The sequence below is a fragment of the Lampetra fluviatilis genome, chromosome 47 (genome assembly GCF_964198595.1).
Source record: "Lampetra fluviatilis chromosome 47, kcLamFluv1.1, whole genome shotgun sequence".
In the NCBI taxonomy this organism is placed as follows: domain Eukaryota; kingdom Metazoa; phylum Chordata; class Hyperoartia; order Petromyzontiformes; family Petromyzontidae; genus Lampetra; species Lampetra fluviatilis.
Window position 1 is genome coordinate 9775196 of NC_136321.1, and position 61966 is coordinate 9837161.

The following is a 61966-nucleotide window of genomic DNA, read 5'->3' on the forward strand; positions in this document are numbered from 1 at the left end:
ATTGCAAACATGATGCCTTGTATAAAGGTGTGAGTTTTTGTACCAGTTGAAAGGGTAAAAACCTGTTACTAGATGATGGTGGCCTTCATAAGTGCCCGCTAACGGCACTCGCTCGAGCAGCCTAATGTAGGCCGTACAAAGGGGATGTGTATTGCCTACACAGTGTAGCAAGTACGATGTGTGAATACGTGTGTGTGTATACGTCTGCGCATATTTGCGGTGTACCACCAGATTGCAAACTCTGTGGTGTGCAGAGAGGAATGGTCAGTCGTGGGAAAGGCTGACATCAGTCGACTGGACATTACCTTGACGGAACTCGCATCCACCGCAGTGGAAAATGGAGGCTCTGGTCCGAGCAAAGGGGCTGGCTGGTATAAAACCTCGTCACATTTCATATTATCAAAACAAGGGAAACACAGTTGTGCAAATCAAGGTAAGAACGTGTCAGAGTCCCGAAAGGAGCAGGCGTCTGGTGATTCTCCCCCTGGCCAAACCTTGTCTTTGACGGGCTCCAGGTGACTGAATATTGGCGAGCCTCGAGAAACAACAGGCAATGGTTACGCACGATTGGTCACGGAGAAACCGTGAATGCTCGCCGAGAAGGAGAGGCTGCCATTCCTCTTTTCAGGAGCTGGAACGGTGTCGCCTATACCCCTGCAGAATACAGGAGGTTCGGTAAACTCATTTTGGCTACATTCACTACGAGGGGGTGGTAGAATAATATTTATAAAACACAAGCTCGTTTTTTCTGAATCAAATCATGAATGCTGGGTGGGAGCGTGGGAGCGTGTTGGCGGGGTCCTGAGTCCCAGACCACTGTGTGCTCGCTTTCCCATCAATGGAAAGTGAAGCGTGATGGCGGTGGTTGCTTGCGCTCCCACTGAAGATGAATATCAGTGCAAGGAGGCAGGCAAGGCGGATGAGTCAGATGCCTTCTATGACCTCTCCTCCTGAGAGTTGGATGAAGTGGCCCCTTGGAAGAGCATTATCTTAATGAATAACTATTAATGCCCGAGCGGGTCACAATGGGGTTGAGTAACTACCTCAACAATAACAGCAGGCTGCTATATTTCTCCTAGATTTCCGTTGCAGCACATGGGCTTGTAATTACCAACACTTCCCATCGCTCACGCATCCCCACAGCATCTTTTGTGTGCACACCACGTCCAAGCAAGATCGTCCGCTGGACTGCATCGTGACGGAACATGCGGGGCTTTGTTCTCGACACCAAGCTCCCACCGTGGAGCCGATCTGTCCGCGAACCGTCGGCTCGCCATCTGTAAGCTGCGCATGACATTCTTCCACGATGGGGGGTGGGTTTAGAGTTCGTGCAGCAGCTCTGGCTGCACTGGGCACCCAGAAAAATAAATTCCCCCGAAGTTGTGGCCGACGGAGCCAGCCAACGAGAGGGAGAACAGCGGGCCCGTTTCTGAACCCCTGCAATATCTCAAGCCAAATAAGTGGGGGGGCTTACCGCAAGTCTGCGCTCAGAGCCACTTAGTGCCACAAGGATGAGCGGTGGCCACGTGCTTGGGACAAGGGAACCGCTTGGACTGGTGGCGATCACAAACCACACTTGAAAACCATCATCGAAGGAGTAACTTGCAGTGAATACTCCTATCCGCGTCTTTGAGGTGAAGAATGGCGATCTTGATCTCTTGAGATGTTCTGAGCATTTCTGTTAGCGAGCCTCCGATAATCGCCACGTGACCTCACAGTGCACCTAACCTGGCAAAAGAGCTGTGGTGACATCGGTCGCTTTGCGATAAATGACCACCATGAATGATGTTCTATAATGTTGTGTGTATTGTACACGTTAGTAGCATGTAGCTACATTGTATACAGTAATTTGGTTGTGTGTGCGTCTTTGTTCGCGGTTAACCTCCTGAGTGGTTGACCGCACCCCCGATTAGCACGGTTGACTACGTACGGTGCGAAAGAAGTTCAACATACATACAAAGGTGTTGGATGTGTGTTGTTGTTGGTGCTTGTGCACCACGCCAAGGCAGCAGCACGTCGCGATGTGTTTCACTTTAAACATTCCACAGCAGGTGCTGCCTCTTCCTGGTTGAGTTGACCCATGCGAGACCTGGGACGAGTTCAGATGGCATCACTGCTCCCGACACACACATAAAACAGCAACATCCTCATTGTGAATGATCTGTTCACAAAACGTGTTAACAAAACAGCAAAAACAAAGCTTTAACTTGGAGCAAACGTATGGCTCTGTGTCTGTACACAGTTTACAAAAATACGACCCACGACGGAGCGTTATGTTCTCGTAAAATAGGAGGGGTGTTTGGTCAGAGCCCGTGACGATGGCTGGAGTTAGCCCAAAGAGTTTGCCGGGCTTGCCATAGACAAGTGGCGGATGTGTTCGCTTGATTTTGCCAGCGGACCCATGCGGCTCCCTGCAAGGGAGAGAAGGTTGCATGCGCGCGCGCGTGTGAAGGATGAGGCTCGTGAGTGACGCTGCGTAGGGCGAGTGGAGCGACGCTCACAACAACGAAGAGCGGAGCGCCGGGCGAATAAAACGCACAGCGTAGGTGGCGCACGCAGTGAGGAGCACAAATGGTGCATCTGTCGGTCATCTCCTGTCAGCGGCGAGCCTTCCACACTTCAAGCGGCCTCAAGGTTGCACCTAGCCTGGCACGTGCGTTCTGGTGACGTCACCACCTTGTGGCAGTGACGATTGGATTTTCATTTCATGGGCGGCGAAATAATTCTGCAATCACAGTCGATCCACTGCTGGATGAATCACTTCGCCAAACCGCCGCCATCTCTCACGTCCTGCTGAGTAACGGACTCTGGAGCACCTGCGTGCGAGCTGATCTCATCGCTCCATCTCCGTGGTAATGCTGGTGGTGTCAGGTGACGATGCTGCTGCTGCTGATGATGATGACGATGCTTCAAACGTGGATGCCGTTGCTTTTGGTGACGATGATGATGATGATGGTGAAACCTCTGACTCAACATTGCCGATGACCAGAGGCCGTCCATAGGGTTGAGGTGCGAGGCCCGGCGCGACTCACACCGTGTGGGCCCTCCCCGACGCCTTCAAACTAAACCCGAATTATTACATCTGACACCGTGACGTCGGAGCTTGGGGAGGGGGGGAGCCCCCCAAAGCGCTGGGCCCGGGGCGGTCGCGCCGATTCGCCCTTGTACCCGAGGGACGGCTCTCGCCATACTTGCAACCCGCGCAACCTGCGGTAGTGCACGGCTGGCTACGTGCGGTGCGAAAGAAGTTCAACGTGCCGTGGGACGATCCGCCACCCTCACGCCGTGCGAGATCGTGAAGTGCGGGGTGGGGGGGGGGACATCGCTTCGCTGGATTTTTGGTTTTCTGAAAATGATGCCTTCTCCGCTTGCTCGGTCTTCACAGGACATAAATAACGGGAAGACACTCCCCGCCTCCCCGCTCAGCCGCCACCGAACAGAGCAGCTCCTTCGCTCTCGGTCAGCAGCGGCGACGAGAGGATGGAAACCTGTGGAAAAAAATCGGAAAAAAAACCACGTCGTTTTTTCGCTGGCTATGGGGTCAGTATGCTGTGAAATGGGATTTCTGGGCACGCGCGCGCGCCTACCGGCCTCCGGCTGACACCTGTGCCCTCCTCGCAGCGAGAAGTGCAGGTGCTTGGGCCCTGTTCCTGACGCGGGCGCCTTGCTGCCTGGAGGTGGTGTCTCCCGCTCTTCTGCTGAGTTGTGAGTGTGTGCGAGCGTGTGTGTGGGGAGCGGCAACGGTGATGGATATCTGAATTGGGCCCGGGCATGCCCTAGGTCGACTCAGCCTCAAATGAGTACCTGGTGAGGTGTGTAAACATTGCCACTGGGGAGACGAAAGCGGCCGGGCGTGGTGCTGGCCACCCACCCCATTGTGTGCCGTGCCAGCCTTCATAGGTAATCGCTAACTGTACTTGCCCTAAGTCTGTTAAGGCTATACTGGGGATCTTTGTCTTTGTTTCTATATGTATACCATATAGAAATAATGTGCCAGCAACATTTTGTCATTTTTTTATATTAATTAGTTTGTTTCGCAATAATATTTTTTTTATTCCTGAAGGGTAAATTTGTTACTCAATAGCTTGACAGTATTAGTGTAACTAATCATTCGCCTGTTTACAAAACTGGTGTTCAGAAAATGCGACGAACCCAGCTCGAGGCATTGTACCCAGGATCCGAATAGTACTGGCTCGCGGTCAGAGAGAGAGAGAGACACGCAGTTCCAGGAATTGGCATGGCCATTGTGAACCCAAATTAGAGACAGAGACAGAAATCCAGCTCCAGGAATTGAACCCAGCCACTCGACGGCACCGGCTCCATGATGAGTGTCTCCGACACGGCGATTATGAATCGTAGCGAGGCACGGGGCCCACCTCTGCCTCGCGACCGTTGCTCACGCGACTCGCTCCGAGTGACTGAGCCTTTCTGTCCGCAGCAATTTTCATTTGCATTTCAATGAGGCCCAATTATGCAAATTAACGCGTAGATTTCACGAGCCTCGATTAAGCACGCTCATTTACGCAAGTGGTGGAGATTTGCTTGAGAGTTCCGTGGTGGGGGGGGATGGGGGGGGGGTCCCCTCTTGTCGTCAGAAGAGTTTATTGGTCCCTGGCAGGGGAGTGTAATGGTCAGCTGTCGCGGCGAGTGAAGAGGGCCCCTCCGTGACGGGCCCAGCAATGTATGAGAGCCCGGCCCCGTGAGTGCTCATCTCTATGCAGCGCCTGCTGCTGCTGCTGCCGCTGCAAGGGAGGGAGGGAGAGAGCGCAGCGTCTGTGCGAGTATTATGTACAAGCAAAGGTCAGCAATACCGAGGGAACATACATTATTCGAGCAGAGGAGATTCCCCCTCCCCCCGATGCGGTGCTTTGGCCGTGCGCTTGCGGGGAGCGGTGGCGCAGCGGTGAGCGCGCCGCGCTACGAGTTCGGTTCCCCGCTCGCCGCCAACAACAACGGTGACGGATATCTGAACCGGTCATGGCCATCCCCTAGGTCGACTCGGCCTCAAATGAGTACCTGGTGCCGCATGTAAACATTAGCACTGCGGAAACAAAGGCGGCCGGGCGTGGTGTTGGCCACCCACCCCCTCGTGTGCCGTGCCGGCCTTCATAGGTGCTCGCTAACAGTTAAGGCTACATGGGGGATCTTTGTCGCTGTGTGCAAGTGTGGGTTGTCTGTACTGTGTATGTCTACGGAGAGTGGTGGGGCAGTGGTTAGCGCATTGAGCGTAGACACTGGCCACCTGAGTTCAATTCCTGGGCACGGCTAACATGAGTTGGTGGAGTCATATCAGAGCTGGTCCTGGGCCTCTCCTATGTTGGCTCAGCCTTAAATGAATACCTGGTGTAGTGTGTAAAACATTGGGGAGACAAAGGTGGGCAGACGTCGTTCTGACCACACTACAATGTTTGTGAATGATATTGTTTTTCTGATCCTGATGATTACTGACAATCGTATTGTTGCGATGATTGTGGTGGCTGTGATGGTGATTATAATCAACGCTGGCGAAGGAGGCTCATTTTGTTATTCGTACAATGTGACCTCGTCATGGAAAGTGGTTCAGGAGTTGCTCAACTCTGTCTGGAATCTCCCTGTGATCCACACCATCTCTCACAGTTACCAATGTTGACACAATGCCCGTGTAAAATTAAACCCACATTGACAGCCTGCAACCCTCAGCCTAAACACACGCCGAAGAGAGTTGCTGTTTTAACACACAAACCCAACACATTCGTCAATAACACCGTGGCCTTAAAATTATATTTTAAAAAAACTGATTAGGTTTCGGGCAATTACCCTTCACGGCACGCATTCTGCATGTTGCATGCTCGAAATATATTAATTGTACTTTGTGTGCCATTGCCAACGCAGCAGCAACATCACCAAATAACATGTTTACGCATGTTTTTAGGATGATTGTAAACTCTAAAGCGGGTTTAAATTACAGCTTTCAAGATGATTTGCTTTGAATGTGTTTTTCTCCAATAATGTGCGTTCTCTAAAAATGCACTCTGATGCACAAAGCAATTGGGTAGACATTTTTAAAATAATAATAATTAAGCTATTCTATTTTTGACATTTTAACGTGGCGTGTGCTGGGTGCATCTGTCATGCGCGGTAATAATTTGGATATGCAACCTCATCTCGTGTGTGTGTAGCTACAGCTATGGGGAGCGGTAGCGCAGTCGTTAGCGCTGCACTACGAACCTGGCGACCCGAGTTCAATTCCCGCTCACAACCAACGCAAATGACGATTATCTTAACCGGTCCTGGTGCGGTGTGTAAACATCGTCACCCACACACACACCCCCCACACACCGCGGGGTGTGTACGCGCCTGCCGCCTGGCTTAGGGAGCTCGTGCCGTATCTGGCCACTGAGTCGGCACTCCGTGTCAGGCGAAGCCAAATTCAGCGACAACCCCAAATGTCGTCAATCACCCTGGATCTCTCGTGCGTTCGCCGGTGACCGGCCGGCTCAGACCACGGCAGGCCAGGATTCGAACGCAAGTCTCGGCGACGTTGGCTCGTTGCGTTTTTTTTTCCTAGTTCAGTCACGGGGCTGCCGAGCGCGGGAGCCAAGGGGCCTGACGGTCGCTCCGGGTCGCCAGGCTTCGCGGCGCAGCGCTCGCCACGTGGGAACGAGCGTCCTGTACATCTCAAACGTCGTCTTCTTCATTCGCGTTGACGCGCGCGCGCTACAACCCCCGACAATGAACGCCCACGGTCGCGTCCGTCCGCCCTCGCTTTGCAGAGCTCCTCGTCGTTGCTGGCACTGGACAGGTCGGCTGCTGACGTCTCGCGGTGTTGTTTTTGTTGGTGAGAAAAATATCAAAATTTCACGCGACCTAACCGTGTGTCTGGAACGATCTCCACAAACCCGGCGACACAAATGGAAGAGTAGACCTAAGGCTGCATGTTTGCGTTCAACCGTCGAACGTCGTCGCGTATCCACTGGGCGAGCACCGCGGGATCTGCCTGTGGGGTAGGGGGGGGTCAGGAGGGAGGGCGCCGTAGCGCAAGAGACGCGTGCGGTGGTGACGTCCGGCGCCTTTGGCGATCGCCCCGTGCCCCGTCAGACGGGGGGTTGCCGTGCTTCGTGTCAGGATGGCTGCGGCGGAAAATGTTTCACGGCTCATTCGGAGGAAGAAACAAAAAAATCATTCGAGCGGCCTTTTGATCCTTGAAACAGCTGTACGAGACCGTCGCTTGGCAGAACATTATATGGTCCACTCCCTGAGCGGGACTTCGGCCAAAGCAAGTGGCAACCCGACTTTATTGTGACCGATTCACTCCCACGACAACTATGAGGGGAGTGCGAGACGATGGGAATAGGCAGCCAGGCCCATCCTTGCCGCTCCTCTAGCGCTGCTACGACTCATGTGGTTCCTGTTCCCATCAACTTGGCACGCCGATTATTCCACCAAACGGTTTCGTCTCTCATGCGCACTGTTCAACCATCATCTGCAGATCGCAACACCTCACTCACCTGCTCACCCACTCACCCACTCACTAACTCACTCACTCACCCACTCATCTACTCACTCACCTCACCCACTCACCCACTCACCTACTCACTCACCTTCTCACCCACTCACCTACTCACCTACTCACCCACCTACTCACCCACTCACCTACTCACCTACTAACCCACTCACCTACTCACTTACCTACTCACCCACTCACCTACTCACCCACTCACCCACTCAACTACTCACTCACCTACTCACCCACTCATCCATTCACCTACTCACCCACTTACCTACTCACTCACCTACTCACCCACTCACCTACTCACCTACTCACCCACTCACCTACTCACCCACTCACCCACTCACCCACTCACCTACTCACCCACTCACCCACTAACTCATCTACTCACCCACTCACCCACTCACTTACTCATCTACTCACCTACTCATCTACTCACCCACCCACGCATTCACCATACTGCAGTTCGCAACACTTCTTCTAAATCTTCTCTTACCGTGCTCCTCTCTAGAATGTTCTTCCATTGTCCTTTGCGTCTGCGTTCTAATAACCTTGCTCAATTAAATAAACGCGTCCATTCTTATCGATTACAACTTCAAAAAAGTCTCCTGCTCAAATGAGCACCGAGTCGCACTCAACGCGCGTTAACAGCGCCGAACCGGCGGTGGAAATTCCACATTCCTATGGCGGCGGAAGTGAAACGGATTCCGGGCTGAGTCAACCCCTCCAACCGGGATGTGATCTCGAAACCTTCCCATTGCGAGGCCCTCGCTCTGCCTCCGAGCCACCCAGCGGGACACACTTCGACTTCCACAGAGCGCCGTTTGCTGCTGGCCGCCGGGATTCTTCTCGTGGGCCTTGTGTGTTTGACGACCCCGTGATCTCAACTATGAAGTCGCCCGCCCGCGAGCGAATTCACATTCGCAGCAATGTGCATGCGCACGTGCAATTCTACCGTTGGATTTTCTAATTACATTTCGTGTTGCTGTTTAAAGCATTTCACCGAGGCTTTACGACCGTGAGTTTTCCGTCGATGATTGATCGAGCACACCCTACCTCCGCACGGTTGTCTTATTATAGAAATGTATAAAAAATGACTTGCCATTGAGAAGGACGCCTTCGGTTGAACTTGATGGTTTAAAGCTTTCGTTCATATCCGAGTGTTATGGGGATGTCAGGGCTCTAAAAGCACTTAGCACGATGGCGTGATCAGCAAATGTAAACGCTGGGATGGGTCGCAGGCACCGGCGTTCTCTGCCAGCAAAGCTGAAGGGCACCGCTTGGAGTCGATCGCGTGACCGGGCAGAGGGACCCCTGCGCCGTGTGGGTTTCACACAGCTCCAACTCGCAGTCGCTGACTTTTGATGCGTACCACCGATGAGCTACAGCCGTGTGATGCTCAGCAGTAACGTTGTTGGTGGTGCGTGGGTGGTGGTGGGTGGGTGGGTGGGTGTAGTGGTTAGCGCGCTGCGCGAGTTCGATTCCCGCTCACGGCCGACACCAGTGACGATTGTCTGAACAGGTCCTGGGCCTCCCCTAGGTCGACTCAGCCTCAAATGAGTACCTGGTGCGGTGTGTAAACATCACCACTAGGGAGACAAAGGCGGTCGGGCGTGGTGCTGGCCACCCACCCCTTCGTATACTGTGGCGGCCTTCATAGGTGCTCGCTAACAGCACTTGCCCGTACAGTCTGTTAAGGCTATATGGGGGATCTTTGCCTTTGTCTTTGTAGCGGTGAGCGCGCCACGCTGCTAACCCACCAGCTCAAGTTCGATTCACGCTCACGGCCAACACCGGTGACGATTGTCTGAACAGGTCCTGGGCCTCCTCTAGGTCGACTCGGCCTCAAATAGATACCTGGTACGGTGTAAAAACATCACCACTGGGGAGACAAAGGTGGTCGGGCGTGGTGTTGGTCACGCACCCCCTCATGTGCCGTACCAGCCCTCATAGGTACTCGCTAACAGCACTTGCTCTAATATTCTATTAAGGCTATACGGGGGATCTATTATTTGTGGCGAGGTCCCTTCTGAAAAAAATTCATATAGCCCAGTGGGCCTTACCTGGTAAAATAAAAAATAGTTAAAATAGTTTCGTTAGTTCAGATTATCGCTTGCCACAAGATCGCATAGCAGCGCGCTAACCCACGCGCCACCACTCCAAGTCATGTTCCATGTGCATGGATTGTTATTGCTAAGCACATAAGTTGTGAAACTGTGCTTCGCATTCCTCAGTTATGCCTACAGAGATGAAGATTTCCATTGTCGCCATACAGACGGAAGGGGCAAGTGCCGTTCGGGAGCGCCTATTAACGCCAGCACAGCACACGGCGGGGCGGTGTGACCAGCACCACGCCAGGCCACTTTCGTTTCTCCAGTGCTGATGATTTACGCACCACGCTAGGTACTCATTCAAGGCCGAGTCGACCTAGGGGAAGCCGAGGACAGCTTCTGCCCCTGATGTTAGCCATGGCTACAAATCAAGCCGATGTTTCTGGCAGCGTAGCGCTGTGTGTGTGTGTGTGAAGCACTGTGCCACCACTTCCCAATTACACAGATTTACACACGCACACTCAGCATTGGCATAGGCAGAGGCGCAGCCCTGCATCGCCTCGCTCACGCCGCTGCCGGCGGAAGGGCCTCCGCTCAAGAGAGCTCTAGCGATCGACTCGAGAGGCTATTTCCTTCTACACTTCCATACCTGCCAGACGTCTTAGAAGTCGCGTGTGAACACCCACACCTCGCCCCACCAGGCGTGACCTGCCTGGCTGTGGCGGTGCCCGCAAATACCGCGGGGTGGACAAGAGGCGGTGGCTGGGATTTAAGAAATCCGCGCCGTCGCTGCTGCCGCGCCTGGAGATCGAACGGGCGACCTCCTGGATGGCGAGTGGCAGCGCGCTCAGCAAACCATCGTCGGCAGCGTCACCCCCCCTCCCCCCGACATGCAGTGCGCGCATCAAGGGCGCACTTCGCGCGCATCATACTCAAGTGGGGGGGGGGGGGGCGTGAACGTGGCATTAAATAAATTGACGCCATTTTAGCGGTATGTGATCTTATTTAAATTCCTGCAAAGGGCTTTGTTGACCTTTATTCTGCATTCGTCGTGGATTTTTATTTTCAAGGTTTGGGCCAATTACGGCCGGGTTCACGCTGCGCGGGTTCACGCGGTCGCCGTTAATCCGGCGCGGTGCCTCGGCTTGTGGGGGATCCTGACGACGGCCAGCGGGCAGCCAAAGACGCTCTCCCCCCTCCTCCTCCTCCGACGGGGCAAGATGCCAAAAGTTTTGAGTGGATCGCAGCGCTCGCCGTGAGCGCCATCGGACTCGGAGAGGCACCGTGGTGGCTTGCGACTGCCACCTGGCTTGATCCGCCGCGGCGTGTACGCACGCTGAACTTCTCTCGCACCGCTCGTGGCCCAGCCGTGATGATCGGACGGAGGTGCGTGGGTAAAGACAACAAAACTAAGCGCACAAAAATAGCGTCCGAGAGGAATCAGTTTGTCAACCTAGATGATCGTGAAAGTGCACAACTCCGGTGGCTTCCTAATGGCGGAAGGAAGAGCGTTCCAGACGGCCGCAGAAGCGCAGGCTTGTTTGTGCGCGTTTCTCTGGGGAGCGGTGGCGCAGTGGTTGGTTCGCGCTCTGCTGTATGTACTACGAACCCGGTGTATGCACATGTATATAGTCCATGCATGCATACACACTCCGCTAATAATGCATAGTGCATGCCAGTGTGTGCATTCATAATGACATTTCTGAATTACTTTCTATCATTATCCATGGGGGGGGGGACTAAAATAATTTAGAGCTTTAGAGGTCAGCGGTGATTGTATGGCGCTGTTACATTGCACACTCCATATAAAGTGACATATTAAAACACATATTGACTTATGAGCCAATCTCAAAATTGGAGCCCTTCTTTGCAAGGGGCTGGCGAGGCACTCCCGTGCCGCACTCTACCCAGGGATAGGAGGAGGAGGTCACGACTTTGAACACTGCCTGCTCTGCTCTTTAGCTAAGGGCAACACATTCTGAGTCACTGAGCTATCGCGCTGCTCTCACCCGCACGCCGCCTCGTGCCGGGCGGCGGCGTGCGTGCGCGCGCGTCTCAGCGTTCGTCGTGAGCGGTGGCGCAGCGGTTAGCGCGCTGCGCTGTGAACCCAGAGGCGGGGACGGGACGGAGGGCACGAGTTCGATTCCCGATCACGACCGATTACAGTGGAGATTATCTGAACCGGTCCTGCGCCTCCCCTAGGTCGACTTAGCCTCACACGAGTGCCTGGTGTGTGTGAACATCGCCACTGGGGAGACAAAGGCGGTCGCGCGTGGTGCTGGCCACCCATCCCTCTCGTGTACCGTGCCGGCCTTCATAGGTGCTCGCTAACAGCACTTGCCCCGACAGTCTGTTAAGGCTACACGGGGGATCTTTGCCTTTGTCTTGTTCGTGCACGTGTGTATGCGCGCGCATTCGAGAGAATGTGTGTGTGCGTGTGTGTGTGCGTGTGAGCGTGTGTGTGTGTTCATGCATTGTGGGGAGCAGTGGCCTAGCGGTTAGCGCACTGCGCCATGAATCTGGCGACCCGAGTTTGATTCCCGCTCACGTTCAACCCCGGTGACAATGATCTGAACCGGTCCTGGGCCTCCTCTAGGTCGACTCAACCTCAAACGAGCACCTGGTGCGGTGTATCTGGTTCGTACTTGGGTACTTGGTGCGGTGTGTAAACATCGCCGCTGGGGAGACAAAGTCGGTCGGGCGTGGCGCTAGCCACCCACCCCCTCGTGTGTCGTGCCGGCCTTCATAGGTGGTCGCTAACAGCACTTGCCCCCTACAGTCTGTTAAGGCTATACGGGGGATCTTTATCTGTGCTTCTTTTTGTTTGTGCATTTGTGTGTACGCTTATTATGTGCCTGTGATCACAAATGTGTGCTGTGCGTGCATTTGAATGCGTATGTTCATGTATGTGCGCGTGCGTGTGTGTGCAATTGCGTGTACAGCATATGTCCCTCTATCTCCACGTACACGTGTGTGCGTGTACACGTGTGTGCGCGTATGCGTGTGGAGCACGATGGCGCGCCTTGGGTGGGGTAAGGTGTGGGCACTCCCCACCTTTTGCTTTCGTTCGCCAGCGTGGAGGAGCGGGCCACAACACCCCACTGAGAGGGGCTTTTAGTGGAGGAGGTGACGGGGGGGGGGCTCCCACCAGCGGCGGCAAGCAGTGGTACCGGATGCAGCTAGTGCGGGGCCTATAGCATATCTTCTAAAGGGGCCCTAAATAAATAAATAAACATATCAAAACACCAATGTTTCACTTGCATAGTAAAGTAATTGTATTTGTTTCATTTGCTATACAGACAAAAATACGACAAATCGCTAACCTTAAACACCCAGTCGTTCATAAAAATGTAAGGCGGTATAGTACTATAGCAATAGAGCTTGTACAGAATCACTGAATCGGAATTGATAGCTTGAACGCATTTAGCGCGGGGCCCGTAGCATGTGTAGCTACTTGTGTCGTAGCTACTACGGTTATCCGGCACTGGTGGCAAGGGCGCTGTATGAATTCTAAATTGAATCGAGTGCAGCAGTGGTGGGAGCAGGCAATTGCAGGGCTGCGACCCGTCACCCACCGCCGCTTGAATGGCTAATCAGAAGGCTCAAGCATCACATGGCAGCATTGCACGTGTTGACGTGTTTGTCTTCTCAGAAACACAGCACACCGTTTTCGGCTACAGCTGCTGCTGCTGCTGCTGCAGAATTTGGTGGATGCGCACGAACTCGCTCGGTCGCTACATTTTATTCAAATTTGTGTTGCAATCGATTTTGTCGCTGAAGCCAGACGTCATTTCCAGACGGAGCTCTTTCACTCAAACCTCATTCCCCCTCTCTCCTTTAAACGCCTCTCCGCCTGCAGAAAGGTTATCACGGTGAAACACGCGTGTGTGTGTGTGCGCGTGTGTGTGTGCGCGTGTGTGTGTGCGCGTGTGTGTGTGCACTACATGTATGTGGGGAGCGGTTGTGTAGCGGTTAGCGCGCTGCGCTACGTACCTGGCGACCCGGGTTCGATTCCCGCTCACGGCAAACACCCAATGACGATTATCTGAACCGGTTCTGGGCCTCCCCTAGGTCGACTCAGCCTCAAATGAGTATCCGGTGCCGTGTGTAAACATCGCCACTAGGGAGACAAAGGCGGTCGGGCGTGGTGCTGGCCACCCACCCCCTCGTGTACCGTTCCGGCCTTCATAGGTGCTACGCTAACAGCACTTGCCCCTACAGTCTGTCAAGGCTATACGGGGGATCTTTGTATGTGCACGTGTGTGCATGTGTGTGTGTACGGCGTGGTGCTGGCCACCCACCCCCTAGTGTGCCGTGCCAACCTTCATAGGTGCACGCTAACAGCACTTGCCCCTACAGTCTGTTCAAGGCTATACGGGGGATCTTTGTCTTTGTGTGTGTCAATTCGCATGAATGCCCTTCGCTCAATCCGAGCGAACGACACACATTGTATACAAATTTATGGGGCCGGTGCATTAAAAAAAAACCGCTTAACAAACAGAAAGCCACGAGGCATTACAAAAAAATCGACAATGAGACCTCAATAACGCGTGACACGCTGTGCATTTTTTAACGACGGAGGCTGAATTGTGTGTGTGTTTTAAGACTTACCCGATGTCCACATCACCCTTGTTGTAATTTTCTTTCTGTAACGCTGATTAATTCGCGGGGTGCTAATGTCGTCCCAGGGGGCACAGCGGTGAGAGCGTTCGCTGCCTGCTCGCACGAGGTTCGCAGTTAGAACCCCGGCAGGCAGCCCCGGTTAATACCGCGCGTGTCTTGACCGCTGCATATTAGTTGTGTGGTGGTGGCGTTGGTGGCGCTACCGCTAGGCCAGCAGTGATGTGTGCCACACGATTGTAGGGCTGCACCTTTACCGTCGTACTGCTACTGCACATCTGTGAAAAAAACAAGAGATTTATAGCTCATCGGATTCTTCCTCCAGTATAAACACATTTTATGATTCTGATATTTTTTTTAAAAACACCACGCGTCGTCTGCTTCACGGTGGAGGTTTAAGATCCCGTGACGTCATGCGCAAGAGTAGGCCACTGCGTGACCACATCACGGCTCAAAGTTGCCCAATTCTAAAATAACACCACTGCAAAGTGACTCAATTTAGATCATATACACGTTGCAACCATCGGCTTCCTGCACCCCTACTGCCAAACCAACGTCCACTTGCAGGCCAAGTGCCTGCAAGTGGACCTGTGTGTGGTTACTGCAGGGCCTCGTCTCACCAGGGTCAGACCAGAGAACGACGCCAAACGGCGAACAGTACAAAGACTCCATCAGTCGAGCAGAGGCAGCTAAGAAGGATGTATCTAGTGTAGGCTGTCTCTGGTGTAGGCCAATCAGTTTCACAGACAATGCAAATATTATCAGAGCAGGTTCGTGTTTGCATGTTCACGACAAGTCCTGTGTGTGGTTCATGCAGGCTTGGTTCCTTGCAAAAGGTTTCTATTTGGTGTTTGAACATGTGAACACCTCCTGTTTTATTGCCAGAAAGAGTAAAACACTATTCTTGTTATTTAATCCTTTTTGGCAGAAACATGTCATAGATTTAAACATAAACGAGTTTCGTAGTAATGCGCTTTGATTATTGTAAGGGTTGTCTGCGACTCAGTGGGCTGCTATGAGTGCAGCTATTCATTTCCCTATTTACAAAAGTAGTGATGAGATAACAATGTTGTGGATGTGATCCTCATCAGAACCCCCTGGCGTGAACACGCGCAGCAATCTCCGACTCTCGTCGTCCGTTCCGTCTCTACGGCCGGCCTCTGTGCACCTGACATGAAGGGTCATTGCCTGAAACGTCGCCTATTACATTTTTTTCCCTTTTAAAACCACACGGCACACACACACGCGGTGTTGTTCTTCACGAATCTGTCGATTTGTCGCTGTGTGTTTCGTGTCTCGTGCTTAGTGCCAATCGTCCCATTCAAGACGTCGCCACTCAGCTCGACCGCGCTTCGACCGCCGCGAGCGAGATGACGTCGGGGTCTCGAAGTCGACGCGACGGACGCGTGCGGTGAGGAAGCCGCCACCCAAGCGGTGCAGCAGCAGCAGCAGCAGCCACAGACTCGGGGCCAGGTCTCTTAGCAAGTCGCCATAGCGACGGCCACGAGGCTTCAACAATCACGGTGCCGGGCAAGGTGACTCAAGCGCGCCTGAGACCATTCACGGCGCGCTCCGCGCTACTCACTTCTCCGTAAGAAGACCCTGACTAGTATTATTATTATGAATGGCATGTGTTGTTGTTGTTCATATATTATTTTACAGACTTAAGTTTTCGAAGATTTGTTTTCTAAGAATGTACAGTACTGTTTTGTGTGCGGTAGTGTAGGTGCGTGTGTTAGTGATACGGAGTGTTCCCATGTGCACCTAGCCTGGCACAAGCACTGTGGTGACGTCATCGCCACTCGGTGGCGAAGGGTTGTTGTTGTTTGTGCGTCCGTCTGTCTCTGTGCACTCGCTCCTTGTAGGGAGCGGTGGCGCAGTGGTTAGCGCACTGGCGGGTTCGTGATGCGCACCACACTACGATTCTGGCGATCGGAGTGTTGATCCGATGCTGAGCCTCCCCTAGGTCGACGCAGCCTTAAATGAATACCCGATGCGGTGTGGTAAAGAGCGACACTGGGGAGACAAAGGCAGCCACGCGTGGTGTTGGCCACACCACCCCCTCGTGTGCCGTGCCGGCTTTCATAGGCGCTAGCTCGCCAACAGCACTTGCACCATCAGCCTGTCCAGGCTACGCAGGGGATCTTTGTCTTTGTGTCTTGCTATAAGCGAATGTTTTTGCTCGTGTGTTCAGGAGGGAGATCAGCCATGGAACTCGGCTTGAGGTCATACACTCAGTACAGGTGAGACATCATGCTTGTGGTGGACAACTGTTATATCTCGTGCCTTTGGTGTCAAAGTTGGTGTCACTACAGCAAGTGGGACTCATTACCCATCTGTGCGGACTTGTAGGCAATTTAGCCACCTTCTATGTAGGCGTGGTGGAGTTGACCTTGGCACTGTAAAGAGAAAACTTGATGACGATGATGCTGCATTGGCAGTCGGTGCATAAACTCACTTAACAACAAAGCTCAACACATTCATTAACAACACTGTGTGTGGCCTTAAAAGGGAAAGAAAAAAATCAATCGGCGACGTTTCGGGCAATGACCCCTTTTCACTATGAAGAAGGCCCTTTGCCTGGATTGCCGGCATACCCTGAGGAGCAAATTGCAGTTCAACGGTGGATTTTCTGCACGGCATTCGGCTGACCACACGTGGTACGTGGTGGTGATCGCCCATCCGAGCGGTTACCTGGCCCAACTCTGCCCGAAAAGATGAAGTTATGACAGGTGACATTCCAGGCAGTGGCCGTTCGTGATAGCCATGAACAGAAAGGCCAAAAAGTTTGTGCCTTGAAGAAGAGCCACTGCTCAAAACGTCGCCGATTTTTAAAAATTATATATAGTTCCTTTAACACGTAGGCTTTCGCGACCAATATTATTCATAATAAAGGTTTTTGGGTTAGATCGCGTTATTTATAAGTGTTGTAAGCCTCAAATGACTGTACTAGATTGGGTTAAAAGATGACGTCACCGTGCTGCTCTGTTTAAGACCGGGAGCAAGTGGAGGGCTTCACCATTCTGGCAAATTGGCCGATGATGCTGGTTGATGTAATTACCAGCAAAACGTCGTACTACTCAAAATTTTATTTGATGTTGATTCACTCTTCAACACACCGATGGGCTAAAGTAGTGAACTATTTGTTTTTTGTAAACGTGACACATTTTTTACTGTTTGGCCATGTCGGGTGGTGGAGGGTTACGACACATTTATAAATAACGCGATCTAACCCAAAAACCTTTATTATTAATATATAGTTACTTTTACGGCCACGTTGTTTATGACGGACGCGTTGGTTTTTTGTTGTTGTTATATTTGTTTTGTTATTTCCGTCACCCAGGTCACTCTTGCGAATGAGACTCAACTCTGGTCTCGTGATTTCTCTTCTGCATGGGTTAAACAAAACATACTTGAAGTCACTCACTCACTCACTTAGTCACTCTTCATCTCGCTCGGTCACGCACTCACTCACTCACTCACCATCTGACTCTTTCAATCGCACTCATTCACCCACCCGCTCACTCAGTCACTCTTGCAAACGTAGACGTATGTGGGTCTGCAACATTCTTTTAAGGACCCTACCGTACTCGCTTTCTGCAATATCGACGTTTCTTTGTGTACATCTTGGTTCTGTTGCTGCTGCACCCCCACAGCACCACGGGTCCCCGTGTCACGGAGTCAGGACGCTGGCCAAACGGGATAATCCGCGGTGACAGACAAATGAACGTCAACTCTTGAGTTTAAGTTAATTAGTTTAACTCTCGACTTAAGACCGAAGCAGGAGGATTTCTCCACAACTCTTGCTGTCCGCCTGATGATGCTGGTTGCAATTACTGGCGAAACGTCGTACTCCAATTGTACATGTTGTGGGTTTTACTCTCCAACACACCGCTGTGCTGTACGAGTAACGAATTGGCATGCTCTGTTTAGGTGACAAACCTTACTCATTGGCTGTGTCGGGTGGTGGCGGGGTTTAACGACACATTTACAGCCACGCGATCTAACAAAAAAAACATCTATTATGGAATCAACTCTTAATTTCTCACCTGGCTAAACAAAATAAACCGATCCTCAGCGCTCTCCAGAAGGAGCCAAAGCCCTACATTTCCACCGATGGGCCAGACGCCTTTTTGGCATCGCAGCCTCCTACCCCACGCACCGTGCCCCTAGCGGCGCTTCACACCGCCTCTCGTCGGGCAAGATCGGAAGCCTTGTGAATTGAAAAGTGAGCAATGGGTTCAATTTGTGCGAAAACACCCGCCATTCTGCCAGAATGTGGCAGAATGATGGCCAAAATAGCTGCGTGAATCATGACGCCCTCGCACTCTTTACGATAAATACGTGACTTTGTTTTGTTATATATTATTATTTAAAAGTTTAAAGGCATTTCTTGCATGCATCGCTCGAAGGCACTTGCGTCTTCCTTGTGACCTCTGAGCACTTCCAGGCGCGGCGTTCGCTCGGGATACATCTTGCCTCCAAGTTTACGTAACGCCGCTCGGCGCTGCCCGAGACGCCACATCGCCACGAGTTCAGAGCCCGTCGCGCGTTTTATTTGCAGGAACGCGTCCAGCCGACCCGCCAAGTTCATCCTGTTTCCGGAGGAAGTCAGCTTCATCAGACATTTCCCACGTGCGTAAGATGCGCGCAGGAGGAGCGGCGAGCCGCCCTCAATCGGACGGCTGCGAGTTTCGACTCAGCCCATCATCCACACAGCTCGGCCGGGGAAGTCAGCGGTGGCCATCTCATGGACCGACTCAGCGCCACCCACACCCAACATTCCGCCAGAGCAATGTGGAATTTCCACCGCTGGCTCAGGGCTGCAAATGCGAGGCTGGATTGCACAGTCTGGATTGCTCACGTGGACTGGAAAATCCCTTCAGCTTTTTTTTGACTACGCCGCCGCCACCACCACCACCCCCTGACGTGTCTTTAAGGGTGCTTGCTCGCAGCACGCGCTGCTCCGGTCTATATTTGGCAAAAAATCTGCAGTGATGCCATGTGTTGCGTGTGCGTCTGTGTATGTGTGCATGTGTGCATGTGTGTACGTGCAGTTGTGGGGAGCGGTGGCGGAGTGGTTAGCGCGCCGCACTACGAACCTCGTGACCGAGCTCGATTCCCCCTCACGGCCAACAGCAGTGACGATTATCTGAACCGGTCCTGGGCCTCTCCTAGGTCGACTCAGCCTCGAATGAGTACCTGGCGTGGTGTGTAATAAACATCGCCACTGGGGAGACAAAGGCGGTCGGGCGTGGTGCTGGCCACCCATCCCCATTGTGTGCCGTGCCGGCCTTCGTAGGTGCTCGCTAACAGCACTTGCCTCGAAAGTATGTCCGGGCTATGCGGGGGATCTTTGTTATTGTGTCTTCACGGGTCTCTGCGTGCCTGTTCCTGTGTGTGTGTTCAACAGAGGCGAACCGTAACACCCACGCAGAGTGGGGGTTTTACGATCCCCGTGGCTTGGACAAGGTGTGCTACGTCGGCAAGAGATGCCTTCCTTACCAGTGCTCTGGAACGGAGACAGGTACACTGTATGCATATCACCACGACGCGTGCTTAGCCAGGAAAACCTACGTCCCAAGACTCTCTTTCAGGAGGGCACTGCCAAGTTCGCTAAGCGTAATCCCAATTGAGTCATTTGCGGGCATTTTACGAAATTGGCAAGTTTGGACCTTTATTAGCCAGCGAAGGAGACGGTGAATGCGCGCCGTGGTATTAACCAGGACGGCCAGCCAGTGTCGACCGCAAATCTTTGCAACAACAAGCGACGAATGCACGACCGCTGAATCGTATCACCGCCCCCTTTACGTCCGCCCGCGTGTGCCACACACACACACGCCCTCATGGGCCGTCCCGGCCTCCAAAGAGTTCTCGCTCACAGCACTTGCCCCCCCCAAACATCCCGGGGGACCTTTGTCTTTGTGCGCAGCGTCCGCAGGGCGCAACGGCGTCCCTGTGGCGAGTGCGGGCGACAAGGCGTACCGCGCAGTGGAGTACAGCGCCGGCTTCCACCTCCTGGGCTCCACCAGGGCCCCCCCCAGATTCAGGTGAGGCGGTGGCGGTGGTGGTGGTGGTGGTGGCGGTGGTGGTGGTGGCGGTGGTGGTGGCGGTGGTGGTGGTGGTGGTGGCTAGGCCTCGGCAAGGTAAGGTAAAAGTGTAAAAACAACGAGCCTACCTTTACCCTACCACAATACAATCACTCTACCCTACCTTTTACCCTTTAACAGGTAAGGTAAAAGGTAAAAAGCAACGAGCCTACCTTTTACCCTACCCTTACCCATTGGCATGTCGACACCTTTACCCTTTACCTTTACCCTTTTACCCGGTAAAAAGGGTACAATTACCTTACCTTGCCGAGGCCTAGTGGTGGCTACGCGGCTGCTGCTGCTGTTGCTGCAGCACGTGACTGCTGCCAGTAATCCAGCACCGTGGGGGCAGCAGCGAGGGTTGGTGGGTCACCGCGACAGATGTCACGACACTCCCCCACCTCCCCTGGAGGTCGGGCATCGAGGAGGCGCCTCCTAGTGGCTCGCCACGAGAGGGCGGCACAGCAAGATGTGGACTGCGCTTGTTTCCATCTGCGTGGGATACAGCGTGGCCCCTCACACCCATGGGTTCCGGTTTCTTTACAAATGCGTTCACGCTCCTTCGTTGGCTGAAACCATCGTCATCTATGCGCGCCTCCGCATTTACAGATTGCGCAGCGTTGTGTGATGCAGTAAACGATGCTGCTATATGTACACGAACTTTGTTTTTTATTTTTATTGTTAGGTTTTGTTATTGGGAGTCGGGTTTAAATGTTTAGGCAGGTGAGGACACCTCCAGTGCCGGATTATCCCAGCAGCACAAGTAGCTACACATGTAGTAGCTGTACATGTAGTAGCTGCACATGTAGTAGCTGCACATGTAGTAGCTGCACATGTAGTAGCTGCACATGTAGTAGCTGCACATGTAGTAGCTGCACATGTAGTAGCTACACATGTAGTAGCTCCACAAGTAGCTATACACATGTAGTAACTACACATGTAGTAGCTACACATGTAGTAGCTACGGGCCCCGCACTTTCCAGGGCCCCGCGCTAAATGCTTTCAAGCTATCAATTACGTATCAATTCCGGTTCAGTGATTCTGCACTTGCTCTATTACTATAGTACTATACCGCCTTCAACTTTTACGAACGACCGGGTGTTTAAGGTTAGCGATTTGTCGTATTATCTGGCTGTATAGCAAATAATTACTTTACTGTGCTAGTTAAACATGTGTGTTTTAATATTTGTGTGTTTTATTTATAATTTAGGGCCCCTTTATAACAGCATGTGCTATAGGCCCCGCACGAGCTTAATCCGGCACTGGTCACCTCAATACGCCAGGGATGTCTCGTTTACAAGTGTGACCCGGTGAGTCGCCGGATTGACGAAAGCAAAGATAAAGTCGAGCAATGCGCCAACGTGACACGCGCCACGCGAGAGAGAGAGAAGCAGCCGCGTCACGCGAGAGAACTCAACCCGCCCGCTGTCTCCCCGTGTCCGCAGCGCCGGGGCGAAGCACGCGGCCGACACCTTCATCCCTTTGCAGCCGCCTCCCAGCGTGCCTCGGTATGTGCGGACAGAGACGCCCCAGCACAGCCTGGAACAGACTGTGGGGCGGGGGTCAAAGTGCTGTGAGCGAGCGGCGAGCAGCGCTCTATGAAGGCCGCCACTGCGGCTCACGAGGGGATGGGTGGCCAGCACCACGCCCGGTCGCCTTTGTCTCCCCAGTGGTGATGTTTGTACACACCGCAGCAGGTGATAATTTTAGGCTGAGTCGATCTAGGGGGAGGTCCAGAACCGATTCACAGGGGGTGGCCGTGAGCGGGATTCGAACTCGGGTCGCCGGGTTCGTAGCGCAGCGCGCTAACTGCTGCACCACCGCTCCCCCACACAGAGACAAAGATCCTCCGTATAGCCTCAACAGGCTGTTGGGCAAGTGCCGCGAGCGACCCACGCGTGCGAGGGTGCGACGGGCAGGACACTTTGGCCACGTCGAAGACTTCGGCTAAACACCCTCCACCTTTAGAGTGGAGGACATCCCGCACAGCGGTGGCGTGAGCCGGCACTTGCAGCGCCTGCGCCTCTAACCCCACGTCCACTGGGTGTTTCGGGGTGTAATGATTGAAGGTGTATCTCTCCCGAGTCAAGAGTGGGGTTCACCGAAACGTCATCCAACTCAGGGCACCGCGCGTGGGCTCACGTCGCCCCCGTCTGGCGCGGTCGGTGCATCGATGCGCACACGACGCTCCCACGCCAACCCTCGTGCTCTCCCTCTCGTCTCTTGTTGTTGTTGCACGCGCAGTTGGAACTCCTCTTATCCGCTGCGGCCCCGAATTGCATGTTACTGCTACGTGTATGTATGTCGAGATGGACTGGTGCGGTACAAGAGGACACGCCGCTGAGCGGACTTGCCAATAGCTGGGCACCGGCGGTGTCGAGATCGGCCTCTGTGGAGGAGCCCCGTGAAGTAGGCTGCTACTGGGCAGTGTGTAGGGAGTGTCTGTGTGCGTGTAGGGAGTGTCTGTGTGCGTGTAGGGAGTGTCTGTGTGCGTGTAGGGAGTGTCTGTGTGTGTGTAGGGAGTGTCTGTGTGTGTGTAGGGAGTGTCTGTGTGTGTGTAGGGAGTGTCTGTGTGCGTGTAGGGAGTGTCTGTGTGTGTGTAGGGAGTGTCTGTGTGTGTGTAGGGAGTGTCTGTGTGCGTGTAGGGAGTGTCTGCGTGCGTGTAGGGAGTGTCTGTGTGCGTGTAGGGAGTGTCTGTGTGCGTGTAGGGAGTGTCTGTGTGCGTGTAGGGAGTGTCTGTGTGCGTGTAGGGAGTGTCTGTGTGTGTGTAGGGAGTGTCTGTGTGCGTGTAGGGAGTGTCTGTGTGTGTGTAGGGAGTGTCTGTGTGCGTGTAGGGAGTGTCTGTGTGCGTGTAGGGAGTGTCTGTGTGCGTGTAGGGAGTGTCTGTGTGTGTGTAGGGAGTGTCTGCGTGCGTGTAGGGAGTGTCTGTGTGCGTGTAGGGAGTGTCTGTGTGCGTGTAGGGAGTGTCTGTGTGCGTGTAGGGAGTGTCTGTGTGTGTGTAGGGAGTGTCTGTGTGCGTGTAGGGAGTGTCTGTGTGTGTGTAGGGAGTGTCTGTGTGCGTGTAGGGAGTGTCTGTGTGTGTGTAGGGAGTGTCTGCGTGCGTGTAGGGAGTGTCTGTGTGCGTGTAGGGAGTGTCTGTGTGCGTGTAGGGAGTGTCTGTGTGTGTGTAGGGAGTGTCTGTGTGCGTGTAGGGAGTGTCTGTGTGTGTGTAGGGAGTGTCTGTGTGCGTGTAGGGAGTGTCTGTGTGCGTGTAGGGAGTGTCTGTGTGCGTGTAGGGAGTGTCTGTGTGCGTGTAGGGAGTGTCTGTGTGCGTGTAGGGAGTGTCTGTGTGTGTGTAGGGAGTGTCTGTGTGTGTGTAGGGAGTGTCTGTGTGCGTGTAGGGAGTGTCTGTGTGCGTGTAGGGAGTGTCTGTGTGCGTGTAGGGAGTGTCTGTGTGTGTGTAGGGAGTGTCTGTGTGCGTGTAGGGAGTGTCTGTGTGCGTGTAGGGAGTGTCTGTGTGTGTGTAGGGAGTGTCTGTGTGCGTGTAGGGAGTGTCTGTGTGTGTGTAGGGAGTGTCTGTGTGTGTGTAGGGAGTGTCTGCGTGCGTGTAGGGAGTGTCTGTGTGCGTGTAGGGAGTGTCTGTGTGCGTGTAGGGAGTGTCTGTGTGTGTGTAGGGAGTGTCTGTGTGCGTGTAGGGAGTGTCTGTGTGTGTGTAGGGAGTGTCTGTGTGCGTGTAGGGAGTGTCTGTGTGCGTGTAGGGAGTGTCTGTGTGCGTGTAGGGAGTGTCTGTGTGCGTGTAGGGAGTGTCTGTGTGTGTGTAGGGAGTGTCTGTGTGCGTGTAGGGAGTGTCTGTGTGCGTGTAGGGAGTGTCTGTGTGCGTGTAGGGAGTGTCTGTGTGCGTGTAGGGAGTGTCTGTGTGCGTGTAGGGAGTGTCTGTGTGCGTGTAGGGAGTGTCTGTGTGCGTGTAGGGAGTGTCTGTGTGCGTGTAGGGAGTGTCTGTGTGTGTGTAGGGAGTGTCTGTGTGTGTGTAGGGAGTGTCTGTGTGCGTGTAGGGAGTGTCTGTGTGCGTGTAGGGAGTGTCTGTGTGCGTGTAGGGAGTGTCTGTGTGCGTGTAGGGAGTGTCTGTGTGCGTGTAGGGAGTGTCTGTGTGCGTGTAGGGAGTGTCTGTGTGCGTGTAGGGAGTGTCTGTGTGCGTGTAGGGAGTGTCTGTGTGCGTGTAGGGAGTGTCTGTGTGCGTGTAGGGAGTGTCTGTGTGCGTGTAGGGAGTGTCTGCGTGCGTGTAGGGAGTGTCTGTGTGCGTGTAGGGAGTGTCTGTGTGTGTGTAGGGAGTGTCTGTGTGCGTGTAGGGAGTGTCTGTGTGTGTGTAGGGAGTGTCTGTGTGCGTGTAGGGAGTGTCTGTGTGTGTGTAGGGAGTGTCTGTGTGCGTGTAGGGAGTGTCTGTGTGTGTGTAGGGAGTGGATGATCAGTGTTGGCGACTGTACTTTGTACGATGGTATATGAAGTTACATTAATAAAATATGTTTTCATTACTACAAGATGAACTAATTTACATTCAAAGTACAACTATTAACCGTTGCCGGCACAATGCATTGTGGGGAGTTGCGCAACAGACAAACCCTTCAATGATCAAAAAAGTTTATATTTTATATACAGGGTGCTTCAAAAAAATATTAAGACTTTTGAGAATTTGCAACACCACAATAACTGTGCTGCCTGCGGGCTCTGGAGACCACCTGGAGAAGATTCCAGGCCACGTGTTGACAACGACGGTGAACACGTGGAACCTTTTTTTACTTTGGAAGCTATTAACATTACATTTGTTATCACGTTACAGTTTATTATCTGTTCTTTTACCAATAAAAACGATAGTCCCATGATTTTTGAAGCCCCCTGTATATACACAGTATACTGTATATACACAGCATAATAAATAAACTAATTAACATTTAACAAAGTACAATTATTAACAGTTTCCGGCACGATGAATCGTGGGGAGTTGCGGCGAGGACCTCGAGGTGCGATCCGCCCCGCAGGCTCCAGGGATTCTCCCTCCACGAGGTCTCGGCCGCCCTCCCGAGGCGCAACAATGAACATAAATACAACGAGGGCACACAAACATCACGGCTGTCAACCCACACGGGTCACTCCGTGTTCTTGTACAGGGAGATTGAGTGTGCAGGTCCACACGGCGTACAGCCGTTAAAGTACGGACAAAAATTGTTTTGTCTGTTTGTTTCGTTTCTCCCTTGTGATGGGACTTTGTGGGATGAACGTTGAGATTTATAAAGGGCACGGGGTGACCGATAAGGTTTGAATTGGTCTACAATAAGGATGGGCGAGTGAGTGACACGGGCTAGAGAAGAGACGGAGCTGATGGGTGAGTGGGCGAGTGCGTGGGTGAGTGCGTGGATGGGCGAATGAGTGACACAGGCTAGAGAAGAGATGGAGCTGATAGGTGAGTGGGCGAGTGAGTGGGTGGATGGGCGAGTGAGTGACACGGGCTAGAGAAGAGATGGAGCTGGTGGGTGAGTGGGCGAGTACGTGGGTGAGTGCGTGGATGGGCGAGTGAGTGACACGGCCAAGAGAGGAGATGGAGCTGTTTTGGTTACGGGAGGATGTGGAGCTGAGTGGACTTGCCGGAGACCGGTACCAGCAGCGTCAAGATCGGCCTCTGCAGAGGGGGAGGCTCGTGAAGGACGCTGCTACTGGGTAGTGCCAGGCAAGGTGCGACCTTGAGGCTGCCGGTCACTTGGAGGCAGTCCTCCCAACAACAACGGGAGGGCAGAGGAGCGACGCTCACAACAACGAGCGGAGTGCCGGGCGGATAAAACGCAGCGAGTGGTGGGCGGGGGATGGGCAACAGGTGGTGCGTCTGCCAGCTCATCTCGCTCAACCCATGGAAGCTGAATCTGTCCCGAGATCTCCTGCCGACACGATCGTCAGACATTGCGCGTGGCGAGTCGCGGTGACGACATCTCGGCGGAATGTCGATACAGACAGCGCCTTCACCAAGACGCTGTGTTACAGATCGTTGATGAACGACGGTACGACGACGACGAGTGTGAATGTAATGGTGGGGATGAGGTGAATGAAATAGATGTGAGAGAGGAAGCGATGGGGGGGAGGGGGGGAAATTCGGTGAACGCGAAATTGACGACAGTAAACGATGATTGACGAGTGGATGGAATGAATGGGGGTTGATGAGTGAGAGCCACACGATGAGAACATGAAGAGGGAACAGGAGCAGTGGCGGTTATGAAGGGGGGGGGGGGGGTTAAGGGGTCGTGGGGTGAGTTAGGGAACAATCGGTGAGTTCTGAGTGAGGAGCGGAAAGCGAGTGAGCGAAGGTGAGTGTTTGATGTGGAGGGGGAAGTTTGTTCCAGTGAAGGGGGGGGGGCAGGAAGAGAGAAATAAAGTTAGGACAGAGTTCGCACACCCAACCCGCTGTGCTGTACCCCTGTGCCCTGGTGCCCCCCCCCCCCCCCCGTGCACACAGCACTCCCTATCACAAGAAGGCCCAGGAGATGCAGAGGGCGCTGGAGATGATGGAGGTGCAAGCCCTGGACGAGTGGGAGCCCCCGTCGCGAGCGTCCCATCCCCGCCTCGACGGAGATCACGATTGAGCCGGGCCGCTCGCTTTGCCAGCCGCTACGACGGAGGGCAAGCCTCGGCCTGCCACGGCCAGCCACGGCCTGCCACGGCAAGTCACGGCCAGCCACGGCAAGTCACGGCCTGCCACGGCAAGTCACGGCCAGCCCCGGCTCTCTTAAGCCAGGCAGGCGCACAGCATGAAACAAAAACAATGAAGTGAGAAATTCACCTCTCTGTGGACGGCTCTCCGATGTGCTTTTCAGGTTGTAACTACCGCATGGCCCGTTCGGTGTGATGTCCGACGTTTCGCTCCGTGTGCCGAGAGCTTCGTCAGGTTAATGCATTTTACTTCCCGCAACTGAACTTCGTAACATAGCGCGTGGAAATAACGCGAGGTTCAAGCCCTCCCAGCGGCATGTGGTGCGAACCGTCTAATATTCAGGAGGTAACCGAGCCCGCAAGCCATATCCGGAGAGCCGCTCCGTGTGGTTCGTGTGTTTTAGACGTCGGGTTATTTGTCTGGTCTAGGTGCCAAGTAGGTAACATCGAGTACTCGTAGGCAATTTAAATAAGTCTTTGTTAGAACTTCGCGACAGGTTATGAAAAACCATCATCCACACTCATGGGCCCTTTGATTGTAGATGTATGTTTACATTCTTTTGCACCGTACGTAAAGCAACCTTCATAAATCAGAGGTGCGGGGGGAAGGACAGCAAACTGAACACAAAGAGCAGTTCTAAAGGAATGAGGTTTAAAATCGTGAACCTTTACAACGCGCGTTTGTTCTCGAAAGCGTGCGCTAAGTTGACCGGGTCGCTGTTGGGGACAAAACGCATTTTCATATTGAAAATACTCGGCTCGCTCTGGTCCACGTCACCCACGTCTTGGGGAAATGCCTCCTCTTTGATCAACGCGTAGTCCTATCCGGCATAAATCCACGATAGCTACACAACTTTGCCAACGGAGGTTGACGTTCAACATTGGGGCATGCCGTTACGAGAGTTGGCGTGACCAACACGTTACTGACGCACTATCAGCTATGCAGCATCCACGCTCTCAGACAAAGTTGTGAAGCGGTTACCAATGGCCAAAGCATCTGAATAACCGGCGGGCACAGACACATCTTTCACCTTTAATCATCCTGAGATCGTCACGTAAGACACTGAGACAGGATAGAGAAAAGGAACGCTCCAGTTGTTGTTATTGTTGTTGTTTACAACGGCTAGAGGGGGGGGGGTGGTCTTAATGGCCACGTCGAAGGCGGTGAGCCGGCTTCGCTCGGATCCTGGGTTTGAATCTGGGGGGATGGAGTTCCTCATCATGATGATCTGTCACGCGTTAACGCCGACATCGTCGCCTCTAGGCACAGCAGCTCTCAATGTATTTTGTGTTCCGGCCCCCCAACCACACCCCCCCCCCCCAGTTGCTAGGGCCACACAATACAAAGGAGTGGTGACTAAGGCATCTCTGTTTCACGTTGTGTAATCGTCGTGTTGTTAGGCAGTTGCTCCGTGTCGTGAATTAGCGCGTTTTGTTTCAGTGGGGTGTGTGCTAGTGAGGTGTGTGCTAGTGAAGTGTGTATTGGTGTGTTGGTGAGGTGTGTGCTAGTGAGGTGTATGTTAGTGAGGTGTGTGTTAGTGAGGGGTGTATTGTGCATTGGTGTGTTAGTGTCGGCGCAAAGTGGCACCGACGTTGCCCACGCACATTTAAAAAAAAAACTTCTCCTGCACGGCATCCACTCCCCAGCCTGCACTTTAGCCCTCCCCTGAACGTTGAAAGTGAGTCTCCTGACCCACAGGTTGAGACACCGCTGATCCCAGGCTATCGTTGATGGCCACGCAACAATCCAACGATCCTCGCTTTCCGCGATTCGGTGATTTCTCAGGATTCCGTCTCGTGTGGCCGAGACTCAGGAATCGGTCCACTCGCATCATATTTGTCCACATCTAAGTGGCGTCCCCTCTTCTTTATTCTGCCTCCTATGCAGAGCCACCCAAAGTCCGTGGAGGCCCAGGGAGAGAATGCCACGTGGAGGTGGTGGTCCTTATTCATGACCTTCAAACATTAAAAACATTGTCCTGCTGTGGAGCCCTCTTTTGTGTGAGGCACAGGGAAATATGGCCTCTTTCCGTGCCGTCACCCCTCCCGGCAGCCCTGCTCGTGTGCAGTTTCGTTCACTCCATGCTCATCAACGTAACGTCATTTGGTGCTGCTGCTGCGTTGGCAGTGGGTTGCACAAGCAGTTGACAGCAAAAACTCCACGCATTCCTTGTCAAATATCACCATGGCCTTGAAATAAATGTATATATATAAACAGGCGACGTTTTGGGCAACATCCCTTCATATGCAGAATGGCCTTTGCTGAAAACGTCGGCGGCATAGAAGTACAATACAGCAAGGCCGCAATTATAATATATATATTACATACATCCCCCCCCAAATTTCAAATATGCTCAAAATGTCCCCCCCCCCCCCCAATATGTTGCTATCAAAAATATTGCTATGCTATGTAAATAAAAACAACAATTTGCTACACCTTGGCCACAGTATCTGGACTTGTCTTTATATAAATCAATGCATAGATTTCTGTTTATATGATTGTGGTTATGGTTGTACTTTATTAATCCCTAATCTGTGCCATTACATACAATGAAACAAGAAATGGTAAATAGGTAAAAAACAGAGCAATGTAATACAATACACTATTAGACATTATTGTAAAAAAAATATAAAAAGTCCATCCCATGTGTTAGTTCATTTTTAAATATTTTAGGCAGGAAATGAGTTTTAAAATGTAGATATTTTTCTGGGTTGGGACCCCCAGACACCCTGGAAGATTTGGTCCCCCCCAATGTTGACTCCATGGCTACGGCCTTGCAATACGGCAACGGATATTTGCCGTCCGCAGTGCTCCAGTTGTCGTAGAATTTGCACGAACAGCCGAGTGAGAGTGAGAGGGGCACGATCGACGCACGCGTAACGAGCGCAGAGCAGTTTTAATCGACGGATCGTTACAAGACGAGTGAGGTGTATAAAACTAACGCGACACGCATTAGAGTAGACCTACACATCAAAAAGTATTTTCTCGTTAAAAAACACCGCCAGGAGCATTAGAAACCCACCGTGCATCGCGCCCAGACATCGTCGCACTTATCTAAACGGGCGTCGCTACTTCCACGCCGTCAAATGTATTTTTTTTTGTTAAAAGGCAAAACTGCGAGCGGTAGCCGATTCGTCAAAGCGACCGCGACCAGAAACTGCTGGCGGATCTCAGCGTGGTGGGGGCTCTGACTTAACACCACCAAACTTTCAGCAACAATGACCCCGAATTAGCCCCCTGGAATGGCCAATAAATGTTGTTGTTGTTGTCTACATGAGGCAAGTGACATTATTGCCGGGTACATAGATGTAATTTCTCGTCTTGTTCTTCACCACTACCGCCCCCGTGCCCCGACTGTACGTCAGTGAACAAAAAGAGCTTCATAGCTCATCGGATTCCTTCGAGTCTCCGCCATCCACTGGCAGACGTCACATATGTAACGTTGGGCATTCTCAAGTCGGGGATGTTTGTCTATTCGCCTTCATCAGCCGCAACGAGAATTGTCGCACGCGATCCACCCTCGTGATGCGTGGTGCATCGGCCACCGCCGGCTCTATTTGTTTGCTGGCCCCCTACAGTAATGCACTTGAGAACGTTAAAAAAAGAAATCCTCAAAAGTTTATCACGCGAATGATTCACACAACGTTAACATCAGAAAGCAAACTCGCATGGACCATTGTGTGAACTTGTTCACGCGTTATATTGCCAAAAAAGGAAATGAATGAAAATCGTTTGGACACGTTGCTTGTTACGAGCTCTTGTGTAGCCGTCACGTGAGTGTGCAGGCAGTGCAATTGCGCCGGAGCCCAGGGGCCAGAGGGGCCCAGGCGCCAGGCTACCAAGAGAGGCGGACGTTGGACAGGGAGGGCCACGTTCTTTGCGACGGTGGCCCAAACCGGCCCACACTGTGCCACTGGTTAGAACATCCTGGTTTACAACATCCGCGAGACTCTGACAGACGAAGCTGCGTTATTTCTTTAGACTTGGTTCATTGTCATCGTCGTCAATATCGTCGTCATCGTCATCATCATCGTCGTCATCGTCGATGTCCCACGGCTTTAAGCCCCATGCAGTCCGCGTCTCGCTCCTCACTCCACTCGGAGCTCGCAGCTCGCGTTCCGGGTCATCGCCACTCAGAGCGCCATTCTCCTCTCCCCCCGGCGAGTGATTCTCCAGCCGCGCAAAGGCGCTGGGAGCCAGGGCCTGGCGAGTGTGCGGTTTTCTGAAGATTTTTCTGGATTTTATAAAGAATTTCTTTTATCCCGCAATGTTTCTTTTTTTTCGCCCGAACTCTTCACGTTACTACATTTTTGTTTCGTTTACCAAACAAATCGAACCACTCGGACACCGACAGAACGTGACGGTGCGAATCTATTGCTATGAAGATTGATTCACTGGTTAAAAACAAAAACTACTTTTAACTTAACATTCACCGCTTGCTGCTGCGCCCGTGTCAGACTGTAGACGTTTATAAAACCAGTCGTTAGCCCATTTGCAGTACCTCCTGCTACTGGCGTCACATGAACCCTGCTGATTTTACTGTCCCCTGGACGTCCTCGCAGCTCCGGTTCGTCTGAAACTCGCTCCCTCCTCTCTCGCTGTGCCGCACATCGGCGTTGGTGTCGTCGCTTCTGTCGGAACCTCAACACCTTTCCCTTCCCTCATTTATTCTTCCGCCGCCTCTGAGAGTCCCTGTTAAAGTTAAAATTGCTGAATTTAATCGAACGAGTGAACGAATGAAACGAGGTGCTTCATTTACAGAAGTAAAAAAATATTTTAAGTCGAAAAAGAGTTCCATCTCAACGTGATCTACGAACCCTTCACACGATCCCACCGCACGCGTGGCTCTACATGACCGCAATGAAGAACGACGACCCACATCGCTGTCACGGGACGGAGAGCGGCGCCTGATTAAACTAGGGCAAAGTGCTCCTTTTTAACTTCAGCAGATACGTGAAACGACAAATGTAATAATTGCTGCCATTTCTGCATTGCAAATAAGAGAGCTCGATTTCACGGTCGATACAATGTCCCTCGTCGATTTGTTTCCAGAGCGTCGGCCTGCGTTTAAATGTTCAAAGTTGGCAGTCATCGGAGGAGATCACGATCCAAGCCCCAGGTTCACCATCGCCATCACCGCCATCGCCGCCATCGCCGCCATGTTCGTCAACATGAACAGCATCAGTAATCACGTCAAAATCTACGTCGTCGTCGTCGTCGTCGTCACCGCCGCTTTGGTCATCGTTTGGACTTCCGCTCGCCCCTTGGGCAATGCCACTGAGAGCGGGCGGAAGGCCCGGCCTGTCGGAGAGCTGACGCGGCCCAGGGCGAAGACGACCCAGAGGGTCGGTGCTCTGAAACGGCTCTGGGGAGGAGTCCCCGTCGCTGCTGCTGCCGCTGCTGCCACCGCTGCTGCCACCGCTGCTGCCGCCGCTGCTGCTGCCGCTGCTGCTGCTGTGTCCGATGGATCGGCGAAGCAGGCACCTCGTTTCCTCCACCTCCTCGTGCAGAGAGCGGAGGGACCGACCCAGAGGAGAGGTCTGCACCATGGCCAACACGGCCGGGTCTGCGGTGGGGTGTGTGCATTGTCATCGTCATCATCGATCATCGTCGTTCTTATAATGAGCAACAATCGTGGCAGGGTCATCGTTTTCATGAGCAGCAGTAGCAGCAGCAGTAGCAGCAGTAGCAGCAGTATTAGCAATGAGAACATCACAATCGCCATCGTAATGAGATCATCTTCATTACAAGGGGAAAAACGAGCGAGTTCAGTACTTCTGTTGTTGATTGTGCTTGTGCACCACTGCCAACATAACAGCAGCAGGATCGCCAAAATATTTGTAGAATCATCAAGAGTGTCGTCATCTGGGCCATGGGCCAGAACAGGAACTGGTTACCACCGAAGGTACCACGATTGTCTGCACGTGGCTGCTCAGGGTGCGGGCGCGAGGCGCTGGGGTTGTGTTACCGCGCGTCAGGCCGCTGAGCGCGTGCAGCGCCGCGTGCAGGAGGCGCGGGTCGCTGCGTCGGCGCGACAGGAAGTCGTCGAGCGTGGAGATGACGGCCGGGAGGTGCGGCCCCAGGTGCTGGGAGGGGAAATCTGCGCAGGGCGGGCACCACACACGACACACAGCACACGGCGAGCAGCACACGGCGCCACACGTCACACGACACGTCACACAACACGACACACAACACACAACACGACACATCACACAACACGTCACACGTCACGTCACACAACACGACACACGACACGTGACACAACACGTCACACGTCACGACACACACGACACAACACGTCACGACACGACGCGAGACGAACGCAGATGAGAGAGTCGCCACTCCTCCCCGGCGAACGCCGCCACCCAGGGCTTCATTTCTCACTCGGGATTTTTCCGGAACGCGGCTGCTGACCTGAACTAGGGATTATCGGCGCAAATGAGCCGCCGCTCGTGCTCAAAGTGACACGAGCCTCTTCGGGAACTGGATGCAACTGAGAATAATATCACGGCACGTGGAGCGAAACGTCTGACATCATGCCGAAAAACACGCGGTGCGTGTGTGTGTGTGTGTGCGTGTGTGTGTGCGTGTGTGCATGTGTGCGTGTGTGTGTGCGTGTGTGCGTGCATGTGTGTGCGTGTGTGCGTGTGTGCATGCTACCTTCTAAGAGTGCGGTGGTCAGCGTGCTGCACCACAAACCCGTCGACCCAAATTCATTTGCCGCTCACCACCAATAACTGGAGAATATTTGCACCGGTCCTGGGCCTCACCTAGGTGGACTCGGCCTCAAATGAGTACCCGCTGCGGTGTGTAAACATCGCCGCGAGGGAGACAAAGGCTGACCGGGCGTGGTGCTGGCCACCCACCCCCTCGTGTGCCGTGCCGCGGGGGGGTGGGTAAGAGCACTTGCCCCAACGGACTGTTAAGGCTATGCGGGGGATCTTTATCTTTCGCGCCACCTTCCAAGGCCAGGTGGCAGATGACGTCCATCGCTTGGATGCGCCCCTGGGTGTGCGGGCAGTGAGCCGCCATCTCCACCACGCGAGCGACCGGGCATCCTGACGAGTCCAGCAGCAGGCGCCTCCTCACGGCTCCTGAGAAATCAGCGGGGCACAGGATCCGACTCTCAGCCCTCCTGCCGCCGCACGGCCGGCAAACGACGCGTTCGGAGTGTCGTGCCATCGGCGTCGCGCTCGCGAGACGAAGGACCGTCGGGCCCGGCCGCCCGTCGCCCCCGTTGGGCGGAGGACGGCGCGGCGGAATGGGATCGACGAGGATCGAGCTCTAGAGCAGCGCTCTGCGACCTCGCTCGGTCCTCGGACGGTCAACGCCAAGAAGGGGGCGCGGTGGGGAGTGCGGAATGAACACCGAAGCGCAGAAGAGCGACGGGAAAGAGAGAGGACGAGATGGGCAGCCGCCCAGCGATTCCGATGAACGCCAGGAAGAAAGGGTCGGAGGGGGAGGAAGGAAATCATCTTGGTCGCTGAAACATGCTGCAAACCAGGAACATCCATGAGAAGCTCGCTCACCGCGACGGGAGAAGCACTCGCGGGGGGGAGAGGAGAGTGGCGCTCTGAGTGGCGGTGGAAGCGGAACGCGAGCTGCGAGTGGAGCGAGAGGCGGACTTGTTCTGCGCATGACAGCCGTGGGACTTCGACGACGATGACGATGATGGCGGTGACGATGATGGCGATGGAGATGAACCAAATGTGCGCCACTTCAAGGGGACCGTGCCGAGAAATAACAACATTGATCTCACCGTCATTGCAAAGCTTGGCCAATGAGGAGAGAGTCGCAAGGAGAGCTTCCTTCTGATTGGCTGCATCCAGAGTGCCCAGCAGGTCGAGTAGCACCTCCACGCACTGGCTGCTTAGAAGCACCTGCAACGGTACGTAGGGCCACGGTTAAGCTGATTGGCGGGTGGCGTGTGGTGTGGCGGTGAAGTTTTGGTGTGGTGGTGAAGTGTGGTGTGGTGGTGAAGTGTGGTGTGGTGGTGAAGTGTGGTGTGGTGGTGAAGTGTGGTGGTGAAGTGTGATGGTGAAGTGTGGTGTGGTGGTGAAGTGTGGTGTGGTGGTGAAGTGTGGTGTGGTGGTGAAGTGTGGTGTGGTGGTGAAGTGTGGAGTGGTGGTGAAGTGTGGTGTGGTGGTGAAGTGTGGTGTGGTGGTGAAGTGTGGTGTGGCGGTGAAGTGTGGTGTGGTGGTGAAGAGTGGTGTGGTGGTGAAGTGTGGTGTGGTGGTGAAGTGTGGTGTGGTGGTGAAGTGTGGTGTGGCGGTGAAGTGTGGTGTGGTGGTGAAGAGTGGTGTGGTGGTGAAGTGTGGGTGCTCCCGCCTCTTCCAAGACGTCTGCTCAGTGTGGGAAAGTAATGAGGTAAAAATCCCAAAAATAATAATATTCATAATTACCTCGTCTAATGATTCATTGTATCTGGCGTCGTGACGGCAAATTGCATCTCGCAATCGCTGAGGAGCCACAGACAAGCCGGGAGTCTGCCAGGCAGAGATCGCTCTGCAGTGTTGCCCCACGCATGCGACAGTGCAACGCTCTATCCCGCGCAGGAGGGACAGGTGACATCAGCCCGCACCTTGCTGGGCTGCATTCTGCCGGCAGGGCCAGGGCGCTGCACCCCGCCGCCGATGCCCACGGGAAGGGAGGAAGGAGCCCCACAACTTTGTAGTCATTTTGTGCGGCGATCCACCAACACTCGCTGCTGCATCCTGCACAGCGCTGCTGCTGCTGCTGCTGCTGCTGAACTAGAGGCAGCCACTGCCCGGTGCTGGGAGTGAGGGGTTCTCCAGAGCTCTCTCTAGGGGAGGCTGTTCCACCAGCAGCGGCATGATCCGGCAATTGCATGGCTGCCCCTTTACCTTTGAGCCTCGAAAGGCAGGGGATAGGCCTCTTCTCGTCGTAGCGGGGGAAACGCGGTCCATCCGTCCGCACGATTGCAGGAGGCGGCTCGTGCTTCTGCTGTCCCGGGGCCTACCCCCCGGGCCTACCCCTGGGGCCTACCCCTGGGGCCTACCACCGGGCCTACCCAGGGGCCTACGCTCACCTGCGAGCCGCGGGCCAAGCCGAGGTGTCCGATCGCGGCCGTGCCGTTCACCACCGCGTCCCGATTCGCCCACTCCTCCGCCAGCACGCGCGCAAGCGCCTGCAGCATTCCGTGCTCCACCATCACCTCCTGCGCCCCGCCAACACAAGCGCACGTGCACACACGTGACCACACGCGCGCACATGCACCCGGGAAAACACGCACGCACATGCACACACGTGACCACACGCGCGCACATGCATGCGGGAAAACACGCGCGCATGCGCCAACACGGCCACTGAGCGGTGGTGACCGCATCTTGAATCGTTCGCCGCGTGCGACGTCACTGGCACGGCTCGGCTCCTGCAGTGGAAAAACAACAACCGGGGGCCTCGTGAGCCGCGCCAGGCTGGCTCGGCACGAGTTGTGCGGTGGTCAAGGACGTGCGCGAGTCCCTCGCTGCCCCCCCACCGTGCTGTACCTGGAGGTGGGGGTTGGAGGAGAGGTGGTTGAGCAGGGAAAGTGCCGCCCCCCTCGCCGCACTGCTGCCCGATCCCAGGATGCCGTGCAGCTGAGGCAGTGCGTCCATGGCAACGAGCGTCAGCTGCGCAGGTTCTGCGGCAGGGACCGCAAACAAATTCAACGGTCAGGTCGCGGTCCCCTCCTTGTGCCAACGAAGGCACAACGTGAACAAGGAAGAAGAATCGTGCATGCGCATGGATTGCGTTACGCACTCCTTTGTAGTTGATAAAATGAAATTATTTGATCAAAAATAGTCACGTTCATTTCAAGTCCCGGGCTGTCCTGGGCCTTGACGTTTTGGGCCTAGGCCTCCCCGCTCGGTCTGTACGAATCGCGAGCGCTGCAAACCAAACCAGTTCACGCTACAAAAATGAAACGCAAGTGAAACGGTTTTCAAACCTTACCCTCCGTTGCCAAAACGCGACAGCATTCGCACGCTTGGACGCACACCTGCAAACACAGAGACAAAACCGGTGACGCATTTGCCGTGTTGTGTCCCGCTGTGTTAATTATGTTGACGAGCCGGCTGTTGGACAGGCTTTGACTTGATTGATCCTCACCAACAAGGTTACGGCCTTGTAATAAACCAATGCCAGCAGTCGCCCTGACGCGATGGGCAAGAGAATTGGACCACATTGCTCGTGGCGTGCTCACACCAGCTTGCGACGTCACCGCAGTGGCATTGTGTCAAGAGGCCCGCGGGTTTTGCGTGCGGACGTCTCCGCACCTCCCCCGCCCCCACTGCTTACCACCCCACGTGCTGTTTGTTATGTATGTATCCCGCTTTCTTGATCACATGTCATTTTCCGGTTGCGAAGAGCGACGACGCAAGACAGATCTGTGCTCTCCCGTTGCCCAGGTGGTTGCTGTGCTCTTGCCCAATCCTGGCTCGACAACTCCATCAGTCGAGCAGAGACAACTAAGAAGGCTGTCTCTGGAAGGCTGTCTCAGGTGTAGGCCAATCAGTTTCAAAGACAATGCAAATATTATTAGAGCAGGTTTGTTTTCATGTTCACCACAAGTAATGTGTGGTTAAGGCTGACATGATTCCTTGCAAAAGATTTCTATTTGGTGCTTGAACATCTTAACACCTCCTGTTTTATTACCAGAAAGTGTAAAACCTATTCTTACTCTTCATACTTTGATACTGGTGAAAAGGTCCCATGATGAAGTCTCGTCTCGTCACAGTCGGCACCGCATCCCGACTTCGGTGGCGGCAGTCGCAATCATCATCATCACCACCACGCTCGCGATGATTTAGGCTATCGCCGACTCAGATTTTTTAAAAAATCGACGAATATTTTCACCACCGATACCGTTGACAAAATTAACCACAGCCCCCACCCCAACAGCTCCCCCCCCCCCCAGCCCCCCACTCAAGGCCCGCCGCGACTCGCGTGCCCACCTTCTCGACGGACGACGACGTGAGCGAGAGGAGCGACTTCACGACGAAGCGGTCCCCCATCGACAGGAGCTGCGCCCTGCTCTGGGCGTCCGCGGACAGCAGCGTCAGCGCCGCGCAGCTGCGGTGCTGCGCTCGGCATAGCGGGCGGCGGGGGGGGAGAAGGGGGGGAAAGTGCGTTCACACCTGCGCGGAGGCAGAGGCGCAGCCCTGCAACTGCCCGCCCGCTCCCGCCACTGCCGCTGACGATGGACGAACCTCCACTGCGGGGAGCTCGAGGAGACCAATCCTTCCGCCGACGAGACGTCTCGGAATAAGTGGGAGTTACCTCGCCCCACCAGTCGCGACCTGCCCATCGAGCTGTCTGTGGTGAACCCCATTTATGCCGTTGGGTTGGTGGCGTGGGTGGGGTGGGGTGGGTGAGGTTGGTGGGGGTGGATTTAAGAAACTTGCACCGCCGTCGTTTGAACTGCCGTGCCAGGAGAAAGAGTTGAACCGGCGACCTCCGGATTGCAAGTCCGGGGGGCTCTCACGACTGAAGTGCGCGCCAGGAAGCGTGCAAAGCAGCGTGGAGAGAGGCACACGCTCGGAATGGCACTGCCATCGCACTGCCCTGTATGTACGTACGCACGTTGAACTTCTTTCACACCCGTGCGTAGCCAATCGTGCCATGTGGTTCCAGCCGTTGGCCCAACGTTGGGCCAACGTTGCCATGTGATACTGGGATGGCGAGGTGGGATGATGCACGAGTCAAGATTTAGCAGCAGGCGCGCAATGGAAAGTGCACAGGGGCTGGGGGAGACATTTACATCGCAAGATGGAGACAGGCGGCGGCGGCTTGGGGTGGCATTCGTCCAGCAGTGGATTGAGCATGGCTGACGACGACGATGACGACGATGCACATTCGAGTGAGGTGAAGGTGAGGCAGCGACGACCTCAGCCTTACCTGGACCTCTGGGTCCCCCGACTGTAGCAGCAGCACAAGTACAGGCAGGGCCCCTTCGCTGTGCAGGGCTGCCCTCCCGGTCTCTGCGCACACACGCACACAGGAAACAAAGATAAAGATGACCCATGCAGTCTCTACCGCAGGCTGTTTAGGGCAAGTGCAGTTGAGCGAGCACGTGTGAAAGCCGGCACGGCTGTCCGAGGCGTGTCCTGGAGAGGCCAAGTTCCCCCGCTGTTGTCCCCAGCTGTTCCCGTTGTGTTTTATTCTTCTTTACTTCACCACGGCGGACTCTCATCAAGTCTTACTCAGCCCACAATGGAATAGACAAGAAATCCCCCCCCCCTCCCCACGGAGTCTTCAGCGGACTCTGGCAAGTGCTGCTAGCAAGCATCCGCGAAGGTCGGCACGGCACGCGCGAGGCCCGGGCAGACAGAAACCACGCCCCGCCCGCCTTTATCTCCCCAACACTGACGTTTCACGCAGGTGCTCGTGCAAGGTGGAGTCGGCCCTTGGGGAGGCCCAGGACAGGTTCCGATATCCGACGCCGGCTGGAAGCGGGAATCAAAATTACTGGACATTTGTGAAAAAGAGCTTTGCAGCTCATCGGATTCAAGTCGTTAGATTCGTAGCGCAGTGTGCTAACCGCTGCGCCACCGCTCCCAATGGGGCCACATTGGCACACGTGCGAGGCCAAACACATCGCTGTCATAATGGTCACGAGTTATTTTCCCATGAGAGCCGGAATGCATGCTCGGATTGTTTTTCCAGGTTGGTCCTCGCGACATGGGGATGTGTGGCCAATGCCAGTTCCACTGCGTGTGTGGGTTTAGCTATGGGAGGAGAGAGAATGGAGCGCCCGGTGGAAACCCACACAGGATGGGGGGAAGAGAGAGAGAGAAGACAAACTTTACACACTCCCACACTCACACTGCAGGGGAGAGCATACTACACAAAGACAGAGATCCCCCGTATAGCTTGAAGACTGTTGGGGAAAGTGCTGTTAGTGAGCACCGATGAAGGCCGGAACGGCACACGAGGGGGTGGGTGGCCAGCACCACGCCCGGCCGCCTTTGTCTCCTGAGTGGCGACGTGTACACATCGCACCAGGTACTCATTTGAGGCTGTGTTGACCTAGGGGAGGCCGATGACCGGTTCAGATATTTGTCGCCGATAATTGCCGTGAGCGGGAATCGAAATCGGGGCGCCGGGTTTGTAGCGCAGCGCGCTAACCGCGACACTACCGCTCCCCCAACACACGCACACTGCAGAACGAGGGGAGAGCACACTTCACACACACACTCACGCTCTGTGCGTAAGGAGGGCAGAACAGACACGTGCCAAACAGCAAGGTGCCCGAATCAGGAATTGCTGTTCGACACGAATGTTGCCACTGCACCGCCCTGTACCTGTACGTATGTTGAACTTCTTTCGCACCGTGCGTAGCCAACCGTGCTCATCGGGATGTGCGGGTGAAGGAGAACAAACTATAAACACAAAAATCCGTTCTAAAGAAATGAGGGGGTGGTGTGGCCAACACCACGCGTGGCTGCCTTTGTCTCCCCAGTGTCGCTGTTTACCACACCGCACCAGGTACTCATTTAAGGCTGCGTCGACCCAGGGGAGGCTCAGCGCCGGATCAAACTCAGTGTGCATCACGAACCCGCCAGTGCGCTAACCACTGCGCCACCGCTCCCCACGGGGAGCGAGTGCACAGAGACAGACGTACAGACAACAACAGCCCAGCACTGTCAACCCGTATTCCTGTACATTGGGAACTTGAGTTTTTAGGTCCATACGGCGCACGAGATTTATTGGGTGGCACGGGCGTAACCAATAAGGGTCTGAATTTGTCTGTAATAAGGCCGGGGCACTGATGAGGGGTCTGAGCGGGACGACAAACCGGACCCCCTCGCCACGAACTCGCGCTCCCCGTGCCACGGGGCGCGCCCCGCGAGCCGCCCGCGTGCCACGCTCGTCCCGAGCCTCTCAACAACAACAGCAACAACGACACACGAGGCTTGGCAGGAAAACGCGAGGACGCTGCCAGCCTCCGATGCCTGGCCAGGTGAGAACAAAGTAGCACACACAGACACACACACACACAGACACACACACAGACACACACAGACACACAGACACACACAGGCACACACAGACACACACACAGACACACACAGGCACACACAGACACACACACCGACAGACACACACAGACACACACACCGACAGACACACACAGACACACACACAGAACACAAACGCACACACAGACACACAACAACAACCGCCATTCGCCACTAAGTGGCGGTGACGTCACCACGACGCTTGTGCCAGACTATGTAAACCTTGAGGCTACGTGAAGTGTCGAACGCCCGCTGGCAGGAGGTCACGGGGCAGACCCAGGTGCCACGGGTCGACTGACTGAAATGACTGAGATGAGTGGCTGATGCACCACCTGTGCCCCCTACTGTGCCCCCTACTGTGCCAACTTGCTGTGCGTAACGCAACCGATGAAAAGATATTGCCGCTCGACTGATTCGGAGTGAGACCTCTGCTGTTAAACCGGAGCCGGTCATGAGCACACTGCCCAGGTATGGGAAACTCTCCACTCTCTCCACTACTGCCCCATCACCGATTGGGAGTTGTGGGGGTGGAGTGTACGATGGTACAAAATACCTGGCAGGTGCTTAGTTTTGGTGGGGCTGATGGTAAGGCCCCACCCCTTAGTGGCAAGCTCCAGGTTTAGCAGCAGCGCCTCCAACTCCTCCTCTGAGTGAGCAGCGATTTACCAGATCATCGGCATACATAACGTGGTTGAGCAATAGGGAGCCATCCCTTGACCGCACCCGGGCATCGATCAGCCTCCCATTATATCTGTACCAGATGGACACACACAGACACGCACACAGACACACACACACCCACTGTGTGCACCCAACAAACCCGTTCCCGAGTGTAGCGCGCGGTCCGCCCTGTTCTGGCTGTCGTCTCTCGCGATGACTCTCACCGCGGGCGGCGCCTGTCGGATCGTTGTGTGTGCAGCTGTGTTGGGGAACATGTTGTGAAGCATGTTGTGAAGCATGTTGTGAAGCATGTTGGGGAGCATGTTGGGGAGCATGTTGGGGAGCATGTTGGGGAGCGGTGGTGGTAGCGAGCAGGGCGCCGCGCTACGAACCCGGCCGACACCGGCCTCAAATGAGTACCTTGTGCGGTGTGTAAACATCGCCACTGGGGAGACAAAGGCGGCCGGGCGTGGTGCTGGCCACCCACCCCCTCGTGCGCCTTCATAGGTGCTCGCTAACAGCACGTGCCTCAACAGTGTGTTAAGGCTACACGGGGGAACTTTCGATCTTTGTTGTAAAGTGAAGTCTCCAACTCTTTATGATAATCCACCCTGCCTCTCTACTGTCGCTCTCTGTCTACGTGCCATGGACCAGGGCTGTTGCCCGAAACGTCGCCGATGTAGAGATGTTTCCTTCTCGGGCCACACGGCGCGTGCCGTCGTTGGCGGACGCGTTGATGTGAGGAGCAGCGAGCACCACCACCCCCACCACCACCACCACCCCCACCACCACCACCACCCCCACCACCACCCCCACCACCCCCACCACCACCCCCACCACATCCACCACCACCCCAACAACCACCACCACCACCACCCCCACCCCCACCACCACCCCCACCACCACCACCACCCCCACCACCACCCCCACCACCACCACCCCCACCACCCCCACCACCACCCCCACCACATCCACCACCACCCCAACAACCACCACCACCCCCACCCCCACCACCACCACCACCCCCACCACCACCCCCACCACCACCACCACCACCACCACCACCCCCACCACCACCACCACCCCCACCACCACCACCACCCCCACCACCACCACCCCCACCACCACCACCCCCACCACATCCACCACCACCCCAACAACCACCACCACCACCACCCCCACCCCCACCACCACCCCCACCACCACCACCCCCACCACCACCACCACCCCCACCACCACCACCACCACCCCCACCACCACCCCCACCACATCCACCACCACCCCCACAACCACCACCCCCACCACCACCACCCCCACCACCACCACCCCCACCACCCCCACCACCACTACCCCCACCACCACCACCCCCACCACCACCCCCACCACCCCCACCACCACCACCACCACCCCCACCCCCCCCACCACCACCACCCCCACCACCACCACCCCCACCACCCCCACCACATCCATCACCACCACTATAGTACTATACCGCCTACAACTTTTACGAACGACCGGGTGTTTAAGGTTAGCGATTTGTCGTATTATCTGGCTGTAAAGCAAATGAAAAAATACAATTACTTTACTGTGCAAGTCAAAAATTTGTGTTTTAATATTTGTGTGTTTTTTTTTTATTCGGGCCCCTTTATAACATATGCTACAGGCCCCGCACTATCTTAATCCGGCACCCCCACAACCACCACCTCTGTCAACTCGGCTTTAAACGAGCACCTGATGCGGCGCGTCAAAACACCAGCAGCGGGATTACGAATGTGGTTGAGCACGCCACGCCACATTCGCGGGCCATGCCAGCCTTTGATCGGTTCCTGCCAAACGGGCGCTGCAGCTGGCATGCGCCGGCCAAAGCGCTTGCGAACCCGGCGGAGGGAACTTCCCGGCGCTGCCCTCGGGGCCCGCCGCAGAGAAGCGTTGCCCCGGCTTGCTCAGGGGAAGGCTGTCACCTTTGACTGAGTTGACAGCGACGCGACTCTCTCCGGTTCGTCTATTCTCTTGTCAGGTCGCAGGACTAATGGTGTTTTCTCAGAAACTTGAAGAGAGTGACATTTTGCAGGTGCAAAGCAGAGAACAGATTGCAAGGAATTCAAACGATTTGAGCTTCAAGGACAGTAATTTCGGAGGTGGGTGGGTGGGCAGTCCTAGTTTGGTCACGCGAATGCTGCGTCCGTGCTGGCGTCTGAGAAGCCACCGCATGGGAAGACGCTCAAAGAGTCGACCTTTGTAGGACGGCGACGATAAAATTTGTACTGACCGTGAGACGCGACCTTACGCCGTTTTGTAGGAGTACTAGTCGCCAGGATTTGGACAAAGCCGCAAGGCTACGAGATATAAAAATAGTATTATGGTGAACGCTAATTTGTGTACTCTGATGAAGATGGACCATAGGCCAAAACATCGTCTATTAGAAATACTTTTTTTGCACTTAAGGCCACACACAGCGTTATTCATGAATGTGGATTGTTGTGGGTTGTGCAGCACTTCCGACGCAGCAGCAGTATCACCATCAGATGTGTACAAATAATATATTCCTACCAGAACGCGGTGTGTGTGTGTGTGCTAGTTCATGTGCACGAGCAGTTATACGTGTTGTTTGTTATTCATGTTAACAATTCCGCTTGTTTACCCAGCAAAGTCTTGCCGAGTCGCACGATACTTTCCCACGAGGTTCCTGCAAAACTGCTTTTGCTGCTAATTTGCAAACAACTTTTCGTTCAGCCTATCTGGGATGTGTTGGCGAGTTGCATTGTGTGCGTGTCTGTTTCAGTTGTGGGAGTGAAACTGCAGAAACCGGAGGAAGCCCACTCAGAACAGGGGGAGAGAATACAAACTCTACACACACTCACGGATTCTGACACACTCCCACAAAGACACAGATCCCCCGTTTAGCCTGAAAGACTGTTGGGGCAAGTGCTGTTAGCGAGCACCTTTGAAGGCCGGAACGGCACACGAGGGGTTGGGTAGCCAGCACCATGCCCGGCCGCTTTTGTCTCCCTAGTCGCACCAGGTACTCATTTGAGGCTGAGTCGACCTAGGGGAGGCCCAGGACCAGGTCAGATAATATTTGTCGCCGATATTGGCCATGAGCGGGAATCGAAATCGGGACGCCTGGGTTCGTAGCGCAGCGCACTAGCCGCTACGTCGCCGAATCCCCTGCGCCGCCTCACCGCCCCCGAGACAAACAAATTGCCCCGCGGCTCTTGCACAGCGCCGTGGTGGCTCCGATGGGACTGCTCGCGCGTTGGGGGCTTTACTCGGTCGGAAGCTGCACACAGCGCCACTGCCATCGCCACCATCGCGAGCACCGCCACCGTCGCTACCGCCACCACCCCATCGCACCACCGCCCAGTGTGAAATGTATGGCTCGGAGAAATAACGACGGCAATTAAGGGGCCAGTTACGAGGATGACACCGCGTGGAGTTTCGCCGGTACGCAATCGGGATGTGCGCGTGTGTACGCATGCACGTACGTCGGAGAGCGGCGGCGCAGCGGTTAGCGCACTGTCTTACGAACCTGGCGACCCAGAGATGATGGCCGGGACCACGCCCTGCCGCCTTTGATAATAATCAAGGGCGGCAGGGCGTGGTCCCGGCCATACCACCTGCTTGTGCCACAATGAAGATTAACTTTTCCTTTGTGTTCGTATACGTTGTGAGTTAGTGAGTGGTGTCGATACCCGCTTGAGTGAGTAAGTGAGCGAGTGAATGAGCGAGTGAGTGAGTGAGCGAGCGAGTAAGTACCCGTATGAGTGAGTGAGTGAGCGAGCGAGTAGGTACCCGTGCGAGCGAGCGAGTGGACGGCGGTGACCGCGCTCCGCTGCACGGGGAGCTCGTACGACTTTGCGAGCACGGCCAGAGACGCGACGACGCCTGCCGCCACCAGCTCCCGCTCGCAGCCTCGGCCTGCGCACCACCAGCACCGCCGCCGCCACCACTCATCAGAATCCCGCTCGCACACAAAGCTCTCCGGGGCGGAGCGGTCGGCCGCGCACCGGACTTGCGATGCAGAGGTCGCCGGGTCGATTCCACCGCGGCGGCTGAAACGACGGCGCGGGTTTCTGAAATCCCCGCGGCCGCCTCTACCCACCCAGCGGTGTGGACGTGCGGCGGCACAGTCGTTTGTTGGGCAGGTGGCGTGTGCTGGGGTAAAGTGTGGGTGCTCCCACCTCCTTTAAGGTGGAAGTGGAGGCCAAAATACGTTTATCTCTCGACCTACGCCAAGTGGGGTCCCTTCTGCCAGCAGTGGAGTGCTGGTAATGATGACAGTGACGATGATGATGATGGTCTTGATGTTGATACTGTGGGTGCTGCTGTTGCAAGCAGTGATGATAACGGTGTTGATGATGACTGCAATTATAATTGATGCTGCGTCTGATCATGCTGCTGCTACTGATGATGATGACGACAGTGATGAGGATGCTGATGATTATAATCATTGCAGCTGCTGCCACTCACTGATCATGGTGGTACTAGCTGCTTGTTGTGCGAGGGGGGGGGGGCAACACTCTAGTCCCGTACAGATGCTAAACAAATGGCGATGAGTCCGCAGTTTGTTGCACCGCCTCCTCGTGGCGAGCCAGGGCACGGCACCTCCACGGCGCCCACGGGGAGGGAGTTTCGCAGCTTCGGGGCGGTGATCCACCAACCCCCGCTGCCTCCCCCCCACTCCTGGGTGATCGGCTACGTGCCGAGACGCCGCCGCCCGGCTAAGATCACGACGGCAATGACCGCCGTTGGCGACGCTGGGGCTGGTACCTGTATCGAGGAGCGTCCCCAAGCAGACGCACGCGGACGTCTGCAGCGCCGTGTCGCCGCTCTCCAGCGCGTCCACCAGCGCGCCGCCCGCTCCGGCCTGGACCGCCACCTCCGTGGCGACTGCACGCCAACAATGCCTCGTTAGCCACTCGCGGCACCACCAGCGCCGCAACGGTTGTGTTGCGACAGAGAGAGACTTGTGCCATAGGTTGGCAGAGCAGAGGGCAGAGACGACGCAGGGGGAGAGAATGCCAGAGAGGCGTGTGCAACGTAGTGCGTGCAGGATGGGCGGGTGACGGTCGATCGCTGAGAACGTGAAGGTGGCTTGGGCAGGACGTGTTCGCTTTTAGAGAAACTTAAGAAGGCCCCCAGCACATCGCGCCACGCCACAACACGAACACACAGAGGTATTCTGGGCCTCTGTCGGGTCCACTCAGCCTCAAATGAGTACATGCTGCGGTGTATCCTAGCCGGGCCAGTGCAGGGCCCTCATGGCGCCGGTTGTTTTCCACCGGCAGTGTGCCGTGCCAAGCCCCCGACAAAAGACGCCTGAAGCTGGCTCGGGGGCCAAGCAGGGCCAGGGGTGGGGCTCACGACGTTGGGACATGACGAGTGCACGGCGTCACCGCACCGTCGGTGGCACGGCTCGGCTCTGCAAGTGGAAAAACAACCGGGCACCTCGAGACTCCCGCGCCGGGCTGGCTCGACACGGCCTTGGCGTGGTTGCGCCGGCGGAGAATGGGTGTACGGCTAAGTGAGGGGTGCGTGTGTGCGAGCGTGCGTGCATGCGAGTGTGTGTGCGTGCGTGCGTGTGAGTGAGCGAGTGTCGTACCGGCGCGATTCTTGAGCAGATGATGCAGCGCTTCGCACGCGACGCTCTGCACCCTCGCGTCCTCAGACCGCAGCAGGGACAACAGCAAGGGCACGCTGTCCTCCGGCAGCGTGCAGCCAGCTGCTCCCCAAACAGCAACAGCAGCCGCACGGGCACCTCAACCCCCGAGTCGATGTGAGCGGCGGTGTCTATTTAAATATGGAATCTTTATTTGGGTTTTTATTGTTCTAGAAGTGGCTGAGTGGCTCAATGTGTGGGTGTGTGCATGTGTATATTTCGGTGGTGGGGAGCGGTAGTGTAGCGGTTAGCGCACAGCGCCACGAACCCGGTGACCCGGGTTTTATTCCTGTTCAAGGCCAACACCGGTGACAATTATCTGAACTGGTCATGGGCCTCCCCTAGGTCGACTCAGCCTCAAATGAGTACCTGGTGCGATGTGTAAAAACATCGCCACTAGGGAGGCAAAGGCGGCCGCGCGTGGTGCTGGCCACCCACCCCCTCGTGTGCCGTGCCGGCCTTCATACGGTGCTTGCTTAAAGCACTTGCCCCAACAGTTCGTTCCAGGCTACACGGGGGATCTTTGTCTTTTTGTGTGCAATTGGCTGGGTCGTGTAGCCCACCTACCCAGCCACCACATGCCCAAGCAGCTTCTGTTTTTGGCCGGATAGAGGGGTTGACTAAACGGGCGCGGCACGGGCTGGAGATTAAGATCGAGATGTCATCGTAGCCACAACCTGTCACTCCACCACCAGCACATCTCAAACCTGTGTACCCTCCTGCCAAATCCCACAGTTGCTGCACCGGAGAAGACGCAGCGACCTCCAAGACGTGCCCAGACAGTCTGCCACCGTGTGGCCTTTAGGTTTTCTCTCCCCCTTAGTTGCCAGGCTCTTAGAGACCACTTTAGGCACAAGTAGATGCACCTGCCAGTCACCTCTGTCAGTTTACCCACAACACCTGGGTCTGTCCTGCCAGTCAGCCAGCCTTCGACTCTCTACCTCCAAGTGCACCTAGCCTGGCACAAGCGCTGCTGTGTGATCCCAGTTGAGTAATTTTTCACTGTAATTGTTCAGCAGCGTCACTTGGGCCAATACTGTGACAGTTACATTGGGTGTTTGTTGCCAGGATTTTGTTAGCCATGGGAAGAACCTGGAGAATCCGGAGTAGACCCACAGAGAACATACAAACTCCACACAGAAAGGCGCACGGGTTGGGAATCGAACTCAGACGGTTAACGCCACGCGGCACAAGTTTCACCGCCGCCCTCCTCGTGCGTGGCTGCAACGCGTGCGGGCGCCTCACCGGTGCGGCCGGCGTGCAGGAAGTAGAGAGCCGCGGGCTCCTGCGCTCTCGGCTCGGAGGACGAGGCCAGGGCCGCCAGCCACTGGAGGCGCTTCTCGTCCAGGGAGCCCCCCGGCTCGCCTGCTGGGCACACGCACACGGTGCATGTGCCACTGCCGGTGGAAGGGCTTCCACAAGAGGGAGCCGATATTGTTGTCGGTGGTGGTGGTGGTGTTGTCGGTGGTGGTGGCGGCGGCGGTGGAGTGGGCGTGAGGCTATGTAACAACCCTGGGCATGGCTGATGGAGCGAGGGCTTGCCAGACCACCATGTGTGTCCCGGTTGAGCCCCCAAGAAATCCGGTCGCTTTAAGCTCAACAGAGTTGGTCTCAGCTGGTAGCTCGGCTCGGCCGGTGGAGTGAATAAAACATAAATAAAAAATAAATAAACCGACGTCCCGGCTCCTCCCGAGCCAAGCTCGACGTGGTGGAGCCCCAGCGCGGTGCGGCTGTGCGGTGGAAAAAAAAGAGGCGGGGGGGGGGCGGTGACCTCACCGCTCTCGATGCTCCGCAGAAGCTGAGTGGCAGCCGACAGCTCGCACGCAGACAGATCCTCGCCAACGCCGGCAGCAGGGGGGGCCTTCAGCAGAACCTCCTCCGCACGGCTGTCTCTGCGGCCAGCGGCGTCGTCGCCGTCGGTGTCGTCGCCGTCATACTCGCGGCGAAGGCCTCCAGCTCCTCCTCCCCCCGCTCCTCCTTCTCTCCCGCGGGAGGATCCCGCGCTGTCGCTCCGGCCCCTGCCACCGCTGCCGCCGGCCGCCCTCCCGAGCGCCGCTCTCTTGAGAAGGGCGACGCCGCGGCGCACGCAGCGTCCGCCGCCGTCCACGATGCGCCGCAGCAGCCGCAGCAGCGCGGCGAGCAGCTCGCCGCAGGCCTCGCACGGGCGGCACGGGGACATCGCCGAGCGCGGTGGAGGCGGGTGGGGGTTGAGATGTTGCTGGTGACGGTGGAGGAGGTGGAACGGTGGTGGTGGTGATGGTGGGAATATAACAGCTGTGGTTTTGGTGGCGCAGGTGATATTGGCGGTGGCGGTGTTTGCAGGAGTTGGAATATTGTTGATGGTGCTGTTGGTTGTGGTGGTGCCAGTGATGGTGGAGCTCTAGATGGTTGTGGTGGTGGTGCTACTAGAGGTTCCTCTAATCCCACTTGTTTCCGTTGGTAACCAGAGCTAAAGACAAAGCACAAACAAAAGTAAACGTCAGGTGTGGATGTGACCATAACAAAGATAAACAAAGACAAAGATCCCCCATGTAGACCTAATAGACTTTTTGGGGCAAGTGCTGTTCGCGAGCACCTCTGAAGGCCGGCACGGCACACGAGGGGGTGGTGTGGCCAGAACCACGCCCAGCCGCCTTTGTCTCCCCAGTGGCGATGTTCACACAATGCACCAGGTAAGGCTGAGTCGGCCTAGGAGAGGCTTATTACAGGTTCAAGATCATCGTCAACGGTGTTGGAATTGAACTTGGGTGGCCGAGTCCGTAGCGCAGCGCGCTTCACGCTCCCACAACGTACACATGCGCAGCGGCAACGTGATGGAGGGATTGGTGGACCACACACAGATCACGCCTGTGCATTGAGGAGCCATCTCATGAGTTGACGAATTGTCCTTCGGGGGTCATCAGCCATGATCGGTCCACTGCTGGATGAAGGTCTCCCCCTCTCGTGAATGCGCAAAGCGATAATGCACGCGAGCCCCATCTCATTGCTCGGTCTCAATACTGCAATCGATTTTATTTTGTTTTGTTTTCAACATCTAAAATATTTTTTTTATCATCTTGGTTCTGTTCTATGAGCCTGAAGGCGACATTGGTCGTTTTCATGCGATTTGCATTCAGTGTCAAGGATCCCTTTTCGCGAGCGATTAATTTTATTCTTTAGTACGTAGCCTTTCACGGCCGACGTTATGATTCACAGTTGTTGTTTTGTGTTTAGGTGAGGTCGACGCGTGAACGATATGTCGCGTGAGCTCGTCGGTGAGCTCAGCTGCTTCGCGGTCGCGAGTTCGATCCCCGTACGATCCACCGGGATGTTTTACTTTCCCCACAGCTCCGATAATGATCAGAATCAGAATATATGTAAAGCTCTTTTCCGCAGATGTCCAGTAGGGGTGGGTAAGAACGTTACAACAACAAACAGTACAAACACTCCGACATGATAGTTGTGCAAAGTGCAAGAGATGTCAACAAATCACACAAACACAAACACCGACAGATACAACACTCAACCATCCCACTCCTACCAGACACAGCCCACAGAGGTGTTCACTTATTCTTCAAAAGCGACCTGGCCACAAATGATAGCTCAACAAAGTCACTTATTAGCGGCGGTTGGCTATAGGTACGGTGCGAAAGAAGTTCAACGTACACACGTGCGTGTCATAAAACCCTCCTCCACCCGACAAGGGCAATCAATAAATTCGTCACTTGAATCGAACGTGGCCGAGTTTATGACAGCTCCGGTGGTGGCGGTGGCGCCACCGAAAACCGTTTGTTGTTGCTGCTGCTGCTGGAGAGGAATGTCAACAAACGTTCATGTCTAAACTCATGTCGAAAGCACAAAACAAATACATGACACCACAACTCGAGTAACCCGCGCTGGGAGAGAGACGTCCCCCCCCAACTCCGACGCCGGCGCGGAGTGAACCCCCCCCCCCCCCCCCCCCAAAGTTGCTGCCGATTCAGGGCGTTCGGTGCCCTCCCCGCATGTCTCGATCCATCCATGTCCCCGAGTGATCCGTTAACCCCCCCGAATCGCGTGAAAGCGCCGCTGGCAGTGGGTTTCCTGCACATTTTCACGAAGTTTTCTCAACACGTCTTGGAATAAATAAATAAAAATCAGCTGAAGCACAAATACGACTTCAACTCGTCTGTCAACAACAAAAATATTACAATTCATCTTCAAGGTGACAAGGATAGTCCTGCGATAATTTTAACCAACATTATTACCGTCCACTCGTTTAGCCAGCAATGGCTCGCCGCGTCTATTTTAGTTATTTTGCGTGCGCGCGTGGTTCCCAATTAAATTACTCGCGAGTGAGATATTTCTAAACGTGGCGAACTTGCACCGTTGACACCGGCACCCCGAGGCCCACCCTTGTGAAAGGCGCCGCAGGCTCTTGCACGCCCACTGTGAAGCGGACGGCGGCGTAGGCCGTAGTCGCCGTGCTCTCTGTTGGTCAATACCGCGCCCCGTATTGACCCAGGGCGGCCAGGACGATGTTCGAACCGCCACCGCTGTGCCGAGCCCTCGCCCCCGCTGCCGGCGGAAGGGCCTCCGCTCGTGGGGGGGTGTGGGCTCTGGAGAAAGTGACTCAATGGGGCGGGGGCCTTTGGCCTCCTCTTCCACGCTGGCCAGAGGTCTCGGTCGGAAGAGGGTGGGATCGCTCACACACCCCCCCCCCCACCGCACGCGACCTGCCGATCGATTGAACGGCGGGCGCGCTTGGAAGGACGAGTGTCACCTGTCTGGCTCGGTCGGCCTTGACAGACATTTGTCAGCGCAGCCTCAACAGTGATCACTTACACGGAGCAGCCTCTCGGGTGACAGACGCACGCACAGCTGCCGTGCGGCTCGCTGGAGGGGGTGGTGGTGGTTGCTGTTGTTGTGCGGGTCCAGGCACGATCTGAGAGCAGCAACGACTGAATGACACCTGGCTCGCACCTGGAACACCGAACAGATGTCACACGGGCAACATTTACCTTTGCCGTTCGTCTGACACAACAAACACGGCGCCGCGTCCAGCTGGTACACGACGGCGTGCGGCGAGTCTCGTGTGGCGCATGCCGCCCATCTCTCCTAATCCACCGCTGGACGAGGGCCGTCTCTGTGCGACCCCCCCCCCCGCCCAAGTCGCTAGGCAGCTGCCACGGGTCGGCGAGGTGAGCAGTACGGCAAAATATGAAACTGTTGTACTGTACTGCACTCGTGGCGTCTACGCTCCCGACGTCGCCAGCCTGCGCTCACCAGCCTGGCGAGGCACGGTCACAGAGCCCGGCACGGCTCCGCACGGCGTGGGGAGCGCCTCACCCAGCAGTGGATTGATGAAACGCGCTGTCACGGTCGAACGTGGTGCTGGGTGTTTTCGAACCGTACGTAGCCAACCGTCCTAATCGGAGGTGCGGGATGGCAACGACACCTATGAAGGCCGGCACGGCACACGAAGGGGTGGGTGGCCAGCACCACGCCCGGCCGCCTTTGTCTCCCCAGTGGCGATGTTTACACACCGCACCAGGTACTTATTCGCGGCTGAGTCGACCTAGAGGAGGCCCAGGACCAGTTCAGACAATCGTCACCGGTGTTGGCTACGAGTGGGACACGTAACTCGCGGGATCGTAGCGCAATACACTCACCGCTGCGCTCCCGACAACAACCACCACCATTCACCACTAAGTGGCGGTGGCGTCACAGGGGGGGGATACGCCAGCGATTGCAGGGCTGCGCCTTTACATTGCAGAGTGGGGGGGGGCTGCCGCCAGCGTTCTACTGTCGTCACGGGATGCCCCCCGCGGCAGTCAACCTTGGGGAGCTCACACGTGACGTCTGCTGTCACCAGGCCAGGTGTTGCACAACGGCGGCACGGATTGTTGTTGTTTGTTACCGGCGGCGCAGACCACCGTTCTGAAGGGGGCGGGACGAGCACAACAGAGGTAGGTCCTCAGCGAGTCGAAGCTTGAAAGCCTCGCGGCCCCATTGGGGTGATAATTATCACGAGATGTCCACCGCTCATTACAGGTTAAAGGTCAAAGGGGTGGAGACGCGACCCCCCGCCCCCGACCACCACTCTACCCCGGCCCCTGCCACCAATAGGACCGGTCGGTTCGGCTTGCGACTGAACGATTTCGCAAAAACACAGAAACGAAAAAACGTTAAAGATTCCCATCTGGTGTTATTGCTTGACAGTCTGCACGTGATATGCAGCAAGAGGTTGTACAGAAACTCCCATCAAACGCATTTATCACAGGATCTGTGAATTGTTAACAGAGTCATGCGTGCGTGTGTGTGCGGGCTGGCAGAGGTTAAAGTAAGGGAGTGGTGGGAGCAGTGGTTAGCGCGCTGCGCTATGAACAATATCGACACGAGTTCGATTCCCGCTCATGGCCAACATCGTTGACGAATATCTGAACCGGTCCCGGCTCTCTATCCAGGTCTACTCGGCCTTAAAATTTACCTGGCGCGGTGTGTAAACATCACCACTGTGGAGGCACGGTTGGCCACGTACGGTGCGAAAAAAGTTCAACGTGCAGTGCATACAGAGGCGGCCGGCCGTGGTGCTGGCCAACCATCCCTCTCGTGTGTTGTGCAGTCGGCCTTCTCGCTAACGGCACTCGCAGTCTGTTAAGGCTATGCGTGGGGACGAAGCCTTTGTAAAGGTAAAGGTGCAGCCATGAAATATCCTGCTCTCGGCCCCTGCTGGCCACGAAGGGCCCTCCACTGCCAGCGGCCCCTCTGGAGGATATGTTGGTCTCCTCTTCCACCGCTGCTCAACAATGACGCGTGAAAGTGGCTGGGCCTGGGAGGTTGTGGCCGTCCTTGTCAAGGATGGGGCCAGGAGCGTCACGAGCGTGGGGGGCAGGCAGGGGGTGCCTTGCCCCCCATTCCCCGTGGCCAAAGCTACGAGTCGAGGCCTCCCCCTTGACAACCACCACGAGACGTGTGTACGACAACAGTGTACAAACAAAAGACTTGTTTTGCCAAGACGGAGCGTCCCTACGGCGTGCAATGATCGAGATCGTGAGCGTAACAATGCGATAAGGCGAAGGGGAGCCGCGTTATGTAATAGCCTCGGGGTCCGACCGCGCAAGAACAAATCAAATATTGGGCCCCCCCCCCCTACCTGGGGCGCCCCTCTACCTGACCGATTGCCGCCACCCCCAGAGCTGATAAAGTCGTCGTCACTCACCCCACTCAATGGGGGCCATACCCACTGTGAATGGGGCCATACCAGTCTGAGTCTTGAGACTTCGATTCCGGCAACAAGTCCTCCAGGTGATACGGCGGCCTTAATAGGTGCTCGCAAACAGCAACTTCTCGCCGAGAGTTTGTACGGCTCAATAGGGGAGGGGAGGTTGGGGGGCGTGGGCTTGCACCGATCTCTTAATCCTCCAGAGATTTAACCGCAGGCCGAAGCCGTGGAAGCTGCCACCGGCACCCCAGTGCCGCGCCTCGGACGCTGCCGCATCAAAGTGTCCCCGAGGTCAAGCTGGCCAGGGCCTTCAAGTGCATCTCCCGCGGGGTGGCCCGAGTCACTCGTGCAAACTCCACACTCCTACGGGAGGACCCAACGAATCCGCACCGAAAGACACTGCAGAGGTATGTGTTTTGAAGTTGCAAACCCTCTACAGGGCGCTACGCATGACCCCCCGGGGTTAGAATTCTACGGCGATTATGATCTCACACCGGCACAGCATACCACACAGACAAAGATCGCCTGTATAGCCTGTAACAGACTTTTGGGGGAAAGTGCTGTTAGCGAGCACCTATGAAGGGCGGCACGGCACACGAGGGGGTGGGTGGCCAGCACCACGCCCGGCCGCCTTTGTCTCCCCAGTGGCGAGGTGTACACACCGCACCAGGCACTCAACGATACAGTATAACACAACCACACACACGCACAACGCAGTGTTTATTTAGACTCACTGATGGCATTTTTTTAGAAACCAGTCCTTGAAACGAAAGTGTATCCCACCTCCAGTGTAAAGCGGTTTCAAATCGACGCTGACGGCCCCGAACCGGTGGTGGAAATTCCACATTCCCATGACGAGAACCAGCGATTCATGAGCACGGGACAGCGCCAACAGTGATAAAGGGTGGATGTTCTAAGGCATCTCAATGAGATGGCCATTTGAACGAAGAAAATAAATCCGCACACGCGCTCGTGTGCCCGAGTAGCTGGCCTCGTCGGATCACCGTGACAAGTCTCAACAAGGCCTTGGGGCCCTCTCTCAAAGGGCACACTCCTCACAAGACAAAGGCACCCCCCGTGTTTTTGTTGCCTCCTCCTCCTCCACCACGGGCGCGGTGAGCGAGCAGCGATGAGCAGGGCAGGACGCGGCGCCCCAGGGGCGTTGCGGCCACCACCACCACCACCGCCGCTGCTGTCACCCAAAGTGCCGCTTGGTGCGCGAGGCCGCGCGAGCGCCGCGTGGGGTCAAATCCGCTGACATTACGCACGGTGCTTGTGGGTTGTGTCATGGGGATGTTCACCTTCCTCGTGGAGGAAAGAGACGTCGTCGTTGTTGTTGTTGGCTGCCCGCTATTGTTTTTGTTTACTGACGCTAAACGTTTGCTTCGTTGCGTCCCGACAGAGCCGGGAGTAACCCTCTTTACCCCCCGCGACACGCGTCCTACCTGGCAAGTCGGCCGTGGTTGTACCCACTGCTACTGATTGCTGCGCGGATTTAATACAAACACAAAACCTTACCCCGTTGTGGCGACTGCCGCCTCGGGGAGTTGGATGGACGGCACATTCATCCTGCTGCTGCTGACCACAAGTCCAGCTCCGGCTCACGCAGTGCGCTAACCACTGCGCCACCGCTCCCCTCCCCATCGTGTACGAACTTGCAATAGGCGTAAACAATACAGTGGCGTGTGCATGTGTCTGCTGTACAATGCTAATTGTATGCAATGTTGCGATTGTACCACGAGTCGAGGTTTATGGTGGGAAATTAATGTCGCACCCTGTCTCCAACGTTCTATGCGCTTCCCGCCTGACTAGCGTGGTGAAGTATGGTCAAAATAAACCCCTTCCCCCGGCGTGGGGGGGGGGAGCCCCTTCATCTAGCAGTGGATTGACCAAAGGGCTGGAAATGTTCGTGTATATAGCGAACGTCGTGTGTGAGTCGACTCAACCTTAAATCAGTAGCAGGTCCGGGCGCGTTTGCGCCAGCATGAACCTGCGGCTATCGTGTTCCGTGCCGGCTAACAGCACTTGTCCCAACAGTCTGCTAAAGGCTATACGGGGATCTTTGTCTTTGTTATTTTGCATGTGCGTACGTGTAGCGTGTGGCATCTATGCGTGTATGTGGTATGTGTGTGTGTGGTGTGTGTGTGGTGTGTATGTGTGTCTGTGTGTATGTAGTGTGTGTGTCGCGTATGTGGTATGTGTGTGGTGTATGCCGTGTGTGGTGTATGTCGTGTGGTGTGTGTGGTGTGTGTAGCGTATGTGGTATGTATGTGTGGTGTGTGTGTGATGTGTGTATGTCGTGTGTATGGTGTGTGTGGTGTATGTGGTATGTATGTGTGGTGTGGTGTTTGTGGAGTGTGTATGTCGTGTGTATGGTGTGTGTGGTGTGTCGTGTGTGTGTGGAGTACACCACTGCCTACCTTCCACGCGTGCAGGGCCCGCATGTGTCGCCTTGTGGTGCTGAACAAAGACTGACAGAGCCGAGCGAGCGAGCCAGAGTCATTGTTCGCGTGTTGCAAGGGCAGACCCATTGACAGTGATGTCACTGAATGTGTACGCCTACTCTCTTGCTCTGGCTTCAGTGGACGGTTCAAAACCAGGGCTTAAATTCGGCCCTCTCTATATTATTTTTCATTAATGGAATCTTTTCTGCACCCAGCCGCCGCCGCAGGGGGAGAGAGAACACATTTCCAGAGCTCAGCCCTGGACAGCTTCGGCTGCAATTTGAGCCCTATCTCGAAATCGCGTGTGGGGTTTTTTGTTCTCGACTGCCACAACACCGTCACGTTACCCACGAGTACAAACAGGTTATAGTTGGGCATGGCGCAGCCCTGAAATTGCCGGTACACGCCACTGCTGGCGAAAGGACAAACACAATCGGGGATTCCTAGAAAAAGCTCTCCCCTCTCGAGGGTTTTTATTTGATGGCTTAGCGACCTGCCGACGGGCTGATTGCGGTGTGGACGCTCGTGCCGACGGAGGTTCGAACCGGCGACCTCTGGACTGCTGTTTCCAGCGAGCTCACGACCGCCAACACCACGGCCGCTTCTCTTGAGGGCTAAAATCGGACTCCCAGGTATATTTGGCGAGTAACCCCCCATTAAGACAAAGACCCCCCCCCCCGTAAAGCCTTAACAGACTGTAGGGGCAAGTGCTGTTAGCCACAACCTATGAAGGCCGGCACAGCACACGAGGGGGTGGGTGGCCAGTACCACGCCCGGCCGCCTTTGTCTTCCCAGTGGCGATGTTTACACACCGCACCAAGTACTCATTTGACGCTGCGTCGACCTAGGGGAGGCCCAGGGACCCGTTCAGATAACACGATGTCACACGATTTTTGTTCATGGGTAGTCAGTGTTATTTTCTAAATGCTTATGCCTTAAAGGTATAGAAAATGGCTATTATTCCCCACAAACATTGCTTTTGTGACCAGGGCTTTATGTGAAGGAATAACACAAATGCACACGTTTTCTCATTGAAAATAGGTACATTTCAAATAGCACTGTCTTGTTCACAAAAGCAAAGTTTGTGGGGAATAATACTAGCGATTTTCTGTACATTTGAGGCATAAACAATTGAAAAATAACACTTAGTACCCAGGAACAAAAAATATATATTTTTTGTTACACAGTGTAATCGTCACTGGTATCGGACGTGAGCAGGAATCGAACTCGGGTCGCCGGGCTCGTAGCGCAGCGCGCTAACTGCTGCACCACCGCTCCCCACACCACGCATTAATAACACACACACACACACAGCTGAGCGATAATATTAGAAACGCAGTGGTGTTACCAGCTGGACAGTATTGTTCTCGAGTAACCGATTAGTGCGGCTAAGATGCTCGCAGTGGCAGGTTCCAAAATGGTCTGTGGTCCGTTTTGGAGTGGCAGCTCTTATAAGCAAACTATAAACAACAGAAAATATGTTTTGTGAAAGATGTAAATAAATAAATCACGGACAGACGATATGACAAACAACCGTGATAACCTCCGATTAGCACGGTTGGCTACGTATGGTGCGAAAGAAGCTCAAGATACATACATAAATGTAATCAGGATAGCAGGAAGGTTAATACAACAATAACATTCATATACGAATAAGTAGAGTAAGGTAGGGTTAGATGTTTGTTTGGATGAAAAAGCAAGGGACGACATGTGAATGTGGTTTTACTGGGAACATTAGAGGTACCAGAAGAAGCCGGGGAAGATAGCGAATTGTGTTACTCGAGCAATTTGAACAAACTGGATAAGAATAATAATAATTTACATTCATAAGCAATCGTTGGATATCAGCAAGAGAATCTTAAAATGAAAACGGTTACGGACAGGGAGCCGCATTTTGAACACACTGCAGGCTGTTTGGATGCAACTGGCAGGAGAATATGTTGCAAAGTAGCTGAGTAAATATCGACAGAGCCACGTGGAAGGATGGCCATGATTACTGACGACACAGGAGGTAGTGGGTTCGATCCCGACACTGACGCCTGCTGTATATTTGTAGTTTGCGTGTTCTCTCTCTCCCCGTGGTCGCGTGGATTTTCCTTTGGGTCCTGCGGGGTTTGTCCCCTCTAAGACGTTTCAGAATCAACACGCGTTTCGAGTAATTGGCTGCTGCTGTGAATTTCCACGCGATGAAAATCCACTTTACTTGTGATGGCCAAGTCTCTTCTGTAAAGAGATACACAGCTCAAGTGGGGGGCACTTACCCTGGTTAAGAACAAAATTGAAATGACCGAGCGGCCCTGCTTGTGGCTGTGGAGCGAATGGCGTGAAGTGACGGGGCACACCCAAAAACCCGTTAGGTGGTTCGTCAAATGGCCCAGTTTAATTGCTGCCACATTACCCAACGCTGCGAGGCGCTTAATCTTCCACGTTGTGGGGCTTGCGGTGGGACGCTCCCCTCTGTCCGCAGCAGAGATGAATGCGGACGTCCTCTGTATATAAAAAATAAGAATAGGTTTTTACCCTGTCTGCCAATGCAACAGGTTGTTAAGATGTTCACACACCAAAAAAATACCTTTTGTAAGGAATCAAATCTGCATTAACCATACACAGTACTTGTGGTGAGCATGCAAACAAACACCCTCTGGTAATTAATAAATGCCTTGTCTTTGAAAGTAATTGTCTGACACCGGAGACGGCCTTCTTCTTGATGGCCGAGTCTCGCCAGCCAGAAAGGCGAACAGTACAAAGACAATGCCACACGTTTCAGCTAATCTATAGCTCGGGTGAGCAGCTATGTCATGGGACCTTTCTTTGGCAGTATACAAATCTGAAAAATAAGAATAGGGAATACGTACCAGGATATAACATCTTCTGTTGTTGTGCTCAAATTCTATGCTCCCACGGTCAACAACCCACAACTGACCAGCGTGGTGAAGTATGGTCAAGCCACACCCCAAGTGCGCCGTGAGACCTCGCAGGGAGTATTATATGTTAGAGCAGATTTGTTTTTATTGTTCTTGTGCGCTGTTGGGTTTTGGAGAATAGAAACAACATAAGTAATTACAATTTACGTCTCCTTCGCACGTGCGTTTTTGCACATCGGCCTCCTGTGAGCGCGTTACATGTCCAGCGGCATTGCTTCGAGGCAAGCGACACTGAGCTGGCTTTGACACGCGGGGTCTCATCGGCAGACATGACGCCCTCCCACCACTAAGGCGGTGCGGCTGATGGGTTGTATATACAAAGGGTTTTCATTTGCACCCGAGGAGAGACGGGCATTCGAAGGAGACATTGTCTGATTATTTAATAGATCTCGTTGTGTGTGTATTGTAAATACTTACTGGAAATTGTAAGCCTGGCTCTGCTGTTGTGACCCAGGAAGTCAAAACTGGTTCCAGAGTTTGCTAGCTTCACAAATCTGGCTGTCGCCGGATGATGCTAATTACTGGCGAGGTGTCGTACTCAAATTGTAAATGTTGTGGGTTTACTCTCCAACACACAAGCAGTGTGCTGTACTAGTAACGAATTGGCATGTTTTGTTTACGTGGCAGACCTTACTATTTGGCTGTTTCAGGTTTAACGACGGATTTCTATTTCCGCAATCTAAACAAAAAAACCCCGATATTATGGATAATGTTGGTCGCGAAAGGCTACCACGTGTTAAACTGATGCTGAATATTTGTCCGCAAAGACACCGATGACAGTAAGACAAATGTTTTTATATTTGAACTAGCATAAGTACCCGGCGTTGCCCGGGTGAAAAATATATTTCTTAATAACCTTACATATATACACACCCTCACCACTCACCCTCACCATTCACCCTCACCACTCACCACTCACCCTCACCATTCACCCTCACCACTCTCCCTCACCACTCTCCCTCACCACTCATCCTCACCAATCACACCCTCACCAATCACCACTCAACACTCACCCTCAACACTCACCCTCACCACTCACCACTCACCCTCACCATTCACCCTGACCACTCTCCCTCACCACTCTCCCTCACCACTCATCCTCACCAATCACACCCTCACCAATCACCACTCACCACTCACCCTCAACACTCACCCTCACCACTCACCCTCACCATTCACCCTCACCACTCTCCCTCACCACTCTCCCTCACCACTCTCCCTCACCACTCATCCTCACCAATCACACCCTTACCAATCACCACTCACCCTCAACACTCACCCTCACCACTCACCACTCACCCTCACCATTCACCCTGACCACTCTCCCTCACCACTCTCCCTCACCACTCATCCTCACCAATCACACCCTCACCAATCACCACTCACCACTCACCCTCAACACTCACCCTCACCACTCACCCTCACCATTCACCCTCACCACTCTCCCTCACCACTCTCCCTCACCACTCTCCCTCACCACTCATCCTCACCAATCACACCCTCACCAATCACCACTCACCACTCACCCTCAACACTCACCCTCACCACTCACCCTCACCATTCACCCTGACCACTCTCCCTCACCACTCTCCCTCACCACTCATTCTCACCAATCACACCCTCACCAATCACCACTCACCACTCACCCTCAACACTCACCCTCACCACTCACCACTCACCCTCACCATTCACCCTCACCACTCTCCCTCACCACTCTCCCTCACCACTCATCCTCACCAATGAAACGCTCACCAATCACCACTCACCCTCAACACTCACCCTCACCATTCACCCTCACCACTCTCCCTCACCACTCTCCCTCACCACTCATCCTCACCAATCACACCCTCACCAATCACCACTCACCACTCACCCTCAACACTGACCCTCACCACTCACCCTCACCATTCACCCTCACCACTCTCCCTCACCACTCTCCCTCACCACTCATCCTCACCAATGACACGCTCACCAATCACCACTCACCACTCACCCTCAACACTCACCACTCACCCTCACCATTCACCCTCACCACTCTCCCTCACCACTCTCCCTCACCACTCTCCCTCACCACTCATCCTCACCAATCACACCCTCACCAATCACCACTCACCACTCACCCTCAACACTCACCCTCACCACTCACCCTCACC

The 61966-nt window shown here is 54.8% G+C and overlaps 2 protein-coding genes across 5 annotated transcripts; one reads left to right on the forward strand and one right to left on the reverse strand.

Moving 5' to 3' along the window:
* Window positions 1-15622: 15622 nt before the first annotated feature.
* On the forward strand, window positions 15623-29326 carry SPATS1 (spermatogenesis associated serine rich 1). The gene is made up of 7 exons (XM_078877379.1): window positions 15623-15751; window positions 16355-16403; window positions 18725-18795; window positions 19574-19687; window positions 20093-20210; window positions 21695-21757; window positions 26725-29326. The coding sequence occupies exons 2-7, from the start codon at window positions 16369-16371 to the stop codon at window positions 26849-26851; spliced, it is 528 nt and encodes a 175-aa protein (XP_078733505.1). The 5' UTR covers window positions 15623-15751; window positions 16355-16368; the 3' UTR covers window positions 26852-29326.
* A 78-nt stretch (window positions 29327-29404) lies between these two features.
* LOC144947947 (uncharacterized) lies at window positions 29405-57247 on the reverse strand. Of its 4 annotated transcripts, XM_078877375.1 has the most exons (16): window positions 53141-53156; window positions 52066-52203; window positions 49039-49711; window positions 48508-48627; window positions 47206-47325; window positions 46374-46493; window positions 45396-45521; window positions 38821-38903; window positions 37878-38003; window positions 36877-36922; window positions 36432-36565; window positions 35972-36100; window positions 34682-34802; window positions 33882-34016; window positions 32888-33019; window positions 29405-32485 (listed from the first exon to the last, which is right to left on the reverse strand). In XM_078877375.1, exons 3-16 carry the CDS (start codon window positions 49439-49441, stop codon window positions 31995-31997), a joined length of 2286 nt encoding a protein of 761 aa, XP_078733501.1. In that variant the 5' UTR covers window positions 49442-49711; window positions 52066-52203; window positions 53141-53156; the 3' UTR covers window positions 29405-31994. The 4 variants fall into 4 exon arrangements, with proteins under 4 accessions (XP_078733501.1, XP_078733500.1, XP_078733504.1 ...); XM_078877374.1 differs by lacking the exons at window positions 52066-52203; window positions 53141-53156 and adding an exon at window positions 56866-57247; XM_078877378.1 differs by lacking the exons at window positions 52066-52203; window positions 53141-53156 and adding an exon at window positions 55964-56118.
* Window positions 57248-61966: the final 4719 nt, after the last annotated feature.

Bases quoted from the DNA above. Each gene is read 5' to 3' on its own strand.
- SPATS1 (XM_078877379.1), top strand. From the start codon at position 16,369: ATGGAACTCGGCTTGAGGTCATACACTCAGTACAG. The intron at 16,404-18,724 runs GTGAGACATCAT...TTTTATTTGCAG, and splicing joins AGGTCATACACTCAGTACAG to GAACGCGTCCAGCCGACCCG. The intron at 18,796-19,573 runs GTGCGTAAGATG...TGTGTTCAACAG, and splicing joins CTTCATCAGACATTTCCCAC to AGGCGAACCGTAACACCCAC.
- LOC144947947 (XM_078877374.1), bottom strand. From the start codon at position 49,441: ATGTCCCCGTGCCGCCCGTGCGAGGCCTGCGGCGAGCTGCTCGCCGCG. The intron at 47,326-48,507 runs GTGAGGCGCCCG...TTTGGGGAGCAG, and splicing joins CCTGCACGCCGGCCGCACCG to CTGGCTGCACGCTGCCGGAG. The intron at 36,101-36,431 runs GTACAGCACGGT...GGCGGGGCGCAG, and splicing joins CCTCCAACCCCCACCTCCAG to GAGGTGATGGTGGAGCACGG.